Source organism: Magnolia sinica, chromosome 11 (genome assembly GCF_029962835.1).
Source record: "Magnolia sinica isolate HGM2019 chromosome 11, MsV1, whole genome shotgun sequence".
Taxonomy (NCBI): Eukaryota; Viridiplantae; Streptophyta; class Magnoliopsida; order Magnoliales; family Magnoliaceae; genus Magnolia; species Magnolia sinica.
In genome coordinates this window covers 14,510,293-14,582,381 of record NC_080583.1, presented here as the reverse complement: position 1 = coordinate 14,582,381, position 72,089 = coordinate 14,510,293, and the positions used below count along the sequence as shown (strand labels likewise).

The 72,089-nt window shown below is 41.2% G+C and overlaps 2 protein-coding genes across 10 annotated transcripts in view; one reads left to right on the top strand and one right to left on the bottom strand.

Moving 5' to 3' along the window:
- Nucleotides 1–1,778, bottom strand: part of LOC131218859 (uncharacterized) — a 19,639-nt gene extending 17,861 nt beyond the window's left edge. For 4 of the 5 annotated variants that reach the window (XM_058213725.1, XM_058213728.1, XM_058213726.1 and 1 more), the window contains exon 1: nucleotides 1,407–1,778. In XM_058213725.1, coding sequence (XP_058069708.1) covers nucleotides 1,407–1,565 — 159 coding nt within the window. In that variant the 5' untranslated portion in view covers nucleotides 1,566–1,778. The remainder of the gene's footprint in view (nucleotides 1–1,406) is intronic. The other variant, XM_058213724.1, reaches the window with a different exon arrangement.
- A 41,383-nt stretch (nucleotides 1,779–43,161) lies between these two features.
- On the top strand, nucleotides 43,162–62,746 carry LOC131218858 (protein PHLOEM PROTEIN 2-LIKE A10-like). Of its 5 annotated transcripts, none has more exons than XM_058213723.1 (3): nucleotides 43,162–44,671; nucleotides 61,174–61,604; nucleotides 62,568–62,746. In XM_058213723.1, exon 1 carries the CDS (start codon nucleotides 43,338–43,340, stop codon nucleotides 44,610–44,612), a length of 1,275 nt encoding a protein of 424 aa, XP_058069706.1. In that variant the 5' UTR covers nucleotides 43,162–43,337; the 3' UTR covers nucleotides 44,613–44,671; nucleotides 61,174–61,604; nucleotides 62,568–62,746. The 5 variants fall into 5 exon arrangements, with proteins under 5 accessions (XP_058069706.1, XP_058069704.1, XP_058069703.1 ...); XM_058213721.1 differs by having other exon boundaries at nucleotides 62,462–62,746; XM_058213720.1 differs by lacking the exon at nucleotides 61,174–61,604.
- The last annotated feature ends 9,343 nt before the right edge of the window (nucleotides 62,747–72,089 follow it).

Here is a 72,089-nt window from a genome sequence, read left to right as displayed (position 1 = left end):
AAGTAAATGAGTGGGCCTCAAACCAAAAATAAAAAATAAAAAATGAGGCCAATTTGGAACACGGGATTAGGTGGTATTGAATTGCATATTTGCATTAGGTGGAATTAACATCATTATTACACAATGATTACATGTTTGGAAATACCATGGAATCTTAACCATCCCTACATTTGGGATCAAATTATTCTTTTGGGAAAAACACTGTATTAAGTGAAACTAGCATTTGGTGAACCATGGAATTGTAATTAACTAACCAAATTTTACAACTGATGTTGGTCGCCTATATGCATACGCAACTCGAGTGTCACGTCACGTGTAAAGGGCATATATGGATAGATGGCTTGGATAAAACACAAGCATCAATGTGGGGCCCATAGATGTAGTAGATTGCGGATTCCACCAGAAATCCCGCCGAATCTCCTACTGGGATTGGATGATATGATACCTGGATTAATCCAATCCTTCCCATCAATTCCAAACACAAGATAGAATTTACATTGGACCAAATGCAAGTACATACCACCTAATCCCACATTCCAAACAGGCCTCAAGTAAATGGATGAAGCTTGGGTTCAACACTATCCAACCCGACCTGCCCATATAGATTATCAATGGGCAGAGCCAAAGCCAGATGATCCAATCAAGCGAAAATCCAAAAACACAACATTGGCATAGAGTATTGATCCCTAGACCCCTAAAAGGTTGCAATACTTCATGACCACTTCTACCATAACAAGTTGTATCTGACTAAATCCAGGTATTGTAGACATTCCCTCACTTCAATCCCAAAGCATCTTAAGCTTCCCATTTATTGAAAAAAAATCTCATTATTAGCTCATTCTTCATCGAACCATGGTACAATTTGAGACGAGTCAAGTTGGGTCAGGTTGAGCCCCACCCAATTACAATACAATAGGTGTAATGAATGGATCCGCTCAGGTCGAGCTTCGGGTGAGCGAATTTTATGTGGGTCAGGTCAGATTCGGCCGACCACGAACAGATCCGGATCCAGACCTGACCCACTGTCCACATGGCTTGCGTGGTATTCTGACTCGGTGACTTGGACCGACTCGTTGAGTCCTGAGTCGAATCGTGACTCCCCGAGTCGAGGTTGACTCTTCCTAATCAGGCGAGTCGTGCATGCTTAGGGCGTGACTCGTGGTATCGAACCGGATGTGACTCGGACGAGTCCGAGTCGACTCGGACGAGTCGGCAATCCACGCCTGCTTTCGTGGATTCAAATAGAGTTCTTTCTTTCCAATACAGCACAAAGCAAACCCCATTTCGCTACTTTTGAAAATTCTACTAAGACTAGAAATCCCAAATCGAAATCTACGCCGTCCATGAAATAATGATTACATCAGTTCTGAGACAGGAAAGGGAGGAAGGGTCCGTTGGGTACTTGCCTTCGAAGGGGGGAGAGTTTCGGAGTAGAAGCGCGGGAGACCGCCACGTGAACGGTTGGATGTGTCTGATGCTGCGAAGGATCGAACGGTTGCGATTCTCCGCCTTGAATGAATGGTGAGGTGTTGGATGCGATGAGAGGAGGCCACAACGGTCTGCATTCTTTTTCTCAGTGTCGCCCTCGTCTGCTGCGACAGAGGAATTATATGATACTCAGCCCGGATTTTTTTTACAGTATACTCGGGTTTTCTGTTCTGTTCATGGGGCCCTGGCTCGGTAATCCAGACCGTTGGTATGTTGTGTCCCACGTTGTATGGAGAATGTCCAGATTGGAAGACTCTGTCAACCAAGATTAAGACACTTTATTGTTGAACGGGGATCGTTGATATATCTCTCTCCGGCCGTTTATCTATATGTGCTAAAAATTAAATAGGATTGGGGGCACTCGGTTTGGTTTGGTCACGTGTGGTGCGTGCCACCACTCCTCGTTTAAACCAGACACTTTAACCGCAAGCATCGGCATAGGCAGATATGTGGAAGGGATCCTGTATATTACCGATGCCTGAGAACATCGGTTGTCTATGCGATGATTGACCAATTGTTGAAGGGTGGGGTTCTTCTTTCGAAGATGGGTTGCACGTTACCTCCGGTAGAAGAAAACTTTTTATTTACGAGCTTGTAGATACCTTACCCTAAGGTAATAATTTGATTGAGTTTGAATCGATTGTCAATTTAAACCATAATCCTCGACCCAAAACTCAACCTAATCGACTAAGTTGATCTAATCTTAAAAACTAGAGCATCGAGTCAACTTGACGAGTCAGCTTACCCAGTCAACTCATTGAGTTAAATCATCGAATCAACTTACCCAGTCAACTCATCTAATTAAACTCAAAACCAAGTCCAAAATCAAGCCTAATCGAAGTATAGTGTGCAACAGTAGTATCGCGTCCTTCACAGTAAAGCATCCACACAAGTGTGGGAGGTTACCTGTCAAAGGAGGAAGTCCAAGTGTGGACCGGCGACAATTAGCTTGCCACCAGCCACGTGGCACTCTCCCTCTTTGGGTTGGTGTCCCTCAAGCATGTGGAGTCTCTCTTTTACAACCCCTAAGTGTGTGGATGGTGTATATTTACTCTGATGCCTATCTCTTTTTCTAAATTTATCCTTTTACTACCTCATATAATCCATGAGATGATGCCATGTGGCAATTTTCAATTCTAGCCCTTCAACCACCTTTTACCCCTGGACTCTGCAAAAATTGCTAGAAAATCAAGTTTGGAGAACATAAATAACCCCCTTCCCTTCCTATTTTGATAAGTAAGTAGTGTGCAAAAGCCTCATTATCCCTTAAGGCCTTAGCCATTTAGCCATCTAGTCATCCCTTCACTAAGGAAAGTGAGAGTGAGAGAGAGAGAGTCTAACCCTGGTTCTCCTAGCCTAGATAGAAACTGAGTCTCCTGTGACACTCAAGTCTTGATACAAGCCATTCGATCTTGCCTTTGCGATATTACCGACCATCTAACTATTCAAACCTCAATCAGTTTCATCTTATTCTGAGCATTAACATTGTGCCATACTCATTCCATTCTCAACCCCCTGCTCCTCGAATATATCTTCACTGCATTACATTTCATCATTTTCTTATCTTTAATTGGCTGGCGTATGCTCTATAGCTTGCCGATATAATTGGAGCTTGCCCACGAGAAACCTAGCTAGTTAGTCGTTGTTTTGTCATAAGCATCAACACAACATTGAGCATTCTTCATATCACATTTCCACATACATCATACTCAACACTTAGTCAATTCGAACATATGCTCTACGGCTTGCCGATATAATTGAATCCTGCCAATCTAAAATTCAGATTGATTGGTCATTGTCACCATTACATTCATTACATCTTTTGTGTGTGAGAACTAATATTATTCCTTAGACTGTGGATTCAAAGTAATTGGTTAGTGACGATTCCGGTCAAACATAATACCCTCATAATCCCAGAAAGCTCTCGAGAGAGGCAACCCATGGAAAGTGAGTCGATTCCCCCACCCAGTATCCAGCGTCCACAAAGATCTACCAAACACAAAGGAAATACTCACAATCGGTACCAGGGACCAACTGCAAATGCCTTTATGAAAGTAGAACTGATTGTATTGGAACCGAAAAAAATCCAATGTAGGATTGTAGACTTGGATTACAGTTAAACATTATTGTTACTCCTAGGATAAAGTTAAGTTATGATAAGGAAAATAAGATAAATTTGACTAGTTTGTTGGATTGGTATGAGATATCTTACTTTGTTGTGTTGGAAAATTGTGTTGGATATACCAAAAATTAAAAATAAAATAAGGTTTAATTATTTCATTTCATTAGGTTGCATCACATAAAATATATATTGTCCTTAAAGCGTAATTTGCCCCCTTATCAATTGCTGATGGGTTATAGGCGAATTGCTTCCAGGATAAGACAAACCTATCTGGATCCGGTGTGTAGCAATCACGAAGGGTCCACTTAAAAACAATTCAACGTAATAGATCTTCTAGCAGAATCGAATCGTGGATGTGTTTACAATATTCTATGAAGGAGATGCTATTTGGAGGATCTAACAGAAGGGGAGAGATGTGTGTTTCAATTGATGAGATTTGGACCAGAATGATCTAGTTTATATAGGCACCAGGGAGTGGACCATTGCTAGGTGGCCATCAATAGTTCAGAACGTTTGAAAAGCGTTTCTGAATGTTGATCATTAATTTGAGCCGCTTCTGGTTGTCGAATCGGAAGGTCTGACCGTTGGACCATCATGTCCCGTCCGTTTCCGGACCGTTGTGGCTTTCAAGGCTACTAGCCGTTTTAAAAAATAGCTGGCCGTTTCAGATTAATAATCCGACCGTTCTCAGTCGCCTATAAAACTCTAACTCATTTTAAACCCATCGCACTTAGGCTCATACTAGCCCACTCGTACTGTCTCGCGACGATTCGCATAAGGTCGTGAGGGAGCGACCACTCTGCAATAATGCAAAGTGTGCCAACTTGTGCCACTACAGCTACACTATCTACACCCTCGCCCTCGCTCACGGCTACAACCAAGCCCAAGCCCCGTGCGCACATTCCAGTGCTACGCACTGCAACACGTAACCCGAGCATTTTAATCTTCAAAGCTCCAAGTAAGAATACTACACACATATCCACATATAAACCATGATTTTCCTCTTTTCACTTCCGATGTGGGACAAAAGCACACACCGCACTTTTCAATTTAAAATTTTCAAAAGTGTTTTGACAGCAAAACGAAAATTCTAAATTTTTTTGAATATTTAATTTTAAAAAAACCCACAAATTTCAACAATTGTTGAACTTCTTGTTATTTATATATCTTTGTTGTAACTTTGAGATGCTTCTCTCTTTATTTTAACAGTTACGACGACTGAATAATTGCTACATTTGGTCTTCTATGTCGTTTCATCTCTTCGTGGCACGTGTTCCTCTAACCATTCATCTTCTTTTGACGGCTTTTTGCCTCTAACCATCCCTCTTCTCTTGACCGCTTCCTCCCTCAACCCATGCAATGGCACATGTCGTTTGCTAGTTGGCTATTTCAAAGACATTTAGAAATAGGGTACAAACAAGCATTCCGATTGTTCTGTGAAAGAAACTATTGAGACAATCCACATGGTGGGACACAACAGGACAATGATCTGGATTAAGAAATGTATATTGGGTAGAGATATAAACATGACATAATTCCTATGGGACAAGTAATCACATGCTCATGCCTCTGTTGGATTATTTAGTACCTGTCATATATAAAAATTAAAAACTTAAGAGGTGTTTGATTTTTTAAATTCCCTTTAAATTCAAGAAAATAAGCTATTATTATTTCCTAATGTTTGCGAGGACAAGTAAAGGGGGAAGAAATTTTACCTCAAAAATCGATCCCAAAAAGGCTGACTTAAAATTGTGGGCCCCGCCATGATATATGTGACTTATCCACGTTGTCCATCCATTTTACCATAACGTTTTAAGGCATGAGCCAAAATATGAGGCATATTCGAATCCCAAGTGGACTGTACAATAGGAAACAGTGAGCCAAAAGATGTTCACCGTTAAGAGTTGTTTCCTTCTCAGGGCTCGCATTAATATTTCTTTATCATTTAACATGTTCATAAGGTAACTGGAACGCCCTGAAAATCGAGGGTCGTGCATACGCTCGACTCCCAAGTTTCCGGGGTCACTTATAATCGGTTTTCATTAATATGCGATTAATCCAGTCTAAATGCGCATTCTGGAATTTCCTGGAACAAGAAGCACAACCACACAAGTCTACTGAAATGGAAGAAAATCAACTATACCTATATATACATGACCAAAAGAATATAAACGGGCGCACAAGGTGACGCCCAACAAAATCACAAAAAGAATGGCATGACCAACAAGAATAAAGCTGAACCCTCTGCGCAGCGATCCAACGTGCCATCTACAGGTCCGATGAGGGCCCGTTCATCAGCTGGAAGTAAGAGAACTTATCCTCCTCCTCAAGGCTCGCATCGCCAGGCTCCACGAAGTCTGTATCACCTGCATCTATGAACGGGTCTGGTTGGTGTTTTAAAACACCGTCCCAGAGTGGGAGTGAGTGATCAACTCAGTGGGTGCTATTAGTCTTAAGTTGTAACAAGCATCAATTATAATAAGAATTTAATGAAAAGCAATCAATCATAAACATCTATCTAGTCTTGTTAATGCGCATGCATGCAGAATGATATGATGTATGCCCTCGCCACAACACTCCCTCGTGCGACACCATCTAACGATCGCCAATGCCAACACTCCCTCAGTGCGACCTCGACTGCCAAGTCGCCAACCTAGCTAATGTCATGCAATGATGATGTTAACCAAGTTCTTAGTTAAGTCCATTCATCCAGCAGATTTGGAAATTTGATACACCCCACATATCAAATGCCCTGAACTAGTTGCGAGGCCAAGAACCCCCAATGTATGAGGCCAAGACCCCGCGATCCTTGACCCCGTCGGGTTTTTCCCATCCCCGACTTCAAGCATATGGGGGTGCTGAATGTGGGGTCGCTCGCGGTCACTACGGGGAGGCGTGTCACCTCAGCGTAGGCCGACAGCTCGGACATAGTGTCTCATTCCACCATGCCCGGCTCACGAAACTGTGGATCAATATTCCATCCGGTATTGATGGGCTACAACGGTGGTGGGGTGTTCCAGTTTCCATACATATGTGAGCAAACAAGGTTAACAAATTAGGTGGGTCAGCCAGTGGACTAAACCGCACGAGCCTAGGCAAGTACGTGGCGGAACGGCATCGGGTACAAGCGACCTATGTAGTCTAACTACTACCGCCCACACGCACTCAACCAAACCCATGAGTTTAGCCTCAAGGTGGTCCTACCAATGGAACCAACTTCGCTCTCCTCATGTTTCTGACCAACTCACGGGTAGGAATAGTGATTCATCACATGCCAACTACCAATATAACATCAAACATATTCAACACCATATTCTCATGTTGCCCAACATACAATTCAAATTTCTCTAGCAAGCAAACTATTAATATCATGAATAAGGTGTAAGTGTGTGGTGTGGGTTGGTGAGGAAGTTAAGCACTTCCTACACCTCAAGGGATCAAATACATAAGAGTAAAAGAATCATACACAAGATGAAGCAACACATATGAGAAGAAGAAATCAACCAAACATGAGCATGTAATCATCCATACACTAGATCATGAAAGAGGCAAGATTTACAGAAAAGGGAAATAAACATGCAATTTATACAATTCCAACCATATGTCATCCCTAGGTTCCTCTAGATTCTTCCATACAACATACCAAGCAAACAAAATCATTAAACTCCAACTATAAATGGTGCTAGGTCACCTAAGGATAATAGTTCGCACCTTAAGAGGAGATTTCCATTCTTTGAGATCTTAAGGTTTGGGGATTTGGGTAAAACCACCTTTCCTAGATCAAAATCAAGAAAGACAACATTAATGCCTAGAAATCTACACTAAGTTGCTCTATTGAAGGGAAATATACCATTCTTACCCCGGTTTCTTGTCATGGGTGGGTTTGGTGGAGGTTTCCTTGGAGAATGGGTAGAGAGTTGCAAGGTTGAGCTTCATTGGGCCCCACCTCCTACCACATACTCCTTTCCTTTCTTCTTCCTCTCTCTTTCTCCTCCTTTCTCTTCTTTCTCTTCTCCCTTTTCTCTCTTCTCTCCTTCCTTCTCTAGGGCAAATTCGTATGGGGAGAAGGGTGCCCCAAATGAGGCCCTTTTATAATACCAGATTTGGTGACAATGGCCCCAAGTGTTGGGTTTTTACTATACTAGACCTATGAGACTCTAGGGCCCACTATGGGGTGTACAAGTCGATATACACCGCAAAATAGTTAGCCTTAATGATGATCTACGTATGGATACGATCGGCCCGCCATTTGGATGCGTCGATCGACAGATATGATTAGAAATCTGTTCAACGGTCACCGATGGTCGATCGGGGCCGCGGCTATATGGATATGAGTAGGGAAATATCCTTACTCCACGGGTAAAGTTTGGTCGCAAACCGACGGTCCGAAATCTTCAACTTTGCATAAGAGTGGACGACTCAATTCACTTAAGTTCCAACTCATTCCTTTAGGGTATTTGCACTTCTCATGCACTTGTCCTTTGACTCAAGTTGACCGGTTCTGGGCAGTACCCAGGTCTGATTCTCGCGATGGGCGTCAAGCCCAATAAGATGAACATTATTCTATAGTTTTGGAACTAGTGACCCACCAACGAGCGGTCTAGAGCTTGTTTGGAGAATCAGGGCAGTTGTGGTGGCCCTCTGGCCATGAAACTTTTAGGATAGGTGCTTCATGGCCCGATGAAGGGCCATGCAAAATTTGGGGATGATCGGATATGGGGTTTGGTCACATGGGTCCGATTTGCGATCAATGGTCATTGTGCCACGATCAGGACCCAGATTTTGTGGGCGGGCGTAGAAAAATACATTAGACCTTTACCGTAAATTTGGAAGAAATCTGACGACTGAAATGCCTGAAATCTCGATTTTATTTACCCGTGTCAGATTCCAATTCTGGCATTTATGGGGCGCATCTGGCAAGTGTCAGATTCCACTTCTGGGTGTCCACTAGGTCTGTGGTCCCCGATGGTCCCCAAGCCCAGTGAGATCTATGCTCCCCTAAATTTTTATAATTTTTTGTCCTTCCCATGTCGCGGCGGGCTGCTGCCAAGTGTAAATGGCCATTTGGCTTGACGGCCTACACTTGGCCCAATCACAACCCGACTAGTCTACTCTAATGGGTTAATCCTAACTTAATTTAGTTGTAGCACTAAACCATGAGTAGTTTAAACGAACGGTCCTGCGGCAAATCCTACGTGGACGCCTCAGTACACTATTCTGGTTGGACGGAACGTTACATGATTAATCGGACTGGTGCGGCTCTTTATTGGTACCACCCCTGTTATTGGTACCACCCCTGTATACACTGACATTGAGTGCTAATGGTTATTAAGTAATATTTAGGTTAGTTAAATAAAATAAAAAATAAAAATTGATGGATTTTTTTTGGAAATTCAAAACAGTGAAATTTCAGGATGTTACAGTAACAAAGACATGGATAAAGAGAAAACACAAATATCAGCTTGATCCAAAACTTGTGGGGCCCCAAAAGGTTTCTAATGGTAAGCGTCTCAATCCCACTATTTCCAACGATGTGGTCTACTTGAGCTTCTGATCTACCTCACTTTGTGGACCGTGTCTTAAAATGAGGTCTTGGAAGGAATGGATGGCATGGATTAGTCACATACATCACGGTGGACCTCATGGTTTTTATTTTTTCTTGCTCCACCACAGGAGTAGAGAGTGAGTATATATAGTCATTATCGTATTGGGAAGTATACTTATAATTACATAAATAATGATTATCCATTTTCAGGTATTTACAATAGTAATTGAAAAATCAAACACCCCCTTAGTATTAATATATGCGGCACATATACGGTTCTTAGAAGGATATTATAACATATATAGCATATAGAGAGTGATTGAAGATGTGCTCTGGCACATGTGACCCATGCGCCCATGCTTGGAGCTCTACGCCCAGGATGTAACGATGGCGTGGTGGTTTTTTGCAAGTGTACTGCGTAACTCAGTTCCGTGTGAGTTTGTAGGGCCCACTGTGATTGAAGTCTTTCATCCACACCGTCCATCTATCTTATGAGATCATTTTAATGCAGGAACTGAAGTGTATCTAAATATCAAGTGGACCAACCGACAGGAAAAAATGTAAATCTCATGCTATTGTTGAAATTTTGGTGGGCCATAGAAATTTTGGATATGATTGAATTTTAAGACTATGCCTAAAATAAATTGTAAAAACATATGCACGGTATGGATCAGAAACATACATACATGGATGGCCCCACAAAGATTATTATGCACGATTTTGGTTCCTTGCACGTCTGTACAAAGGTATATTGTGTGCAGGAGAAACTTCAAACAAAGCTTTTCTCGATTTTTATGACGAAGCGTAGAACGAAGCTTCATGATCACGGGGCCATCAGAAGGTAAATCCAATCCGTTGATAACTTTTGTGGCCCCGGGTTCCTTTTGGAAGATGGAAACTTCACTGTATCACAAGTTATATGTGGCCCACAACGAAAATAAACTCTCAATGTTGGCCGTGGAGAAGTATGTTGATTTGTCTTTCTTTCATTTAATTGAGTCTTGTTTCCTTTTATGTGCTTATTGACACTTTTTCCTAAAATATATAGGGAGTGGATAACTACTTGGATTACCTAACCAATCATCAGTTGAAATTTCTCAATGCTTATTGCTAAAATTGCTCATTTGTGTCAACCTTTTATATATTATTGTGCAATTCTAGCCTGTAAGCTAACTGTTTTAATAATTATTACTTATCGACCTTTTTTACTAGCATTAATTGTACTTTTACACTTAGCCATAGAGAATAAGCTTGACAAGATTTGTAAATATGGCACCGGGACCACAAGAATAAACAAGATATGGCACTGGAGAGCCATAATTAATCTACATGCAATAAAAAGGTTGATGGTTTAGTATTATGCTATTATGCTTACAATATAAAGGGTCAAGGTTATGATTTGTTAAGGGTCAAAGTTAACATATTTTAAGGGTCTATGTTGGCATCTGTTAAGGGTGGGTCGGGATTGTCAACATTTTCAATAATAGTTGAGATTATCATCTGCTAAGGGTCGATGTTATCATCTATTAAGGGTCGAGGTTATCATCCACTAAGAGTCGAAGTCATCATCTATTAAGGGTTGAGTCTAAACTGTTCAATAAGGGTGGATGACAATCTATGTCCATAATAACCTCGACCCTTAGTAGATGATAACCTCGGCCCTTGTTGAACAGGTTGACAATCTCAACCCTTTATAGATGATAACCTCGACTCTTGCATATATTGTTGTTAAGATGATAATTTTGACCCCTACACATATCATTATTTACATTGCATGATAAACTAGACTCTTAATATATGCTAACCTAGATATTAAATACATCACAACCTAAACCTTAACACATGATAACCTTGACTGAAAATTTAAGGTTACCTTGTGGTTTAGGGTTCAGGGACACCAGAGAATGGAACAAAGAGGACAACTACGCGACAAATATAGTGCAAGTAGAGATGTACATGAGCTAAGCTAGCTTGAAAAGCTCGATCAACTTGGCTCAATCTAGCTCGGTTTGACTTGACTTGAAAGATGACTTGAGGTGAGCCAAGCCTCTCATGACTTAGCTTGTTCTCAAATGAGCCAAGTTGAAGCGGAGTGGAGCTTGACTCAACTTGGGTCGAAGCTTGCAACTCAAGTTCAAGATTGGCTTGCTCGAGCTCGGCTTGGCTCGACTATAATTTAAAATTTTAATTATATATATATATATATATATATATTATCCCATCCCGGCCCGCCGCACTCACATGAGCGGCCCGACTGCCCAAGCTCTCTCTCTCTCTCTCTCTCTCTCTCTCTCCCTCTCTCTCTCTCTCTCCCCCTCCCTCCCTCCCTCCCTCTGTGTGTGTGTTTGTGTGTTCATGTGTGTGACCCATTTTGGGTATGCCTGACTCGAAACTCAGCCGTTTGACTCTCTCTCTCTCTCTCTCTCTCTCTCTCTCTCTCTCTCTCTCCCAATGGCATTTGGTCTATTTCTCAGCCCGACATGACCGATCAACTCAGCTCAACCCATTTTGGGTCTGCCTGATTTGGAACTCACCCCCTCTCTTTCTCTCAACTCATAAGATATACTTCTAATTCATCTATGGCTAATTTCTTTTTTGATTTGTGTAATTGTTTAAAAATAGGAAAACTCCAAATCCCAAAATTGAGATTTAGGGTTTTGATTTGTAAATTATTTGGATTTTTTTATTATAAATTAATGATTTGGGATTTGGGTGGGCAAAGCTCGGCTCAACTCGCCTCAGCACAACATAGCTGCTCGGCTCAACTCGAACCCAACTCTCTTGGCTCGAACAGTCAAGCCAAGTTGAGCCAGCGTTTTGAGCTCGAAGGTTGAGTTGAGCCAAGCTCGAGCTCAGGTAGCCATGGGAACGAGCCGAGCCAAGCAAGGTAGAGCTCCGCTTGACTCAGTTTGATGTATAACTCTAAGTGCAAGGGTCGAATGCTGGAGAATGGCAGATAATTGAATGAAGTCAAAGTTCCCTTCTATGTCGAACGAACGCCAGATAATGCTGGATAATCAAACGTTGGAGAATGTCGGATAATTGAACACTGAAGAGAAACACCGGAGAGACGCCTAAGAGAGAGTGGGTCCCATGACCATAGCATTCCGAAGAACAAAGAAGGGCTCTCTAGGCCCTCTGAAAAGGCAATGGGTGCCTATATAGGAGAGAACATACAATGTTTGTGGGGCCCACCATCACCTATGTGTAGAATCCACTCCATCCATTATACTCGGAATTTCATGGAAGGGTATGGTTGGAAGCATGACTAACATCCTCTGGTCATATGGACCACATCACAAGGAAATAATTGTTAGTGAACAAACACAGTTATGGGTTATCGGGTTTTATGGGCCACACATATATCGTAGTACTTTGAGATTATCATCTTCATATATAAATGGAGGGCCACAAAGAAAATGAACAGATTGGATTTACCTTCCGGTGAGCCCAATGACAAGTCCCATGCATTGGGATGGGTGCTACATATCTTGTCTTCCACACAAAAGCGGTATTAGTGCTGGATCCAAAATCCCAAGTAATTTCGTCCGAATTTTTTGAAAAAAAGGGGTTAGGGGGCAGCCAAGGCATTTGTTAACCCCCATTGATTTTTAGGGCGTTTGGCTATACCATGAGGCTACTTTGGTCAAAATCTCTAATTGATTATTTTTTTTCAACCAATGAATGGTGGATACGGAATGAACATGAGAATGAAAATTGTCAATGATCTAAATTGAACATACAAATGCTTAATAATGGAGGGGTAAAATAGTTAAATAAATCTGAATTTTCACCGATGGTCTATCTATAGTGGGCCACATGCCATGGACAATTTGATTAATTAATGCATGCTTCCTTTATGATTTGAATTTTTAATTGACTGATTGGTGAATATTTAATGAACTGTCAAGATAACAATTGCCAATGGTGTAATTGCACATGGGAATTTTTATTAATTAAATAGTAGGATAGTTAAATAAGTCTAGATTTTGAAGGATGTTCTGTCCATGGTGAGTTGCTATATGCCACCTCTACAATTTCAGGCCTTGAGCATTAACCATCACACTCAGCCAGAGTATCAAATCACTTCCCACAACCATAAAAATCCTTGGCATTGGATATCATCCTCCAATCTTCTGACTATGTAGAAGCAGATCAGATGGTTCGCTTGCCATAAAGGCATTGGGCATCCATTGAATTTGGCCGTTGGTGCATTCTAATTAAAAGTGTTTGTTTTTTTCATTTACCACTGTAATTCATGAAAAATAAATCTTGCAAAGCTTGCAATCTCCACTCTTTTTTCTTTTTTCTTTTCGTTAGCTTGTTAGTACACCCACTGTCAGTGTTAGCCACCCCCACTAGGGAATCATACCAAGATCTCAGTGTTGAAACGAGGTATCTTTCACTCAGTCTACCACTTGAGCTATGGACCAGGGTGCTTGCAATCTCCACTTGTAAATGTATGTCTTATCCATGCTGTCACTAGTTTCTTTTAAGGCTTCCACACAAATGGAGGAACTCTAAAACTCAATTAGACCGCACTACAGGAAATAATATAAATTAAACTTTTAGATCGCACTACGGGAAATATCAGAAATTAAACTTCTATGGCTGAAAACTTCTTGAGAGCTACAGAAGTCTTGGACCAAGCTGATATTTGTGTTTTCCATTCATCTACTTTTTAGTGACCTTATGAACAGGTTAGATAAGAAATAAGCATTATTGTAGCCCTACGAAAGATTTGGCTCTCAACTGTGGATGTCATATGCATGCTACCAGTTTCTCCTGTTGTGAGGTCCACTTGAGCTAATGGATCTCCCTCAGTTTTTTTAGTCATGCCCTAAAATCCAAAGGTGAGATGGCTGAATGGATGGACAATGTGGATAAGTTACAGACATTATGGTGAGAGCCATGTATTTTAGTCATGGCTTGATGATGTCATTCACTGTCCCAATTCATTGCAGTGAATCCCAGATCCGCGGAGGTGTAATTGTACAGCTCCTTTTATGCCTTTTCAAACTACTGTTGGCAATTATTATTACATTTTTATACATATTTACACTTATTTACCCAAAAAAAAAAACCCTTAAGGGTGTTGGTCATCTCAGAAAAAAATCATATTAAAGTAATGAAAAGAAAAGAAAAAGAAAGTTGATGTAAACAATTTCATGTATTTTATAACATAGGTTGAAATTTTTTTTTAAAAATAAATTGAATTAAACAAAAGATCTTCTGCACTAATATCATGTTAAATCACCACTTGATATAAAAGCTTGAGTCATTAGATGATGGTGTAGTAATAATATATATCAAGGGACAACTTTAACACTAATAAAGCATGTTTTGTTCAAATCACACCCATTAATAAAATTGAGTAGAGGGAGAAATTGTTTAGTAGAAATGACTGATTTGCATGCAAATTAGTTGAAAATGAACTATTCATGAGAGGCAAAGAACATAATTCGACAATATACGTCCATTTTTTTTTATCATACATATACAAACCATAATTAATTTTAACTAAAGCTTTCTATTTTAACTTTATTTATATATATAGTATAAAGACATATATATGAACATCTGTTGCCCTTTTTTTCACTCTATTTTTTGGTCAAAACCATATTAAACCTAAATTTCTCATTCTCATAATTTTTGGCATTTCCATTTTCTAACCAATTTTTTTAACCATAATTTAATGGTCAAGAATGAATTAAACATAAACATTTTTCGAACCCTTTTTATTTATAACATTTTGCTAACTATTGTTTGGACCATTGAATTAATTCCAAGTTTAATATTTTCCATGCCATAAGCATGGAAAACCTCATGTTTTAAATCAACCTTTGTGTTTCTCCATTTTCCATCATTACAAAAATAGATGTGACTTGCCTGTAACTCGAGGTTATTGAATCCCTTATAACTCAAAGTTTTGTAGGGTCCATCTTAATGTTTGTGTTATATCCACTCTGTCCTACCAATAACTATCTTCTTTTAGACATGGGCCCAAATAATATTGGGATCTAAATCTCAACTTTTTTTCCGCTATAAGAAATATTGAGTATTAAATGAACGTCATTGAAACCTTATGAGTGCAACGATAAGTTTTAGATCAGACAAATAAATGTGTTTTCCATTCACTCATGTGGGGATTACCTTATGAATCTATTAGATTGCAAATTAAACATCAAGATGGCCCCAAAAAGCATTCAATGGTAGGCGTTCTCCATCCCTGCAAGTTCTTGTGGTAGGCCCACTTGAGTTTTGCATCTCTCTTAGTGTTTGGGGTCATGTCCCAAAATGAGCTAGCAAAACGGATGAACAGAGTGGATATGACAAAAACATCATACCAGGCTCAACAAATCTTGGGGTCACATGAGATTCACCCACTCTTACAAGTCGCATAGCAAAAAGTAAATAAAAGAAGTTTTAAGTGTGGCTATATGGGTTTATGGAAAACACAAGAAATTTCTTTTAAAAAAAAGTTTTAAGAGCCGCTTTGTCATTGTCATATCCACCCTATGTAAATGGAGTGATATGACAAGAACATCACAGTGGGCTCCACAAATCTTGGGGTCACATGAGATTCCTGCAGTTGCTATGGTCAAGTCACATGGTAAAAAAGCTAATAAAAAAAAGTTTCATCGGCGGCTTTAGATTTATGGAAAGTACAAGAAAGAAAATAGTGTTTCTTTAAAAAAGTTTTAAGGGTCGCTTTATCAAAATGGAGTGGATATTACAAAAACATCACAATGGGCTCCATAAATCTTGGGGTCACATTAGATTCCAAAGCACCTGCTATTGGCAAGTCCGATGGTAAAAAAGCTAATAAAAAAAAGTTTAAGTGCCTTTTTGGATTTATGGAAAGCACAAGAAAGGAAATAATGTTTCTTAGGAAAAAGTTTTAAGGGCCATTTTGTCATAACCACTCTACAGAAATGGAGTGGATATGACAAAAACATCACAGTGGGCTCCACAAACTTTGGGGTCACATGAGATTGCCGCAGCCACGGCCAAGTCACATACTAAAAAAGCTAATTAAAAAAAAGCTTTAAGGGCCACTACAGATTTATAGAAAGTGTAAGAAAGTAAATAGTGTTTCTTAGGAAATCTTATTTTCAGAAAATTGTGAAAAGAAAATATATTGTTTTCTTTATTTGCTTTTTCAAAAAAAATATATTTAGAAATTAATTTTCAAATTTATTGTTTGAAATTTTTTTAAGTATCTACTAGCATATGCTTGTGGTGGATTAGCACATGGGGTACATCTGGGATGCTTGAAGATGGATAATGGGGCACATGTGACATATGCAGCATCTATAGATGAAATTGAATTATGTCACGCATGTTATATGTGAGGTGCTTGAAGCTATACAATGGCACACGTGGCATAGGATACACATTGGTGCATTTTGCAGGTGGGCATTTGAAGCTAGATGGCAACACTAGTATACATCGACACCATTGGCACATATGGTATATTTGGAGCTATTAAAGATGGAGAATGGCACATGTGATGCATTAGCACATTGGCTTATGAGTTCTTTGCACATGTGGGGCGCAAGAGAAGACAAATGGTGGTACATGCTGTTGATCAGCACATGTGGGCCGTAAGAAAACATGGACAGTGACACATATGACATATTGACACGTGGTAAGTGGAACGTGTGCTGCATAACCAAAGATGGACTATGGCTCATTTGGCATATTGACACATGTGGGACACCAGCGCTGCGATTGAAGATGGATAGTGGCCCATTTGAGCTTAACTCTTGACAAATCTATTTCCATATGAGGAAAATGTGATACCTAGGGTTGGAGGTTGGAAAAAAAAACTTATTTATTTTTCAAGAAAAATACACATACTTATATATATATATATATATATATATATATATATATATATATAAAAGGCTTTGAGCGAGGAAAGTGACTTGTAATTATTAGCCAAATATAGCATGTTTTTTTTTTTTTTTAAATGCAACTATCTTCAGGCCTACCAGCACAGGTCCACGTAACTGATGGTAGCCCACACGTCATTGATACTACAATCTGACCATTTGTTAGGTGAGGCCAACCATGTTAGGACTTTGTGATGTCCTTAAATCAACATGCACTTCACATATCTCCCATCCAATCAGATGCTTTTGTCATCTAATATAAGATCAACGGTTGCTTTCAAGGAACACATACCCTACCTCATGGATTAGTGAGTTTTGGAGCATTCATCAAATACAAGTAGGTGAGGTTGTAAGTATTGTGCACACTTTTATGATTGTAAGTGTTGTGCACACTTTTATTTTGTTAAATTTCAATGAGACAAAACACCTTTAAGTGGCGGAAAGTTCACCTTTAAGTAATGGAAAGTTCACCTTCAAGAACAAACTATGAAATGTGTATAGTGCAAGAACACGTTCAAGACATGGATAATGTAAGCTAAAGAATACTCAAGTTCTACTACTAGATCAAGCTCCACCTTCAAGTAGAAGATTTGTTCTATACACTTCAATGTCCAGCTTTCTCAGGTATAACTGACCCTAGAAAGACCTTAGACGTAGGTTCTTTCAAATGCTAAACTTATACGGGATTTTATACTTTTATTAGGCTTTAATTCAACTAGTCTAAGCTTTAGTTGGACTAGTCAAAGCCTTGGGTTGACTACTCTAAGAAAAAATTCAACTAGTCCAAGATTCAAAATCAAAAAACAAATATTTCTAGTGGTTTCTCGACCAGTCGAGCATAGTGCTCGACCAGTCGAAAGAACACCTTCGACCAGTCGAAGGGTGCTTGAATCGAAGTCCAGTGACTTATTTTTGGTACCCTCGACCAGTCGAAGGTAGTGCTCGACCAGTCAAACAGGTCCCTCGACCAGTCGAGCAGGGCATTCGACTAGTCGAAGAACGGTTTTATCCGATCGTGTCGAAAATTTGAAATTTTGTTGGATCTTAAACGAGTCGAAACAAGCGAATTCCAGCCTATAAATAGAGGCTTTCTCTCATTCCAAATTCATGAATTCAAGTTAAGAAAAGCCTCCATTCAGAAAGAGAGAAGTCCCCATTATCTTCAAGCTATTGCACGGTATTTTAAATTTATGTTTATAGCTTTTGTTTTGATTCTTTGATCTCTAGTTTATGAATCTTATATTTTAAAAGAGAGTAATCACTCTTCTTTTTGAGATCTAAAGGATTCAAACAAGTAGCCTAAGGTTTGAACTAATTTAAAATCAATTAGAACCTATAACCTTTGATTGTATTACTTGACATTGAATGTTTTACATCAAACGAAGCGGTTCTATGAGCTACATTAAGAATGTCTTTAAAAAAGAAGATAAGTATCATTTTATACTTTTGTTTTTGATTTCTTTGAGATATCCAGAAAATCTCATGTATTGGTTTTAACTGAGATAGCCGGAAAATCTCAGCGTGGGGTTTTGTTTGTGATAGCCCATCTAAAAACACAACTGTATAGGTTTTAAGGTGAACCTATGAAAAGCTTAATTTTTAGTGAACGTTAATATCACGTGGGTTGTGATTATTCGAAGTGGAGTAGGTATGACTGTTTGAGAACAGTTGGTATACACATCGAACTACTATAACTTCTGGTGTTTGTGGTGAATGGTTTAAATTTTTGTATATGTGGTGAATGATTGTAATTTGGTTGTGTGGTAAATGCTTACAATAGATAGCTCTCTTTCTCTCTCTCTCTTGTCTCTTGCTTAGTTTGCGATCTTGATCCTTATTACGTTCATGAAATCAGGTTGTCCTGCCTAAAATATTTATTTTTGGTGTAAGGTTGTCCTATGAACAAAGTTTGAATCAATTTCTCAATACTATTGCTATTGAGATCAGTGATTTATTTTGATTTATTCATTATATTTGTACTTTGTATATTTATTTAGCATAGTCCTATTCACCCCCTCCCCCCTCTAGGACTATTAGCTCGCCTCTTTCAGAGGTGGTGACGATGGGATGCGGTTTGGCTAGTGACCCATGCCAGCCAGCTAGCTGGTGTCAAAGCTCTGTAAGCCCCACCATGATGTATGTGTTTTATCCACCCTATCTATATATTTTTTCAGCTCATTTTAGGTCGCTAGCCCAAAAGTGAGGAAAATCAAATTCTCAAGTGGACCACACCACAAGGAAAAGTGGGGATTGAATGATTACCATACAAAAATTTTTGATGGTCACGGTAAGTTCGTATCTGTGTTTTCCTTCGTCCAGGTGGGAAGTGGATTGCCTGTGACCCAGGCATAGAGATATTCTTGTGCGGTTCACAGAGATGTCTGTGACAAATACACTCCATCCATCCATTTTGCAAGACAAAAGTAGGACAGTAATCTAAAAGTCAGGTAGATCCAAAACTCATGTGGGACATACCACTCTAAACAGTAGGAATTGAAATCATGGGGTGACACCTGTCACGCCCCAAACTTGAAAACCGGGCTCACAAAATTCCCGATCGCCAAATCCGACGCCGACAGCCTCCGTAGAACCCCATTCTCGACTCCCAGTGCCCATTCACCAGGTTTCGATCCTGGGATGCTACGAGGAGAATTTTCAACATCAGTTTGATTCATAATAAGCATAACCAAAAGCATAACCCACAATAATTACCAAAAACTCCATCACATTTCCACTATGATCAAAAACTTTACAAGTACAATGAGCATAAAGGGAAATACAATGAAGATAAACAAAAACTCTAAAATGATCTGCCACGCGCCCAAGCCTCAGCGCTGCTGCGATCCAACGTCACCTGCACGCAACGGTTGTGCATAAGCTTATAGAAAGCTTAGAGGGTGGTGAAAGTGTATGCTAAAGGTGGTAATGCAGTTATGCAGTATCAGAGTAATGCGGAACATGCTAATGAATGCCAAGAATACCATTAGCCATACCAAGGCCATGCGGTGCAAAGAATGATGTCGGCCATACCAAGGCCATGCAATACGAAATACAACTCAAGCATAAAAATCCTCATCTAAGTCTACATCAATACAGCTTAAAATCTGGGATATCACCGGGGTCTAGTACACTCTAAGCCAGATTGCTGCCCCATCGTGCGCAATAAGGTGAGTGAAAAAGACCTCACTATCCGCCTGCCAAAATCGGGCTCGGCTCGTCAATAGCGGACCCATTCCTCGAGCTGGTCAGACTCAGCCTAGCATTGCCCCCTACTCTCGGGCGGGTAAGGCCGCACCCCCTTCCAACCGACAACGACACAGTAGAAAGCGCAACCATCTGGTAATCGGTACTCGGCGCTCATGCACCCACTCGGTCTAGACGTTGGAGCAACCTCTTAGTACCATAAGGATTTAGAGACTTTCACCCAGGGATATCTATAACACCCCATGTAGAACAGTATTTTCGGTATCCAATCCTACCAACCACGATACGTCTGTGGAGGCTATGACCCTGAGGTCGCTAGGGCGTACAGTAACTATATCACACAATACGAATGCATGAATCACGCTATCCAGTCATACAACAATCCTGCGTGTATCGTGCGCTCATGTAGGGCAACACCCCCTGTCTGGGAGCCCCTAAACAATCTGCCCGAAGGCATATGCGATGATCAGTCATTTCTCATATCAAGCATACGTATGATGCATATGATCATGAATCATGAAACTAAACATGTTATATAGGATGGATGATGTTCATAACGAAGATGGGCCTAGACGGCCTACACATAACACGTACGAGCCTAATAATGGGTCCTAGGGAAAGTCATAATGCGGACATTTAACCAACACTATACTTGCAATATGGACGTCAAACCACCATTGCTCCCAAGGCATAGCCCGACGTAAACATCATTACATAACCCATGTTGGGATCATACATTGCAATGGACCTTAGGTACATCCCATTGGGCCTCAAATACATCATATGGGCCATATCATATGGGCCTTATATTCATCAAGTAGGCCACATCAATGGGCCTCACCAATGGGCCTTATGTGCATTGCAATGGACCATGACCCGTGGGCCTTAGAATGCATCAAATGGGCCTAATCTCATGGGCCTTATGTGTATCAAATGGGCCACACCAATTGGGCCCCATAAGTACATCAAATGGGCCTCAACCCATAGGCCCCAATACATTTTAATGGGCCTTAACCCATGGGCCCCTAATACATCAAATGGGCCTCGACCCATGGGCCTTGCATATATATCAAAGTGGGCCTCAATCATGGGCCACAAGTAAGCTGAGATGGGTCTCCCACCAGCAGTAAAATATATAATATAATATAATATATATGTATATAGTACATACAATATTATATATAATATAATATTATATATATATATATATAAATATATATATACACACAAACACACCCACACACGCACGCACACGAACACACCCTCATCACAGTGGGCTCCACCGTCCGCCTGGACGGTGGCAGCAAAACACATGCATCACTGTGGGCTCCATGTGGGGCCCACCATAATGTTTGCTTTCCATCCAACCTGTTGAGAAGGTCACGCAGACCTGGACTGAAGTGGAAAAACAAATTTCATATTGATCCTAAACTTCTGTGGACCCAAAAGGGGTTTCAATGGTAGAGTTCACTTCACACTGTTTCCTATAATGTGGGCCACCTGAGTCTTGGATGGTCCCGAAATTTGGAGGGGGCCCACTACTGAGAGTGGCCCACCTCATGAACGGGTTGGATGATAAATAAACATCAAGGTGGGGCCCACGGCTGGAGCCGTGGGATCCTGTCTGCTCCCCCGTCCGCCAGGACGCTGTGCGCAGGCAACGCCTGTTGCCGTCTGACACAGCAGCAGTGCCTGCTGCTGCTGTTGGGTATATTTTTTTTTTGATTTCAAGGATTTTGTGGTTTTCACAGGTGGGGTCCACCTCTCGAGAATCCACTCCGTCCAATGGCCCTCCATGGCTCCAGACAAGTAAAACAAGCCCAATATTGGGCATATTTCAACGTATAAACAATCAGGGAAGGTTTCAATAGTGAAAACCACCATTTGCTATGGTATGGCCCACCCGAAGGTCTGATTGATCCCATCTTTCGGCTCAACGCCTAAAAGGGGCTTGGGAAAGGAATGGATGGTGTGGATTGAAGACATACATCAAGGTGGGGCCAAAATACGTGGGCCTCCCCCATTGTCTTGGAACCAAGCCAATATTTGTGTTTTTCCAATAAACGTCCAGCGTCCCTGGACGCTGGACTTAACAAACACATTAGAGGTGGGCCCTGCTTAGGTGGGCCACCTCATGGAGGATGGTGTAGATACTACACACAAAGTGGGCCCCACTTGTGAATGGTTTGGATAGAATACATACCTCGTGGTGGGGTCCATTCAAGTGGGCCACACAATCATATCAAGATCTTTAAAAAAAATGAAAAAGATAGGGAGAGAGAGAAATAGAGAGTGGGACACGCGTGATGGAGGGACCCCGGCACTATGTGCCCTCCCTTGTACTAAATCATACATCAAGTGGGTCTCATTACACATAGGCCCATTAAATCAAAATTCAACGGTGGAGATCCCTTCTCCACTAAATTAGACGGTCTAGATGACCCTAAATATGCAAGAAAAATAAACATCATGATGAGGTCCATGGAGAATGGCCCCATCATGGCATGATCATGATGATCCAAGTGGGCCATCGGCCACATCTTAGGGTCCAAAGTGAGATCCAAACTATTGATCGGTTGGCCTCACTTGGCCCATCTTGAAAACATTAAAAACTACCCTATCAAAGCACCCACCGCTTGATCTTCTTACTCCCTTGGCTTCCTTAGCCTCTTGTGCTTCTCTTTGATGGAGGAAGATGAGAAATGGATGGCTAGGATGGGAGATCTAAGGATGGAAAGGTGAGCCACACTTGTAGCTTGGAAGAGTTGGAGAGCTCATACGTATGGAATTTTTTCTTGCTTTGGGAGAGTTTGAAAATGAGAGAGAGACTTGTAAAGGGAGAGAGAGAGAGAAAGAGAGAGAGAGAGAGAGAGAGGGAGTGATGGGTGATGGAGTGATGGATGTGGTGGTGATGGGTGTAAGAGACTTTTTTGACTTTTATGGCAAAAGTTGTAAGAAAAGTATGGGTTGTAAGAAACTTTTTGACTTTTGGGGCTTGCTTGGGAAAGGGTGAAAGGTGATGTGTACTTGACATGATGGGATGAATTGATTGATTGATTAAGGTGACATCTCGTAGAGATTCTCTCGGGTTTTGCAACGCGCGGCGTTTTCCTCGCACCGAACGCTGGCCCACATCTCCCGACCAGGGTATCACCTTGGTGCGCGAGTCGCGGCATCAGAACCACGGCGACGGCGCGGTCGCTATGGTAAAGGTCTTGGGTTGAGTCGACTCGGGTTAACGGTATGAGAATCAAGGTCGCGCGCAAATACTAGTTAAGGGTCGAAGGTTGTTGGAATTCGACCGGGAAGACCGCGGAAGTCTAAGGAACGGTACAGTCTAGGATACGGGGCTTATAACACCAGTTCTATATCAAGATGATATTTTTGCCGATAGTTTATCTGAGTGGTAATAACCCTATGAACGGTTTGGATGGCTTATAAAACATCATGATCAGCTTCAGGAAAGTTTCAACGGTGGACATTTCCATTCCCACTTTTTCATTTCGTGTGGCCCACCTGAGTTTTGGATCTCTTTGAATTTTAGAAACCTGTGCTACTGCAGTTTTTCATAACAGATGGACACAGTGGATTTATCACAGATATGGGTGTACATCGAGTCGAACCGAGTCGAGCTGGCCTTAGCTTGACTCGGCTCGAACACTGGCTGACCTCAGCTCGAACTCGACTCGGCTCGGTCCTCGAGCCTGACTGGCCAGCTCGGCTCGGTTCGGTCAGCAGCTCGGGCCGAGTTCGCCATTGAGGCATTTCCACAAACACCTAAACTGCAACTTCAAAATCCCACTGTTGGTGAGCAACATTAATGGCAAAGTAAACAAATTACTTATGAATGTGATGACATATTCATGCTTTTGTCACATGCATTATTGTAGCTAATATCAAAGTTGAATAGTCAGGTGCTTGTTCTCTTTTAGAAACAACATCCTAGTTATCTTCTCATACAGATAAGCTCGACAAGTGGGCAAAAGAATTCTTACCTTAATAACCTCCTCAGCTTGTCCTAATTGGGATGACAAAGTCCAAGATGTCATTTCTGCAGAGAGAACTATTTTATCTTAGCTCTCTTTTTAATTCCCATGTATCACCTCGGGTTGAATGGAAGTAGTTAAGCATAAATATAAGATATACAATGTATCTCTAAGCTCATCAAATGCTTATCAAATGCCACTTCGTTGAGTCATTTTATCAAACAGTTGGTGAGCAACATCAATGGCAAAGTAACCGAGTCACCAAACTAGTTCGATTCGATCCAAGTTGAGTCGAGCTGGGGCCGGCTCGAAGTTGGCTCAAACTCAATTTCGAGCTAAAAAAATCAGCTCGACTCGACTCAAACTCAACTTCGAACCGAGTCGAATCGAGCTTTTTCGAGTCGAGTCGAGCGAGCTAACCGAGCTAGCTCGGTTCATGTACACCCCTAATCATAGACATCTCTGTGGGCTCCACACAGTCCCATGCACAGGTATATCTTTGTGCCCGGGTCACAGGCAATCCGCTCCCATCAGGCCTGTGTAACCTTATCAACAGATCCATGGTAAATAAACATTAAAGTGGGCCCTTAGAAATTTTTAATGGTGGACATTCAATCAACACTATTTTCCTGTGGTGTGGTCTATTTGTGATTTGGATCTATCCCATTTTTAGGCTCTTATCCTAAAATGAGCTAAAAAAAAATGGACGGACGGTATGGATAAAACACATAGATCATAGTGAGGCCCACAATGCTTCGACACCAACTAGCTGGCTAGTGTTGGGATCACCAGACAAACCGCGTACGTGACCATGAGCATGTCATGACCCAAAATTAGACTGGCCCACTCATTGAGTGGGACACTCAAATAGAATAAGAGGCCAATCACAAAATGGCCAACGGTACATATTCATCATACAGGTGACGAGTTGGCCAGTCTGAACTTCGAGGAAATGCTTTGCCTACCTGATGAATGGCCCGAATGCAGCACATGTTCATATTGGCACATGTGCTGCATTCTCCGTTCATTGAAATCCTACCTTACGTGCCTAAAAGATCTAAACTACTTATCAAGTGAGCATTAAGGGTGCACATTGAACCGATAGAACCGTGGAACCGAACTAAAACTGTTCAAACAGTCTGGTTTGGTCTAGTTCTAGAGTGCACCGGTTTTGGTTCCGATTCCAAAAATCAAAGAACCGTTTAGATCAGTTCGGTTCCAGTTTAGGGGTATGTAGAACTGAACCGTGAACCGAACAGTGGATCCTAATCGTGGAATCGAACCTAGAAACAAACCTACATTAAAATAAAATAAAAATAAAAAACCCTAAGTCTACCCGACCCTGCTGCGTGCATGCGGTTGCCCCTGCCCTCTCTCATCTCTCTGTCACCGATCCTCTCCTTCTCTCTCTCTCAAGTCCTCTCTCTCTCTCTCTCGTTGCTCTTATTTCTCTCGCTGCTCCTCTCTCTCGATGCTCCTCTCTCGCTAGCCCCTGATCCTCTCTCTCTTTCACTGCTCCTATCTCTCTCACCGATCCTCTTTCTCTCACTGCTCCTCTATCTCTCGCTAGTCCTCTCTCTCCACACACCACAGAACTATGGAACCGATCTGGAATTGAACCACGGTCTGGTTCTAGGGTGCTAACGGTCCGGTTCCAGTTCCAAAAATCCTAGAACCGTATGAAACGATTCGGTTCCGGTTCACCCGAGAACCGAACCGAACCGACCCATGTGGACCCCTGGTGAGCGTCACCATGTGGATGCCTAGGTTACAATTCTACTCCATTCTATTAATCAGGTCGGTCAAAAGGACTTCATTAGCTGTCCACATTCAACATGAACGTATATTCCTAGTCCAATTTTCAATCCAACAATCCAGATTTATGTATATCAGGTCTAATAAACAAACCTGAACATTGAGACGACGTCTAAATGGTGGTGGTGACTCACCCTCCCAGCATGTGATGTCAATGTATAGCTATTCAAACCATCCAACTTGTGGGTCTCATTATGGATGGAGCACGTCGGGCCTCAACTGGGTATTACCCCCACCAGGACCTAGCTAGAGATGGACCGTCCTATCAGGGGCTCTGTGGCTATGTGGAGCTCACCATGGTATATTTGTTTCATCCAAGCTATCCATTCATTTTTAAAGATCATTTTAGAGCATGATCCCATTAAGGAGCCAGATTGAAGACTTGGGTAGACTACACCACACTATAAGAAGCAGCCCTGATAATGATCCCACCGTTGAAACCTTCCTAAGGCCCACCATGATGTTTATTTGCCATCGAACCTGTTCATAAGGTTACACCTGTTTATAAGGTCATATAGACCGAATGAAGGGAAAACATAAATATCAGTTTGATCCAAAACTTCTGTAGCCTCCGAGAGGTTTTCATGGTAGGCATTCAATTCCCATTATTTCTTGTAGTGTGATTTACTTCAGCATTCAATCTATCTTATTTTTGTGCTTATCATTTAAAATGATTTTTCAAAAAATATTGGCAATGACCTACATCACATTGTGTCACGTGGAGCTTCTGACATGAAAAAGGCTTGGTGGGGTAGTGCCCAATCCCTACTAGAGCACATCTCTCGAATCTAAACCATCTAATTAATGGATATCAAATGGTTGCTCAAGAGTAAAATAGTGAGTGGTGGCTCATATTCGGAGGTTAAAATAGACAAGTAATGCTATATTATTGGGTGCAATGTTTAAGCTATGCTCCATGTACAGTTCCCCCAGTAATTTGGACAGTTTGGATCGGAATACGACTATGTCAAGTGTACCTTTAAAGAGTCTCCACTATTTGCCTAACTTGTAAATGCTTCAATTCTCATGCACATTGGATTTTACATGGTGGCCCCATTGTGCTAATTCAATCAAACATAAGGTCACAAGTGTTGAGAATTTGATATTCTCAATATATAGATTTATAATTACTGTTAAAAAAAGAGAGAGAAATAAACTGAAATTATTAAGGACAGGCTGAAGCACGTGTGATTACGCTATCCTTAAAGCGTTATTCGCCCATTCTCAACTCAAAGTAATTGAGACTGCTAATAAGTTGTAGGCAAATATCTTTTAGGATATGACAAGCCTTTGTGTGGATATGTGTTCAGTAAGCATGAAGAAACCACTGGTAGAACTCTATAAACACAATTTTTTGGCAGATGAAAATTTAAAGGAAAATTCTCAAGTCAAAGAGAAAGATAGAAAACAAAATTTAGCTTTACCGGATTGGACTACTATACTGGTTTGGTTCTTTTGGACTTGCTGGCTTAGGTTTGTATTGAACCTACTGGCTTAATCAGAGAACACTTGGAGCTTTACTGATTCATATGAGAGAGTGAGTTGAATGGTTTATGATGTTGAAATGAACCAGCCAAGGTCAATTTATATAAGCTATGGTAGCTGGACATTTTGGTTCATGGTCATAACTATAATTGGCTATTTTTTTTTTAATTGTTTGTGAGAAATTAACAGTTATTTGGCAGTTTCTGACTGTTTTGCATGTGAGAAAACCAACTGCATACCAGCTGTTTAGACACATGGCTATCCATTTATGAATGTTAGGCTAGCCATATGTAATAGTTTCTTCATGGTCTAGTTTATTATTAGATGAGCAGTTACATCAATCCTCTTAAACTGTCATGTCTTGAAAATCGATACTTGAATACAGAGACCCTAGTCCCGAGTTCCCTGGTGTGAACCAAATGAAATGCTTGTGTGACATCGTTTAGATTCACAACGCGAATAATCAGAGTAGCGCGATTCAACTTAGTAAATCCAAAGCAAGGTAAAGATAATAAAAAAACTATAAATATAAGGTCGGCTAGCAGTCAAAGTACCATCCCAATAGTGATGTCCGCCCAAATGGAGACTATACAAGTCACAATAAATATTCTACAAAACAACTAACGAAGTTCACCTAGCTAGGGAGTACAAATATGCAATCCTTAAAATGTATAAAAACGAGAGAGGTGAGGCACTTTGCCCAAGCTTGCACATCCGTTAACTGGAAGTGTAGGGCGCCATCAATGGTGTCCACTATGTCTCATCTAATGCATTAGTATCAGTGGTACATGCATCAATAGTATTGTTTAGTCGGTGTTTTAAAACACCGTCTCAAGTGGGAGTGAGTAGCTAACTCTTTGGTTCCATTTTTGTAAGTTACACATGTTATCAACACAATCAAGCATAGGCAATGATAACATTAAATAATAAATAATTAATAAGTTAATTATTTAAATGCATTGATTGTTGGGGATTTGTGCTGCGGAATCACACAGATCTAGATCTAGGATAACAATACAATGATACTAAGCAAATACAAGAGAACACACAGATTTAACGTGAAAAACTCTTTCGGGAAAAAATCACGGCACAAAACGATAGAATTCCACTATGAAAGCATCAATTACAAAGAGAGGGGACTTACCCGATTCGAACAACCTCGAATCTCACCCTTGCTACACCCTTTGATAACCCTAGAACCCTTTAGAATACCTTTACGAAGCCTTAGAATCACTTAACATAGCCCTAGGACCCCTATTTATAGTTTATGAAACTTTCCTTTCGCACCCTTGCGAAACCGCCACAGATTTCTGCAGTCCGCACAAGATTCAGACTCGAATCTGCGTAACCTCAACTGGTCGAAGGGGTGCCATGACTGGTCGAGCAACCCGCATGACTAGTCGAGCAGCGGATTGGTTTGAAGACTTTCTGACAACAATCTCCACCAAGTCTTCAATCATCAACTGTGTAGCTGCTTGACCTCTTCTCTTATCTCTGCATCACATCATAGCTTCTCGTGCACACTCTGTCCTTCTTTTCCGTCATCGCTAAGCCCAGAAAAGTTTCACGGAACTTGAACTTCTCTTAAGTAACGATCTTGGTGAGCATGTCTGCCGAATCTGAATCCGCATACCCAACCAACTTTGCTCCTGTCTTCTCCAAAAGTAGAGACGCAGTCTTCTTACCATCTCACCGCTACCCAATATTGTTTGCCGGGGTACTTGCTTACAATACTGATAGCCTGTGAAATAACCGATCTAATATAGACCATGACATACACTGCCAACTGCATTCGAATAAGGCTCATGAGATATCCTACTTTTCCTCATCTGTTTTGGGACATGTCCTGAGGAAAACTTGAGGAGAGACGCGTAGGGAATGCTCTTCGACTTTACATGGTCCATCACCTCCTTGATCAATACCTAACCAAAGTATTCTGCCTGAGATAACCAAAGCCTACTCCTCTTTCAGTCTCAACACCGAGAACCATCTTTGCAGCACCTCGATCCTTCATCTTGAATGTCCCACTTAACCGAGTCTTCAGTACATTGATTTCAGACATGTCATAATTGGCGATCTACATGTCATCAATTCCTGACTCACCATGAAGGAATCAAACTACTGCCTAGGCAACAAGTCAAACCACGACCTCCTGCAAAGTCTTTTCTCAACCCCTTTAACTTCTAACTGTTCTGGTTGCTTCATGTAGATCTGCTCTTCACTTTCCCTTGCATAAGTGCAGACTCCACATCCATCCTTCCAGCTCAAGATCACATTGGCCAACCAGCGCTAATCACGGATCTAATAGACACCTGCTATACCATCGGCACGAATATCTCTGAGAAGTCGATCCCTTCTCTTTGAGCATAACCTTTCGTTACCAACCTTGCCTTGTATTTATGCTATATCCTTCTGAAGATCCACCTACATCCAACCACTTTCCGGCCCACTAGAAGCTCCTTCAGCTCTTATATGTCGGTCTAGTACAACGAATCCATCACATCGCCCATGGTCACCTTACACTTCTCAGCACCAGGCTCATTTAGAGCCATCTGAATAGAAGAGGAATCCCCTGCGATATTGGAGTCGTCCATGTACCTAACCGATATCCTGCGATCATGCCATGTGATTCTTCCCACAATGGTTGCTCCACTTGTTCTGTATTCCTGTCCGCGCGTCTCAGCCTTCCTGCCCTATCCGCTCATGTGGCTATACCCAGCATACCATACACGTGCAAAGGTGGAATCTGCTACATCCACTGCAGCTCCACCTTTTAAAGTGCTCCCGATCAACCTTTACAAGTTACCAAGTCTTTGCGCTTTCATAATTACCCGTGCCCCCTTAGATACCTTAAGAGTATCATCAATACTTATGTACTTACATCTTTTTACCTCAAGTACACAGAGAGAAATCAGATTCTGCTTCAAATCAGGAATGTGCCTAACATCAATTAGGGTACGCTCCACCCCATTAAACATCTTAATACGCACCGTACCAATAACCATAACATTACAGGCAATGTCATTGCCTATAAATACCTGTCCATCATCGCACCCCCTATAGCTAGTGAAGCAAATTCGATGAGGAGTCATGTGAAAAGATGCCCCTGTGTCTAGTATCCACTCGTCCTTACGATCATCGTATAATGACCTAATAATAGACACAGACAAAACATTACCATCACATCCACTCGATCCATCAGACGTGACAGCGTTGGCCTCCGTATATAAAGTCTCAGAATCTTCTCTCTTCGATTTAGGATTTTCACAATCCTTCTTCATATGTTCTCCCTTCCCACAATTCCAGTACTTTACCTTTCCTTTGCCCTTGCCCTTGGATTTGGATCCAGAACCTGAAGAACCCGTACCTTGTTTAAAATTCCTACCTCTTGTAAACAGTGCATCAGAAGATGTCTCCATGTCGTTGTTTAGCTTTCTCATAGCATTCCCTTGAAGGGCTGAGATAACAGTGTTGAAACTCAGGGTTTTGTTCATGGTGCACGTAGTGTCCTTGAATGACTCATATGATGCAGGAAGAGAATTCAACAATATACATGCTTGTTCCTCATCTTTGACCACTTCCTCCATATCTAGCAATTTGTACATCAATTTATTAAAGTTGCTGATATGGGCTTCTAGATCTCCACCATCTGCCATCTTGAAGGTATAACACTGTAGCTTTAAGTGTAGGCGATTTTTAGAGGACTTCTTAGCATAGATGTTCTCTAACTTCGCCCACAAGCTAACCGCAATTTTTTCCCTCAAAACATTATAGAGACCTCATCTATGAGATATAAATGGATAGAGGCTAAAGTATTACTATCAAGGTTTTCCCATTCATCATCTTTCATGGTAGATTTTCGCTCCTCAAGAGCCTTAATCTCGCCTTGCTTGGTTAACAGACTAATCATCTTAACCTTCCATAACTCAAAATTATTTTTGTCTGAGTACTTCTCAATATCAAACTTGCCATTTCCCATTATTACTAATCCTGCAGATTTAGATCTGTGCCCCAACGATTTCTCTGATACCACTTGTTGGGGATTTGTTCTGTGGAATCACACAGATTTAGATCTAGGATAGCAATACAATGATACTAAGCGAACACAAGAGAACACACAGATTTAACGTGGAAAATCATTTCAGAAAAAAACCATGGCACAAAGCGACAGAATTCCACTATGAAAGCATCAATTACAAAGAGAGGGGACTTACCCGATTCGAACAACCTCGAATCTCACCCTTGCTACACCCTTTGATAACCCTAGAACCCTTTAGAATATCTTAAGGAAGCCTTAGAATCACTTAGAATAGCTCTAGGGACCCCTATTTATAATTTAGGAAACTTTCCTTTCGCACCCTTACGAAACCGCCTCAGATTTCCGCAGTCCGCACAAGATTCGGACTCGAATCTGCGTAACCTCGACTGGTCGAAGGGGGGCCACGACTAGTCGAGCAACCCGCATGACCAGTCGAACCATCCCCTCGACCAGTCGAGCAGCCCGGACACTAAAAAACCCAAGTCTCTAGACTTTGAGTCGAGCGGGCCACGATCGGTCGTGCAGCTCCCTTGACTAGTCGAGCGGTCTGCTCGATCGGTCGAGCAGCGGACTGGTTTGAAGACTTTCTGACAACATGGATGACATGATGATATGCCCAATGGTTGGTCCACATCACAACTTAAAAGTATTTAACATTATGAATATTCGAGATCAGCGACACTAATATAGAACCACATCAACGTTATTGCTAGCGAGGACATTAACATATGCACAATGGTTGGCCCGCAGCACAACCCAACAATGTAACGATATGCATGATTAGCCAAGTAGTTATTATTTTCGGTTCAAAAAGCAGGTTGGTGAAGCTAGGATACCTCCATTCTATCAATTGTCGGTAAACAAATTCACGTAGCTCGTGACGGTACGTAGCAGCCCCTCACTAGTATTCCTTAATCCAAATTTGGGTTCATCACCCAATAGTCCATACAACTCAATTGGATTAATATTAGGGCTTGTTGCCTAAGGACAATCATAACTAGGGTGAAGGTCATTACCTAAATCCCAATTGTGGAGAAAGCATGCCACTTAAACTATTAACAATATGGTAAGATCGCAACATTCATCGATACTCAATGATCAGTGCGGGGAAGCTCGTCACCCAATGTTTTACCAATACGGTGGACTCATCACCTAATGTTTTCTCTATGTGGCAAGCACGACACCCCAGTGTAGGCCGACAGCTCGGTTCACGAGTCTTTGTGGGATTGTAATGTACTAACAGTTATGAATGAACTTGATTCAATGGTAATAGTGGCATCCTAAATTCTTTTAAATGTTATACAACTACCAAACTTAAGAATGATCGGGCCATGTATTAAACTGATCTGATCGATAACGGATGACCCCGGGTAAAACTGACATTTAGTGCGAAACATCTCGTGTAGCTCCAACTATTGGTCATCCGTATTCAACCTTGATCGACCGTACAAGTCCGGGATATCCAACGCAAAGTGGGTCATCCACTTAGTATTTTGCATGGCTCAATCAACAAAACTACAAATCATATCATCAAACACATAAATATAATCACGAGACAACTTAATATTATAATAGGGTGCATCAACCGAACATATGTACGAATTAATACAATTCAATATATATCATTACAACCCAACGTATATCAATATCACTTATCATTTTACATACAAGAGTTCTAATAGTAAATGTTTTATTTCTTTGAAACATTTCATCAAACATGTTGGCTACCATCAACAAGTAACATTATGATTATATTAATAACCCAATTTAAACACAAATAGCATTGACATCCTTTAATCAACTAAAAATCATTATCTAACACTATCAAAGATTGATAAAATGAAACTTAAAATAATGGTCCGCACCCTAAGAGAGGATTATGTAATCTAATTGTACTATGGTTAGGGTTTTAGGGAAAATCATCGATTCGTATAAAAATATTAAGATTATTGTAAGATCTATGAAATTAAATGTAGGAATACCTATATTAGAAAGTGAGATCCAAATCTTACCTCTGATTGCCAATGTAAAGAATCTGACAAAGAATCTAAGAGTACCTGAGGCTTTGGTTGAAGGGGAGAATGACAAAAGGGTGCACAACCCTCACTTATAATATCTTTTTCTTCTCTTTCTCTCTTTTTTCTCTTCTCTTTCTCTCATTCTCTCTTTCGTTTCCAATTTTAGGGCACAAATTCGTATGAGGAGAGGGGATGCCCAAATGAGGCCTTATATAATGCTAGAAGTGGTGCAAATGACCCTAAGAGCTATGTTTTCATTATACTAGCCTAATGAGAGGGTGTTTCTAACTTTTGGAGCCTATTATGAGGTGTAGAGGTCAATATACACCTTAGGATAGTTAGCCCTAGTGATGATCTACGTATGGATGCGATCGGCCTGCCATTTGGATGTGCCATCGACGAGTATGATCAGAAGTCAGTTCGATGGTCACTAATGGTCGATCGAGGCCGTGATTATACAGATATATGTAGAGTATTAACTTACGTTGGTGCCCTAAATTTGGTCACGATTTAATGATCGAAAAGTCACAACTTTGGCAAAGACTGGATACACACAACTAACTTAAGTTCTTGATTAATTTAAAAAATATTCATACATCTCATGCATTAGCCTTGCGAGTCCAAGTTGAGTTATTCGAAATGTGATATCGGCTCAATGTTCCGCGATAAATATCAAGCCCACTAAGACTAACGTTTTTCCATAGTCTCAGTTTTAATGGCCCACTATCGAATAGTTTAGAGCTTGTTCGAAAAATCGAAACATTTTTGGAATGAATTGGACAATAAGATTTCTTGTGCTCTATGATTAATGTTTGGATTAGCTAAGTTCATAATGTGGCCTATTCACAATTAGTGGAAGCAGTGATTCAATCATAATCATCTTAAACCGTTGGTTCTTAGGCTAAAGGAGCAGGTTAATTTGATTTGTTAACTAAGATCCGACCCCTAGTTCTCTCGGCTTTTGATAAGACTTTATTTAGTTGCGATTATCTTGATTAATCAGTGATATGTTAAATAGCTTTGGGCCATAAATGAACAAATCACGTGGCTAGACTTAATGTTTAGGTGATCCGGTGAATTAATTGGCTTCCTACGGTTGGTGGGAGCGACCCATTTAGGACACGATGCGCATGTGCAAAGTGTGTCAGTAACGCTTCTATGGCTACACTGCCTCACATGCCTATGCCCTCACACTGAGCTCGAGACCATGCCCGTGCGTGCACGCGTGTGTTCTAGTGCTTCGTATTGGAACGTGCAAGTCTTGGTACTCCTTTGATTCACCAAGCAAATAGTAAGGTACTCAATACCCTACTTATTAAGAACAATTTTCTTCTCTCCTTTCTGATACGAGACTTTCCAAAACACAAAAAACCAAGTTTTTTTTTTACAAACCTTTTATATATTTATATATAATTTTTTATTTAAAATATTCTTAATCAAAACATTTTCCATAACAATTGTGATTGAGGGCTTGTATTCAAATTTTGTGTGTGCTTATGATGCATAGGTGTGCTAGATTCTGCTCGACTTAATGTTTGATTGAATTGCTGGTGTCCCTTACGTTGAGTCAGAATGATTAGAAACTGGACACAGTGATCTAGCTCTCCTCTTAACCACCAGTTATGATCAACAACTGTGCAATTTGTGAAAAGGTTTGAATGGATGCTTTTTACCTTGTGTCAATGGACTTAAGGACTTATTTTTCACAAGTACTTTGGTTTGATATTTCTCAAAAGAATATAGATGAACAAATAAATAAAAGAATGCTAAATAATGCTGATTTTATTAATATTTACATGTATGACTCATTACAATCGACAAAGTATTAAACAACCAAGAAAACAAAATAAATGAGAGATAAATACCTGATTCATCTGTTGGAACAGACAATCGCGTCAATTGGTTAATATGATGTTGTTGTGGCAGTGAAGTCCTAATAAAGAAGAAAGTTCCGTGTTGCTACTTCGTGGAGTAGGCATATTGTCGAATTATGTAAATTCCTGTGTCTCTTTTCTCTTATTTTGGTTTAGCTCTTTTGATTCTCTTTTTTACCATTTTCTTTTATATTTTAGCTTTACTTACATTGATCACTTGAGGGTATTTTTCTACAATATATGTGACTGAATTAATATGATCGACTGAATCAGAACTCAATTAATCATAATCTAACAACTTAAGGTTACAGATATTTAATATACTCATATGATATTGTAGCGGGAGCCGCTATGAAGTAATAATCTATGCTAGAATCAGGTTGGGTTAGGAAAGATAAAGTGAAAAAGTAGATAGATGTACTCGGCATAGAGCGTAAAGCTCTTCATAGAGTGCTACTTATATGGACTTCTGAGAAGCGGTGGCCTGAGGTAGTCTTTAATTAACATCATAAAGGATTTGGATGATCTATAGTGCAAATCTCATTGATTTTTCTACATTAGCATATCCTATCATGTATGACCATGTGTAAAAGGAAGTTGCTCTCACTTTTTTTGGACCGTGCTTTTGGTTGAAGTCTTCGTATCTCAGGACTCTCGCAATGGACTCTCGCATAGGAAGGTTGGTGGAGTCCATGTGTCACTTGGGTTTAGCATCCGTAGATGATGCTTTTAACATGACTCTAGTATTTAATGTTAAATAGAGATGCTTTAATAGAAGTTTGACATTTAATGTTAAGAGAAATACTTGCTTTATTAAAAAATTTTTTATAGTAAATTTGATAGAAAACTAGAATCTAATTTTCTCTTATATACACAAGTAGAACATAAAAGTGAACCAAAAATGGGTATAAACATACCTAATACCAAATTTCACATGGATAAAAACTCCAAGCAGGAAAATGGATGGTCATGAGAAAAGTCAACTAAAGTAAAACAGACTGGCTGTTTATGAGCACCACTTCGAAAGATTGGTGCACACATTGCCTCTCACCATTTAAAGACAGATGGCCATAATCTAGAAGCATCTCTAAATTCTAGTTTTCAAAAATCCATTTCATGGTGGATGTTAAGACCCACCTAGGATTGGTGGATGGTGACTGGTGAGAGATATGTGCACAATGACTCTTTGTGTTCACATTAATTGCATAGTGTTGTTTGATTGGTGAGATTTTTATTTTTATTTTTATTTTGTGGCAATGGTCGAAGTTATGGCTCACCAATAATTGGTTGTGATCAAAATGTGATAAGTACGAGAGAAAAGGTCACTGATTATTTAAAAGAACGAAAGGGACATTTTAGTGTTTTATTCCATGCTGTGTGAAACATGTGCAGACCCTTGAAATGGTAGTCGGTGCTCTGTGGGCCCACCATGATGTACTGTTTCATCCATTCTGTTCATCCATTTTTATAGATCCTTTTAAGGCTTGCTGACAAATGAGAGGAATATAAATCTCTGGTTGACCACACCACAAGAAAACAATAGTGATTGGATATCCACCATTAAAATCCTCCTAAGGCCCACTGTACTGTTTATTTGACATCCAATCTGTTGATTAGGTCATATAGAGACAGATGAAGGTAAAAAACAAAGATCAACTTGATCCAAAACTTTTATGGCCCCCTAAATTTTTTTAATAGTCGAGGTTTATTCAACATTGTTTCCTGTAATACGGTCCACTTGAGATTGGGATATACCTCATTTTTAGTCTCGTACCATAAAATGATCTATAAAAATAGATGGTCGGCATGGACGAAACACATACATCATGGTGGGGCCCACAGAGCACCCACCATCAGCCATTGGCCGGTGGCAGGGGGAGTAGCCAATCCGTTTCCTGCAAGTAGACCCTTTGATTTTGCTTACTCGTGCCTCAGTCGACTCACAGGAGTTTAAACATGTGGTCATAAGTTTGAGTACACATTAAAAATTAGTAAATTACACTTATTAAGTAAGCATGCATGCATTTGGAATTTGGACAGTTAACAATGTATCATAGGCCATAAAAAATACTTGTGACATGCTTGATCATAAATGGGCTCAAAATTCTGGTGGATTAAACACTCAGGTTAGCTACACCGCGAGAAATAGTCAAGATGGGAAGTCTCACCATTAAAATCATCCAAATTGTATGCAGCCCACCTATGTCTGTATATGCGATCCAATCCACTTATCTGAAGGGCAACAACAGGAAGAGTGGATCCATTTAAAATAAGGACATTCATAGACTCATGTGGGCCAAACCACGAAATTTTGAAGTGTTAGGCATTATTTTACTCCATTCAACGGTAGGCATTCAATTCCACTATTCTCTTTGGTGTGGTGCACATTAGTAAGTAACCCTAGTTGTTTTTTTCCCTCTAGTCTAAAATGAGATTACACATCTAATATTTGGAGTAGATCTCAAATACACCTTTGCTGTGGACCTTGTAAAAAATTAAGGGTGGGCATATGTAAGATTGGAGTTTAATAATGAGAAGGTATTTAGAAGGGGGAATATAGGTTGAAGTCCAATTAGAGATAACTTCTAACCTTTCATGTGAATATAATGTTGGCCTAACATGAGGATAGCCTTTTAGAAAACTATGCAACTGATGAGATTTCCTCCTAAGCTCAACCGGTCGTGAGCCTCACTCGACCGATCGAGCCCTAACTCAATTCAAAGTCTAGCGACTTTGGGTTTATTTTTCCCATGGTGCTTGACCAGTCGAAGGATGTGCTCGACCGGTCGAGGACATTGCTCGACTAGTCAAGGTTACGCAAATTCTAGTTCGATTTTGTGCGGGATTCAGAATTTTGAGGCGGTTTTCGAACCTATGTGAAAGGGAGTTTCCTAAACTATAAATAGGAGGTACCTAGGGCTTTCTAGGTAATATAAGATGGTTTTGTAAAGCTTTGTAAGGGTTTTGTAAGGGTTTGCTAAAGGGTTTAGGACTATCAAAGGTGAGAGAGAGAGAGAGGAATCTTATGGAAGCGAGGTTATGTTCGTAGAGGTGATCTATTGTACACTCGACATCTCAGCGCTTTTACGTCCTCGTGATCGATGAGATTTCTCTGTTTTTTTCTTTTATTCTCTTATTGTTTATCCACTCCTGCGTGAGTGAAGAAGGTTGTAACGTTCTACTTCATAGTAGATTGTTGATCTGGATGAGGTCCCGTGGTTTTTACCTCTTTGAGAGTTTTTCACGTAAAAATCTCTTGTGTGGTGTGGTTCATGCTTTGATTTATTTCATTGCTTTATTATCCCATAATACTGGTTTGATTTGAAAAGTTAGATCCTAAGGTTTTGTGCAAGACCCCCAATAGCAATAACTGCTCATTAAGTGAACTAAACTTATGTTTTGCATGCTATTTATTAGTGTATGGGTATTATTTTATATGATATGAACTACTTGATGTGGAGGCATTACTGAGCATTGAACTAAGCAGGTTGGGCTTGTTGAAAAGGCTAGACCTTACAAGCACTCGATAATTTGGAATTTTTCATATGGGTAGACTGTAGCTTCCTTTGATTAGTTGGGCTCAAGAACTCTTCCGGATAAAGTGTAACTTGTCACGGGACTAGGGAGATGACGCCTTGATTTTTTATTGGGCCCATGAAAATAAATATCAGGCTGATCAAAAACTTCTGCGGCCCGCAAGATATTTTAAATGGTAGATATTCAATCCTTTTTCCTTTTTTTTTTTTGGTGGTGAGGTTCACTTGAGTTTTATATCTGCTTCATTCTTTAGTTTATGTCATAAAATGATCTCTCTAAATGGATGAATGGTGTGGATATGACACATATATAATGGTGAGGCCCACCATAGGACCGATCACTTTATTAACATTTGGTTTCCAAGCACATGTGCTATATTGGCACATGCGGTGTGTTAGCTTTTCGGACGCAGGTTGGGGGATCCCCAAATGCATTGAGGTTGGTGGATCACTGACTGTGGGCCCACTATGAAGTATGTTTCTTATATCAACGCCATCCATCTATTTGGGCAGATAAATTTAGGGTAGGAGTCCAAAAATGTAGTAGATTCAAATCTCAAGTGGACCACACGACAAAAAGCAGTGGTGATTGGATGCCCACCATTAAAAAGTTTCTGGGGGCTACTGAAATGCTTACTTGCCATCTAACCTGTTGATAAGCACAGCGACATGGATGAAAAGACCACAAAAAAATCATCTTGATCCAAAAGGTCAATCACCACTGTATATGCTTTAGTGTGGTACACCTGAGACTTGGATATGCTTCCTTTTTTGGCCTCATACCCTATAAGATCTGAAGAAACGGATGGACGGTCTGGATATAAAACGTACACATCACTGTCAGGGATTCAACGAAGCCGAGTCCTTGCTTTTGGCGTTTGAAGTAGGGCTGTCAACGGCCGGACCTGTGGTCGGTCTTGGCCCGGATTTTGAACTGTTTCGATCCGGACCGTCGGGCGGGGCCCATTCAAAATTCTAATTTACAGGCCCGAGCGCGGCCCATTGACACCCTAGTTCGAAGCGAGGACGTTTCATTCACACGTGAAATGCGGACGCGGATTAGCTGTCCCGGGAGGCACGGAAGTTCCTACGGTCAGAAGTTATGTAGGGCCCACAGAGATATCCATTAGAAATCCACTCCGTCCATTAGTTTCTCAAACCCATGTTTAGGACGAGACTCTAAAAATCAGTCAGATTTAATATAAGGTTGGGCCACACGATAGGAAAGAGTGAAAATGGAAATCTCAACCATTGAAAACTTCCTGGAGCACACCATAATGTCTATATTCCATTCAAACCGTTCATAGTATTATTAATACTGGGATAAACTGTATGAAAAAATATCATCATGATTCAAAACTTTGATCGCCAACACAAGTTTTCCAATGGTAGGCGTTCAATTCACGCTGTTTCTTGTCGTGTGGCTCATATGAGTCTTGAATCTGCTCGATTTGTGGAATTCTATTCTATTGTTAGGTTAATTAAATAATGGACGGAGTGGATTTCTCACGGGCATTTCTGCGAGCCCACATTGGTTCCGACCACAGGAACTTCCTGTGGCCCAGGCGCACAGGCAATCCGCGTCCGTGAAACACGCATGGTGAGGTTCACGCCCGAGTACTCAAGTCCTCACATGTATAAGAATTAAGAAATCGAAGACGGCCAAAGTAACATGTCACGATTGAATCTTGGAGACTTGAGGAAAGAGGGTACCGAAACATGGTTTAAATGCACTTTTCCTCTGGACGTGGAACATGTGTGAAGATCTGCACAGTTCACCAGCTGGGCCCCACTGTGTGGATTCCATTCCCAAAATAATGGTGATCGAAGGCCCACTATTAAAAATGTTCGTACGGCTTACTGTAATATTTATTCGTTATTTAACTCGTTGAACGAAGGAAAACACAAACATGGGGTTGATCTAAAACTTCGGTCTTTAATAAGTTTTTAATGGTGGGTGTTTAACTACCATGTCTTTCTATTGTATGATCCATCTAAGATTTGGATTTACCTCATTTTTTAAATAATAGTCTAAAATGAGTTGGCAAAATGGATAGATATAGATAAAACACATACATCATTGTGGGGCCCACAACATCAATTTAGAGTTGTACATGAGTCAAAGTTAGATTAGTCAGCTTGCTCGAAGTGGTGCACAAAAAAATTTCGACCTGTGGTCAAGCTTGCCTGAGCTCGACTCAGCTAGGTTCAAACCGCAACTCAAATTGTTTTGGATTGGATTGGCTTGGTGACACAATTATTTTGATATTGATACTGCTCCCATAGCGTTTGATGAAACAACTCAATGAAGTGTTGTTTCGAGTATATACATTCTTTGTGGGATTGATTGGTGGTAAAGAAGAAATGAATACGAAATAAATCATTAAAAACAAAAAAAAACTTTATATTATAAAATTGTCATTATATCCTAATTGTGATACTGTTCGCTGAGTGTTTAATGAAATACTTATAAAGTGATGTTATTGTTTTGCATTATGTAAGAAATTGAAGACAGAAAATGTTACACAAGCTCAAATTCAGCTTGAACTGAGTTGGGTTGCTGGTTAACCGGAGCTGGCCAATCAAACTCGAGAACCAAGCCGAGTGAGATTTGAGCTAGATTAGCTACAGGCCAAGCCAAGCCCATCAATACCAAGCTCAACTTAGTTGACTCCGGTACAATTCTACATCAACCCGTACCGGTCACTACCAAATCCGAGTCCTGCTGGACCAGCCCATTTATTAAGGGAGTCAATAGTCCGGCTCAGGCCCGACAAAGTCATAATTTTGAGCAGGCGCAACGCGACAGCCCGCCCAGACCAGTTCAAAAACCAGCCGAGACTAACTCAAGGGCCCGGCCGTTGACAGCCGGGTATGGTTAGCAGAGGATCCGGATGCTTGAAATATAATTCAAATTGCCCACGAGTTCTTCTTATTATTATTTTTATTTTTATAAGCAAACGATTGTTACCGATTGTTATTTTATTAATTACGCATCACTTCTTTCATGAACAAATTATCTTAGTCTTTGTCTTAAATAAAAATTAAGAAATCTCATACGTGTGGAGTACCACGTGTCCATCCTATCCAAAGAAAAATAGATAGTGATTGGCGCAGGATAGAAGAAATGATTTCGGTACACATGCTTTCTTTTACACACGTAACAGATGGTCCATCATCAAAGGAGCCACACGTTTACGTTGCTGATCGTATTTTTCAACCGTTGATTATTCTCACAAATATGCAGGCCCACCTAATGAGTAGGCCAGACTGAGTTTCTAACCAGGATATGTTCAAAGTCGGTCCCACCTATTGAGCCGCCGAGATCTCACACGTGCTCAAGGTATCACGTATGCGGAGAATCACCCCTTCAGTTTCTCCCGCGCGAATCGCCCCATCGCTTCTTGAATCCGTTGACAACCACCGCTAGCTCCTCTCGTGGCTGAACTTCGCCGCCATCTCTAATCTACAGAAGAGACACCGGTCTGGGCCCCACCGTGGCCCGAAACCCAACCCTTCCAGTTGACGTGGCACCATAACGCCACCGATGCGCAGTACGCACCCCGCGCAAGCTGTACGCGGATTGCCTGCGAAAGGCTTTGCATGAACGTCCTGCGACTGGAAGCTAGATGGGGCTCACCGTGATGTTTGTGAGAAATCCATACCCTACATCTGTTTTTTTAGGTCATTCAAGGGTATAAACTCAAAAATTGAGGTAGATCTCATACTCAAACGGGCTGCACGATAAGAAAAATTGCGTAGGGAAATTCCTACCGTTGAAATCTCCCTGGGTCCACCGTGACGTTTATTTTCTATCCATACCGTTCATAAGGTCATTAATACTGAGATGAACTGAAAACATAAAAATATCAGCATGATCCAAAACTTCTGTGGCCCCACGAATGCTTCAACGGTAAACGTTCGATCATTGCTGTTTCCTGTTGTGTGGCCCACTTGAGTTTTTTATCTCCCTCAATTTTGGGCCCATGTCCTAACATGATCCTAAAAAATTGATGAACGGGGTGGATTTCTCACAAACATCACGGTGGGTCCCACCTAGCTTCCGACGCAGTAAGTTCCAAGCCTTTCCCAGGGAATCCGCGTCTCCCTCTCTCTCTCTCTCTCTCTCTCTCTCCAAAAGCTCTGCAACTGATCTACCGTCATCTCTGTTCCGTTCTTATCGCTTTCTCATAAATACCCTTCTCTCTTCAAAAAATCTCGAAAAGCCCAACCCTGCCCTTTTTAGGATTTTCTCTGCCTTCTTTCTTCCATGTCCAAAACCCTAGAAATCCAAGCCCTGCCCTTCTCCGTTCTCTAACCTTCTCACATGGATCTCTCCCTGGTCGACACGTGTCTCGATTTCACCCGTCGAAGGAAGAAATCGATCATCCTCATCTCAGCCGTCGGTTTCTCTGCCTACGGCTGTTACAAGCTCTACCACATCCCGTCCGTCGCAAAGAAGCGGAGGCGCCTCTTCAAGCTTCTCGGAACCCTAGTTTCGATCGCCGAATCGGTGTCCAATTCGGCCGAGTCAATCTCAATCGTCTCCCGAGACCTGACGGATTTTCTTCGGTCCGATTCCGACGAGATCCCCACCAGCATCAAGCAGTTGTCGAAGATCGCACGGTCGGAGGAGTTCTCGGCGTCGGTGATCAAGATCACTGAAGCTTTAACGGCAGGGATCTTGCGTGGCTACAATTCGGAGACAAACGTTGACGGCAGCGATGAGCAGTCGCCGGGTACGAATTCAAGCTTCTCTGATCGAATTCTTGATAGGGTCTTCTCTCCAGCGGGGTCCGGCTTTGCTTCGGTTGTCGTTGGCAGTTTTGCGAGGAGCTTGGTGACTGCGTTCTACTCGGAGGATCCGACCGCCGGGAATTCGCCGGTGATTGAGCGGCTCGGATTGGACTCCACGCCCAGATGGGTGAACATCGTCTGTGGTGAGAAGTGCAGAGAACTTATTGCGGACTGCATACAGCTGTTTGTGAGCACGGCCGTTGCGGTATACCTCGACAAGACGATGAATATAAACACCTATGATGACATCTTCGCAGGCCTAACAAATCCGAAGCATGGATTGAAAGTGAAGGATGTACTGGTTTCAGTCTGCAATGGCGCCGTTGAGACGCTTGTCAAGACTTCCCACCAAGTCATGACGAATCCGGATTTGAATTCGAGCTCAAATAACTCTAATTCAAATTCTCCGTCTTCTGCTATGGTCACCCATGGCAAAGGTGGCAGCGAGGAATCGCCGGGTTTGTTGGTTGGTTGTAGGGATAAGTATTCTTTTGATGAAGCTAAGGACAGTGGATGGGTTAGTAAGGTGGCGACCACGTTGGCAGTCCCGAGCAACCGGAGGTTCCTTCTGGACGTGACTGGGAGAGTGACATTTGAGACCGTTAGATCCTTTCTTGATTTCATGATGTGGAAGATGTCGGACGGTTTGAAGAGGAGTGTGAATGCCATTCACGGGGAGGCGGCGGGGAGGGGCCTTGAGGTTGTGAGATATATTGGGGCAAAATCAGCAGTTATTGCTGCGATATGCATTGCATTGTGCTTGCATATTTTGCTTGGCACGCGGGTCTTGGCACGTGGGTCTTGATGCAGGCTTGAAATGTTGCGGTCTTTGTTTTCAATTGGGTTAATGCTCTCCTGAAATGCGTACGATTCCTTACCCTTTACATACCCGGTTTTTTGTTTCACTGCTGATTAAAATTTATAAATGAACAGATAATTCTTGTTCATCAGCAAATACTTTTTATTCACTGGGCATGAATCTGGCCATTTCACCTTGTAAAATAGTAGTCTTTGGCTGTGTTCTTTTATCATTAAGGGTTCTTAATGCCCATATAGAAGACTGTATTGCAATGGGAACGTATTTAGACAGTATACCTGGATAAGAAAAAAAATAATGCCTGTGGGTGTTTTGTGTTTCTCGTTGTTGGTCCCAAGCCGGAACACAAGGAGGTTTGTGTTAGGTTGGTAGCCAGTATGACACTTTGCCACAATGTTTATCATAAATCCTGACTTGTGTAGCTGACCCCAATTAGTTGGGGTAAGGTTTGGATGATGACGATGACGACTTGGAGCAAAAAGTTCAAATATGATCACTTTGCCACAATTTGTTTATCCATAACATGTCCCAGGCAAAAATCATGGGGATGTAGCTGACCCCAATTAGGAGGGATTGGGTGGATTTCAAGGTAATGATGGTGATGTCAGTGGATTGCTGGCAATCCCATGGGACTGCTCCAATCCAGGCAGAATTTCACGGTGCTTGTTTGGCACGCCCGGCCAATCCCGGGATTACTCCTTCCAATCCCTTCTAATACAATCTAATCCAATCCAGCCTGCCCGGCCAAACAGGCCCTAATGAATGTTGAGGGTTCATCTAATACGGTGGAAGCTAAAGCTCATAGGGAGGACTAATAATCCTCTACTACTACTCTCCTGGTAGAATTATTGGTAAGGGAGATCAAAGAACATGATTAGATGTGTTTTTAAAAACTTTTCAGAGCTGTGGAGCGGTAAAGCTGTCTTACATTTTCAATGATATCTGATAAATCTTTTGTTTAAGCCTTCATTTACATGTGTGGGGAGAACAGATTTTCCATAATTTCTTCTTCTTCTTTTGGAAGAGTAACCAGTCTTTCATTAAGACTGCAATGTGGAATCAGGACTCATCTAAACAGCATAACTTTTGGACCACATCGTGATGGGTGCCTGGCTAGTTTGCCTAATAATCATAGGTTTTGCCTTTCAAAAAAAAAAAAGCGTCTAAAACTAAGGAAAAGAAGAGTAGAGTACAACTTGGGGCTAGATCCTGCCAGGCAAATCAAGGCCAGAACCAACAAGTGCATGGAGTTCAAACTTGAAAAAATCCATGCTTTCAGTGTCTAAACATGTCTGTTTTCAAACACTGTTAACACTTGTCTCTGTGCTTCTTGCTTAGGATGAGTGTCTGCCACATCTTTTGCATCTCTTCCTGTGCATGGGAATGATAGGGTGAGCCTCAACAGGAAGATGCCCATGGAATGTGTCTGATATGGTAGAGGTGTGGCTACACAGAGGAAAGTAGAATTATTCTTTGTATTGGGTATTCTTGGCTTCGTGGCTGATGTCGTATCCTCTGCTTGGGTTTTTGCTTCTTGTATCATCGCATCATTGTTATCCATCTAAAGGGGAAAAAAAAGAAAAAGCATGACAACGGTTCATAGATACATGTGGAAGGACTGCAACCATTAACCGTGTTGACTTTTCAAATTATCTAATATCTAGTAATGGCTTTAAATGTTGGTCGGGTGCTATAAGATTCGCGCTTCATCTTCTGAAGAGATGCATGATTACAGGTGTGTCCCGGATGCTTTGGCTATTTAGGTTACTTTTGATGCTAGGATCTTTTCCACCCAATATAGCCTGTTGTCAATTAGATAGGCCCAGTAATACAACAGATAATGGTTTTGGATGGGAAAGGTAGAGAAACTCTACTATGTGTCATTCAGTTCCGCTTTTCTACTGTTCCCCAAATTTTCTGTAGAACAGACAGCACATTTCACCATAAGTCTTTCTGCCTGCCATTTTTTGTCAAATCCTGACAAATCCTTATGTATGAAAACTTCATGTCTAAAGAGATTTAACAATTATTCTATTACAGTCAGTATACTTATCAGGGCCTGGTTCTGTGATGGCATGTTAGTGGTGCTTCCAGTTTTTTCAGAGCTTTGAGATCTATTTTCTGGCGCCATAAGTTGTTTCAGCTATGCTGTAGAAGTTTTAAAGTAGACTGGCCATGTGATTTCACTCGCAGTTCGCTTCATAAGAATGGTTAATGGCAACAAATTATAGCATGTACATTGTAGGATGGTTTTCGCTTCATAAGAATGGTTAATGGCAACAAATTATAGCATGTACATTGTAGGATGGTTTTGTGCCTTCCAATCAATTTGGTAACCTTTAATAAAGCAATGATAAGTGGTGTGTTATTCTTTGAGAAAAACTTTGATACTATGGCAGTGTGCGATGGATGATACACATGCACTTAGAAATTATTTAGAAATTGCACGTGTGGCATAATGGTACCCAGTGTAGAATCTGTAGAGCTTATTTGGTTACCTGGCTATCAGGTTAGTATTGAAGGTTTTTTTCCTCCCTGAAAAGTTAACACTACAGGGATTGAACCCTGGATCACTCACACACACTACACAGTCTCCACCAGCTCACATAATGAGCAGGAGTGTGCAATTTCTGAGTGCCTGTGTATCAAGTGCCATACACAGCCTGAACATTATATAACTCTTATTCTTTGGATCTTTGTGTAGTTCTAAACCAGTTTTGGCGGTGGGGAATAGTTATTGAACTCAATGGATCACCAGTGTGCTCTAAATTGGTCGGATTGAATTGATACACAGTGCACTGCTTATCAGCACTTTTCTCTGAATTGAATGAATTGAATTGCCATATTCTCTACTAGTTCATTAAAGTTTGTTGTTTTTTAGCACTCAGAGTCCTTTCGACTCCCAAAATTTTCACTAGTTACTTTGGAGCTTGCATGACTTGAATTTGTAAGATCAGTTGAAAGTTGGGTTGATATTACTTCAAAACAGGATATTTAATAATTTCAGAGCATATATATATATACCTAAAGCAATTCAAGAATTGAATGGATTAGGTCTAAGAAGATAATTATTAGGAATGCCAATTTTTTTTGGAGGTGATTTCAATGTTGTTCGGTTTATTTATGATAAACTGAATGGTAATTGGGTGACATCTTCTATAAGGGGGTTTTCAGATTGGGTGAGCAAATATGAGTTGCTGGACCTTCTAATTGGTGATGTAAAATATGCATGGTCTAACGATCATTCCTCCCCTGCTATGTGCCATGTCTTTATTAGATAGATTTTTGGTCTCTCCAGATTGGGTCTGGCAATTCTTGTTCGCTTGTCAAAGAGGTTTGCCAAACTTGTCTCCGACCATATTCTTTTTCTTTTAGAAGTTGATGAGATCAACTGGGGGCCAAAGCCCTTTAGATTTGAGTTAGCTTGGCTCGAAGTGGAGGGTTTACATTCTTGTCTCGGAATGGTGGTCCTCTTTTGAGATTGACGGCCTTCCAAGTTTTAAGCTATTTAAGAAGTTGTAGGTGTTTAAGCTAAAGTTAAAAGCTTGGCACTAGGAGATCTTCGGTTAGAGAGTATGTGACGTAGGACAGCCCTAATTATGATGCATGCTCATGGAAATAATTAAACAGCGGAAATAAAAGGAATAAATGATCTAAAATTCTAACAATAATCATCATAACTGAGAAAATCATAAAGGAAACATGCAATGGAGCGGGCCATCACTACAACCATGGAGTATGGAATTCAATTACTACTTAGGTTGGATCCGGCGAGGGATGAGACCTCCCGATCTTGCATGGTCACACCCAATCGATCAATGAAGATCACTAGTCCGAAGAACCAAGAAGTTTCTCGGATTAGGGATTTGAGAATTTGGGGATTTAGGGTTTAGATCGGTTCTCAAGATTTTGATCGAAGAAGACTTAGCCAAAACAAAAAAATAGAAGAAAGAAAGTTATTACCTTGAGGAAGTTGGAGGGGCACAAGAAGAAATTAGAAGAGGAAGATCAAGGGGAGAGAAGAAGCACCATTAGAGAGAAGAGATGAAGGAGGCAACCAAAGGGTTTGCTTTTCATTCATCAATAGTTGAAATTCGTGTTTAGGGCTTTACCCCACTTAAATAAGCAAATAAAGACATAAAATTACTAAAATACCCCTAGCATAAGCAAATAAAGATATAAGATTACTAAAAGACCCCTAACTAAGTCAAAAAATGCACAAATAACATAAGTATGGGAAATTTTGTGCGCTCGGTCTTCTTTCTCCAATCTTCCTTCACATGTGTCTTCCCTAAGTGGGGTCTTCTATATGTCCAATCACATGTGAAAGGTCTTCAGCTCCTCAATATTCGCCTATCCACAAGGACGGCACTTGTGGTTGGCGCTTTCTTCGTTGGTACACCTTGAATGCACCTGTGTCCACATCAATTCCCCTCGGGTGAGAAAAACTCGACTCCGACGAGTTGAAACTTTTGTAGCGCTCGAGTAGATCTGGATTAATACCCTACAATGCGTCATCCGAAAACCATGTAGATTCAGACGATGGTTTGTTTTTCCACCTGACAAGATACCTTTGGAAACCCCCATCTCTCATGGATACTATCTCATCATCCAAGATTTCCTCAATTGCTTCTTTATGGGTAATGGGTGGAGGAGGGGGTAGAAGGGGTTGGGAGCAAACTCAGAAAAAGGCCATGAAAGGGACGATGTATCACAATGGGAGTATGAGCACGGACTAGATCTTCCACATTAAAAGTTGGATTAATGCTCATTTCAGGTGGAAGGTCAACCCGATACGCGTTGGACCCAACCTTTTGTAATATCTTGAATGGTCCAAAGACTACGCGCTTGTAATTTCTTTGCAGATCCTTGAGAGAATCGCTCTGGCCTTATTCGCACCATTACATAGTCTCCTTCTTGAAATTCTTGCACTTTACGATGAGAATCAGCTGAAACTTTATAATCATTATTGCTCTTATTTAACCGTTGTCTAATATGTGTATGCAAATCATGAATATGGCGTGCGAATGCATCGGCTGACTCAAAACTTTGGGTAACAAACATAGGTAAGAGATCTATGGGCATTCTAGGTTTATAACCACTTACAATTTCAAAAGGACTCAACCCTGTAGATCTATTAACTGACCCATTATAAGCAAGTTCAGCAGTTGGTAAAATTAGGTCCCAAGTCTTAACATGTTCACCCACTAGACAACGTAGAAGATTTCCAAGGCTACGGTTTACCACTTCAGTTTGACCATCTGTTTGTGGGTGGTAAGCAGTAGAAAATTGCAAACGAGTTCCCATAATGTGCCACAGTGTCTTCCAAAAATAGCTAGTAAATCGAACATCACGATCAGGACACTATGGTTTTAGGTAACCCATGGAGACGCACCACACCATCAAAAAGGAGATGAGCAACAACGCATCCGACGTCTTCGAACATGGGAGGAAATGCGCCATTTTAGAAAACGGTCCACGACCAAAACGGAATCGTGCTTTTTATAGTCTTGGGAAGCGAGCACGAAGTCCATACTAATGTCGCCACGGGCATGTGGCAGCAATGGCGTGTACCGGTATTTTGCTTTCTTTGCTTTGCGATGACATGTTCGACTTTGCCCTAAAACTTTGGCTACGTCTCGCTTGAGGCGTGGCTAGAAACGATCTTCCACGAGGGCAATGGTCTTATCACGACCAAAATGGCGCTATCCCTCCCGAATGAAGCTCCTAGATGAGGAATTCACGAAGGGACATACGGAAAATACAGTCTGTCTCCCTTGAAAAGAAAGCCATCTTTAAGAACATATTCACCCATAATATGTCTGGTCACTAGAGAATGACGCGTAAGTACCCCCAAAATCAGGACATATGGGGTATTCATCTTTCAGTTGCTCAAATCCGACTACCTCTACACTCAAGGAGTTGAGCAACGCCACTCTCCTACTAAGGGCATCCGCTGGTTTGTTTTCAACCCCGGCCTTGTGTTTCAAAACAAACGAATATTCCTGAAGAAACGCTACCCACTTGGCATGCCTTGGGTTGAGTTTCTTCTGAGAATGCAAATATCTCAAAGCCTCATGGTCAGAAAACAAAACGAATTCTTGCGGTAGGAGGTAGTGTCGCCAATGTCTCAGGGATTGCACTACCGCATAAAATTCTTTATCGTAAGTGGAGTATTTTTGTTTTGCCTCATTCAGTTTCTCACTGAAATAGGCCACTGGGTGTCCTTCTTGACTCAACACTCCACCTATACCGACACCAGACGCATCACACGCTACTACAAAGACTGTAGAAAAGTCAGGTAGACGCATGACAGGAGCTTCCACCATCTTGCCCTTAATTTCTTTAAAAGCCTTGACGGCGGCTTTAGACCACACGAACTCTCCCTTTTTCATGCACTCGGTAATGGGAGCCATGATCGTGCTAAAACTCCTAATGAACCGACGATAAAAAGTTGCTAGGCCGTGAAAACTTCGCACCTCATGAATGTTCCTTGGTTCTGGCCACTCAACTATGGCCCTGACTTTTTCAGGGTCTGCGCGCATCCCTTCAGATGACACTATAAATCCTAAGAACATAACTTGGTTAGACATGAATGCACATTTCTTAAGATTAGCGTACAACTTTTCCTTCCTAAGGACACTACAGACCTTCTTTAAATGTTCAAGGTGTGATTCCTTAGTGGTACTATAAATAAGAATATCGTCAAAGTACACCACTAGGAATTTTTCCGTGAACGGCCTCAAAGCTTGTGTCATCACCCATGAAAGTACTAGGTGCGTTAGTCAAGCCGAAGGGCATGACCAACCACTCATACAACCCATCTTTCGTCTTAAACGCCGTCTTCCACTCATCTCCTGGGCGTATACGAATTTGGTGATATCCACTCTTGAGGTCTATCTTAGAGAATATAGTGGACCTGGCCATCATGTCAAGCATATCATCAAGTCTAGGTATAGGGAACCTATACTTGACAGTAATTTTGTTTATGGCACGGCTATCCACACACATGCGCCACGTGCCGTCTTTCTTTGGCGTCAACAATGCAGGCACGGCACACGGGCTCATACTCTCTTGGATGAAACCTTTTTGCAGAAGCTCATCAACTTGCTTCTTCAACTCTGCATGCGCTGCAGGGTTCATCCTGTAGTGAGGAAGGTTCGGTAGAGTAGACCCTGGGACAAGGTCAATGGCATGTTGTATGTCCCTCATAGGTGGCAACTCATTCGGTAAGTCTTCAGGAAATACATCACTGTATTCCTTCAGGACCGAGGTCACCTCACGGGGCAACTCTGATGGAACCTCAGGTGTAATTTCTCTAGCCACAAGGGCATACACCATAGAATCCTCCTTAGCCTCTTTTTCAAACTCTCTTGCGCTGATTATATGTAAAGACTTAGGTTTGGATTTCCCCATTTCTCTAGGCTCACTTGCCTTCTCATCCTTCTTCTTCCCTAGTGTATTCTCAGGTGGCATGGGATTAAGTTTGATCTTTTTACCATTATACATAAAAGTACACGCATTCGAACGGCCAAAGATCGTGACATCATTATCGAATAGCCACGGTCTACCTAGGATAACATGTCCCACATCCATAGGTAAAACATCACACCACAGGGACTCTTTGTATGACCCAAACTCGATGGGGACTAGACATTGCTGGGTGACAGGTAGGGATGTCTTGTCAACCCAAGAAACTTTATACGGGTCTGGATGAGGTGTGGATTTCAGTTTTAAGCGATCTAAGGTGCTAGTGGAAATCACATTCTGACAACTTCCACTGTCCACTATCACCTTACAATTCTTTTCACCACACTTGGCAATAGTGTAGAAGATAGTGCTTCAACGCCAATCAGCACTACTTCTAGACTGAACTAACACACGCCTGACTACTGCAAGCGTTGCTTCTCCATCCACTTCTTCATCAGTAAGTCCTCCTTCAGGGTGATACTCTTCAACTTCATAATCACCCTGGTCATCTCCACCCTCGTGGGACTCGCCTATAACTAAGGCTCTCCCACGGCTCTTCGTAGGACACTGATTAGACATGTGGCCAAGGTTGCCACACTCATAGCACCTCACTTGGCTCATGTTACTAGGACCGGCACCAAGAACCCCTTTGCCCTTGTCCTCCCTAGGCCTAGGCGGAATGGTCGTCTGTGCCCTAGGTTGATTACCAATATTAGGTCTAGTTCCTTGGGAACTAGATCTAGCATTGGAGTCTCGGGACTCAAAACGACGAAAGACAGGAGCCTTCAGATACTGCTCTAACTCCTGCACGACTTGATATGCTTCATCTAAGTCCGTTAAGGGCCGAGTAATAAGCTCGCGCTGAAGATCCGCACAAAGGCCCGTCTTAAAACGCGAGAGCGTTACTAGAGGGTCTTCTCGGATATCACATCGCATCACATACTCTTCAAATTTAGCGATGTAGTCAGCGGTAGGCATTGACCCTTTGCGTAAGGATTGCCATTGGTCAAGGAGCTTCTGACGGTATGAGAGAGGAAGGTACTTCTCCTTCAACTTCTCTTTCATCTCATACCAATGTGTGATAGGGGCTCTACCAACTCTCTCTACCCTACGCTCGGTGTTGGTCCAGAAGAGCTTGGCTTGACCCACAAGCTTCATCTTAGCAAACCGCATTTGACGGTTTTCTGACATGTCATACCACTCAAAGTAGTGGTCCATGTCAGCAACCCAGTCAAGGAATGCCTTGGGATCCAAGCGTCCATCAAAACTTGGAGCCTCAACTCTCACACTCTTCATCGCACGCTCATCTGGATCATAACGGTCTTGATGACCACATGTGGCTCGTGCCTCTCGCACCACACCACGACCGTTACCACGATCTCTATCCTCACTACCACCACGTGTGGCAGCACGTTCTTCCATGATTCCTTCCACTTGGGAGTGCACATCTTCCCCTACAGCGGGGTTTTCCTTTTGGGACGCCTCTAGTTGCTCCACCTTAGTCATGGTGGTGGTAATTTGGTTCTCAAGGCGGGCAAACTCACGCCTTTGACCCGCTTCTAGGGCGGTTATCTTTTGTATCAATTGAGCAAGTTGCTCAGATAACTGTTCGTTATTCATGGTAGGTTGAAGTCCGAAACCTCTACCTCTTCTCGTGGGCATACAATGAAGACTTGAACCAAACTCTACCTAACTAGACTACTAGGTGTTATGACTTTCAAGATGAATGCGATGAATGCAAAACTACTATGAACTGACACAATTAAGTTGAAACAGGAAACAACTCAAATCTGAAAATTTTCCAGATTAGGAACTTTCTAAAATTGAAAAGTTTCTAAAATTGAAAACTTTCTAAACCTAGAACTTTCCTAAGTTAAACCTAAAAATCAAAACCCTAATTTGATAACTCGATCTAGACAAAAACCATGCAAGCCTAGGCTTTGATACCAAATTTGACGTAGGACAGCCCTAATTATGATGCATGCTCATGGAAATAATTAAACAGCGGAAATAAAAGGAATAAATGATCTAAAATTCTAACAATAATCATCATAACTGAGAAAATCATAAAGGAAACATGCAATGGAGCGGGCCATCACTACAACCATGGAGTATGGAATTCAATTACTACTTAGGTTGGATCCGGCGAGGGATGAGACCTCCCGATCTTGCATGGTCACACCCAATCGATCAATGAAGATCACTAGTCCGAAGAACCAAGAAGTTTCTCGGATTAGGGATTTGAGAATTTGGGGATTTAGGGTTTAGATCGGTTCTCAAGATTTTGATCGAAGAGGACTTAGCCAAAACAAAAAAATAGAAGAAAGAAAGTTATTACCTTGAGGAAGTTGGAGGGGCACAAGAAGAAATTAGAAGAGGAAGATCAAGGGGAGAGAAGAAGCACCATTAGAGAGGAGAGAGGAAGGAGGCAACCAAAGGGTTTGCTTTTCATTCATCAATAGTTGAAATTCGTGTTTAGGGCTTTACCCCACTTAAATAAGCAAATAAAGACATAAAATTACTAAAATACCCCTAGAATAAGCAAATAAAGATATAAGATTACTAAAAGACCCCTAACTAAGTCAAAAAAATGCACAAATAACATAAGTATGGGAAATTTTGTGCGCTCGGTCTTCTTTCTCCAATCTTCCTTCACATGTGTCTTCCCTAAGTGGGGTCTTCTATATGTCCAATCACATGTGAAAGGTCTTCAGCTCCTCAATATTCGCCTATCCACAAGGACGACACTTGTGGTTGGCGCTTTCTTCGTTGGTACACCTTGAATGCACCTGTGTCCGCATCAGTATGTCGTCTCTTCTTGTGCATTCTAAGCTTTGGATGTTGAGGAGGAAGGAGGCCAACTCTCAGAGGAAGCGCTTTCTTCTCGAGCTAAGTTCTCCTCAGATTGTTGTGCTAGTCTCAAAGAGTAGGAAATTAAATGGCGTCAGTGATCCTGAAGAGGGTGATCGTAGCACAATATTTTTTTTCACGGGATTACCAGTGCCATGGGTCACGCAATTTCTATTTCCTCTCTGGTTGTTGATGGCGAGAATATTTATGATAAAGATGGTATTTGCAATTCTATTGATAGTTTTTACTCTAATTTATTGTCATCTGATAATATCTCTCGTTCACGTATAGATGATCTTGATGTCAATCGCATTTCTTAGGAAGATGTGGCTTCTTTGGAGAAGCCTATCCTCCTTGAAGTGATTTAGGCTGCAGTTTTGGATTTGGGTAGGGATAAATCTCCAAGGTCCAATGGATTCTTCAGGAAGTTCAACACCATTGGCTGTATCTCGGAAACTACATCAGATGTGCTAATATCGTAGCATGGATTCAAGTTGGGCAAGAGTAGATCTTGAATTTGGCGAATGGCACTCCTTGCAATTTGGTGGTCTGTTTGGGAGGAAAGGAATGATAGATGCTTTAATGACAAGCATTCCTCGGTTCAATCTGTGTGGGCTAGGGCGAAAAACTTGGTCATAGAATGGGTGGCTATTGTTAATGGTCTTAAAGACTATGATCTTTTATTTCTAGGCTTTTAGTTTTCTTTCTTTTCTTCTGCTATCTCAGCAGTTTCCTTGTCTGTTTCTTTCCCCCCATTTTTTAATATATTCTTGTTGCCTTTAAAAATAAAAATAAAAATCTCCAAGGTCCAATGGCTTTCCCATGACTTTTTTTCCCGACTTTTTGGGATCTAGTTAAGTCAGATCTTTCAAGCTTTGTGATTGACTTCTTTGAGTCCAGTCGTTTGCTCTCAGAAATGGGTGGTGTTTGCTTAGCAATTATTCCTAAGTTGGAAGGACCTATCAATCTCAAAGATTTTTGGCCTAGCAGCCTAGTTCGCAATCCCTATAAAATATTAGATAAAGTCCGTAGTCAGAGATTGAGATTGGTCATTCCTAAAATCATCTCTCCCTTCTAGAGTGCATATGTGCATGAGAGAGATCTGTGGGACCGTGACAGTGTCCTCATAGCTCACGAATCTCTTGACTCTTGTCATAGGGCGAGTAGGCCAAGAGTTCTTTGTAAGCTTGATCTTAAAAAGGCCTATGACCATGTTGATTCGTCGTTCTTAGACTATATGTTGCTTAGAATGGGTTTTGGGAATAAATGGAGGGCTTGCATCCATTCTTGTGTTTCCTCATCTCCGTTCTCTGTCCTTATTAATGGATCACCCTTTGGTTTTTTTAAGGCTTCCCAAGGTAATCTGCCATGGAGATCCGTTTTCTCCTTTTCTTTTTTATATTGTATTTGAAGTGCTTAGTCTTGTTCTTTCTAGGGGTCAGGAGGTGGGTCTTTTTGGGTAGAAATCTACCCTCAGCATATTTGCCATCTCCAATTTGCTAATGATACCTTGCTATTTTGTGAAGCTAATGATTCTATAGTGACTTTTTTTTTTTTGGATTAATCTATCTCTAGAGGTAATAGCTCGCCTAGCAGATTCTTTTGGGTGTGGTGTGGGGTCCCTGCTTACAACATATCTTGGCCTTCCTCTATGTATTAGAAAACCAACGTTGCATTTCTGGGATAATCATTGAGCGGATGGAAAGAAAATTATCCCATGGAAGATCTAGTTTCTTTCTTTGGGGGGCAGAATAACCCTGATTAAGGCCTCTTTCGAATTTGCCTGTTTAATATATGTCTTTGTTTCATCGTCCCAAATTGGTCCTCCGGATTGATAAACTCCATAGAGAGTTTCTTTGGCAATGAGGTTCTTCCTCTGGGAAATTTCTGCTTCTAAATTGGAAGGAGGTTTTCTCTCCATTCTCTGAAGGAGTGGGAATCAAGAGGTGGATTTGGTCAATGAGGCCCTGTTGGGTAAACGGGCTTGGAGGTGTGATTGGGAGGAGGAGAGCCTTTGGAGGTTGGTCATTTATGCTAAATATGGGCTGACCCCCCAAGGCTGGTGGACTAAACCCTCTTCCCTCTCCCTTGCTTCTTTCTTATGGAAAGGGATTGCTAAGGTTGCCCCTAAAGTTTTTGAAGATGTGGTCTTTGCTTTGGGTGATGGAACGAGGATAAGGTTTTGGTTGGATATCTGGTGAGGTAGCCCCTCCCTCTCTTCAGCCTTTCCTGCTCTGGCTGCTGGTTGTCATTTCCCAGACATTTCTGTGGCCGAGTGTTTCACCGGAGAGGGTGAGGGTGGAGTTTGGCTTCCTCCGACCTTGAGATTTAGGACCTTATGGCTCTTCTGTCTTGTTTGCAGAGTTTTATTCCTTCTCCAGATTCAGAAGATTCTTTGATTTGGAGTCTAAGCTAATTCGGGTTCCTTTTCAACACAGTCCTTCTACGGTTCTCTTGCTTCTCCATCCTATTTTGCGAGATATTTCCATTCGGGAGTTGTCTGGTTCCATGAGGCACCTCCTATAATTGTTGCTTTTGCGTGGCTGGTAGGGAAGAATAGGTTGCTTATGGTTGATAATCTGAGGAAAAAAGGCATGTCCCTGACAAATGTGTGTTTGTTGTGCCTCCAAGATGTAGAGACAGTTGATCATCTATTCCCTAGCCCACGTCTTTACTCTGGACTCGATCATCAACCAAAATACCAATCCCATGCACTTCAGCACTATTTGTTTGTGCCATATGCACTAATAATAATCTAGTAAGTTTGACTGATTCATCTCAAAAAATCTATGAAGTTTTCCCTTGCGTGAATACAATGCCACGATGATTTTCACATAGAAAATGCCACTAGCTGTAGGTTTCCAGGCTATATAGTCATTGCCTTCACTCAGATTCAGCAAGCTACTACTACAGGGTTCATTTTCTGATATTCAAACAGATGTGATCCACTGGTGAGAAGACCCAGGAACCTTCCAGCCATAACACATCTGAGAATCCAAGATTTTGATCTAAAGAAGTTCTGCCTTGCACCCCGTCAACCAATGGACGATCTTTCCACCTTACATTGAACCAGAATTTAACCTCTTCCTTACTGACGGGTCACTTCTCGAGATACGTAGATTTCAGGAATCTAGAGCACCATCCATCTTCAGTGCAAACTTTCACGCCAGACAGCTGCTGGCTTTTCTGGATTTCAGATAGAAGGTGAAATCCCAAACGACCCTTCAAGAGGTTTACAAATTCTCTGACATGAGATCCAATGGAGCTTATTACTGAATCAGATTTGCCCCAAAGGAAATTCATGATCATTCTTTCTGTATCTTTAATGACTGATGGAGGGGCCTGCATAGCCGAAAGCAGATGGATGGGCATGCTACTGAGAACATGCTTAGTGAGGATCATCTTACCGCCCTTCCAACCTGTACTTTGATTACTGATTTTCTCAATCAGCTTACAGACAATTGCCTTGAAATATGGCCGCTGTAGAGAGAAACACCCAAGTATTTCAACAGAAGCCCTTTTTTAATGGAAACCCATACCAGATTGAATGAATGATTTGAACCCGAGCTGACAGCATCTTAGGCAACACCGCGAGGCAACTCTTCTCTTTGTTGATTAACAGACCTGATTTTTTTTTTTCCATGTCTTGATAGGAATCTCATCAATCCTGATAAAGATTTTTGATTTCCTTGCGGGAATATCACAGCATGATCTGCAAACATTAAGTGTGAAAGGGGAACACAACCATGGTCTGTGTAGCACCACTCCATTTTTCCTTCACTAAAAATGTTTCTTGGCTCTCTATTTAACACTCCCTCTTGCCAGAATGAATAACAATTGACAAAGAGGATGACATTAAACACCTCTAGAAGACTGAAAACATCCACAAAACTTCCCCATTAACAATCACTGTAAACTAACAACTTCGTAAATTTTTTTAAATCGATACACTGATCACAAAAGCCTCAAAAGGTATGAATTTCTGTTCAATCCAGTCATATCCCTTAGCCATATCCAGTTCCACCATAGCATTACCCTCTCGTACCTTCCCGTCCAGCCATCACACCATTTCCTGAGCTAGAGTGATATAATATTTTCTATAATTTTACATACCTTGATAAGAAAACCCTGTTCTTCTGAGATAATATTTGAAAGGATGGTGAAAAGACAGGAGGTGGCAATTCTCAATATCACCTTGTAGGAGAACTTGCAAATGCTGATCAGGTGGAAATCTTTGAAATCCACAGGGATTTCAAGTATGGAGATTAGTGCAATAAAAGATGTGAAGTCCCTTGGGAGGTTAACTTTCCTATAGAATTCAGCAGCAAATCCACAGAGATCTGTTTGATGATGTTTGACAATGCACATAGGAGCTTCCTGAACCATCTGGACCAGGTTTGCAATTGATGTCCAGGCTGAGGATGAGGACTGATTAATCTCTTCTTCCAAGGGCATGGCCATGAGCTTCTTATTATTGCCTTCAGGAAATCTGGAAAAACCTGCAAAAGATCCTCATATTTGATAACCCATTTTGACAAGAGGTTTCAAAGAAAGGAATCTGCTTCCCTTTTAATACCTTCTAGGTCTTCTATAAAATTACCTTGCCAATTAATTTGCTGAATTGAGACCTTTCTTCTATTAGCTATAGTCAACAATTGCGGGCTCTTGGATGCCCAAAAATTTCAACTCGAAGAAGAGTTTAATTCAAAGCTTTCCTCGCTTCAAGAAGAGCTAAAGGAGAATCTGGGAAATTGCCAATCTCACACTCCGTTTCTGCTTCCAAAGCTTTTATCCTCTTCTTTAACCTTTTGGAAATATTTCGAAAAGCTTCCTTATTCCTGACTTTCAGCCTCGATTTCAATCTTTTGAACTAAAGGCAAAACACAGCAGAAGAAGAACTATATACAGGACGAATTGAATTTTCTTCCACCACTAGCAGAAAGTCCTGAGTGACTGATCTGCATGTCTTGAAACTTGGAAGGGGTTTGGACCACTGATTGAAGCTGTCTATAGCAATAAAAATAGGAGCATGATCTGAATTATTCTGGTTTAAATGAGACATCTGAGACATCTGCGTGGTTGCAAAATTTCCTAATCAAGCAACATTATATAAAATGTGGTCTAATTGAGCCCATATGCATCCCACTCCCTGTTGATTATTGTCAAGTGTATTTACTTCCTACACAGCCTGCATCAATCAGGTGTCAGTGATGAATACTCTCTCCGAAATCTGATATTGCTCCATTTTCCAGGGGTCTTCCCCCAGCTTCTCACCTGCAGACATCACACCACATTGAAATCTCCTATCATCCATGGCTTTGAGACCGAAGATGAGAAATTGCAAGTGTCTGCCCATAAAAATCTCCTCTCAAGCACACTGCATCTGGCATCCACTGATGTTATCAACACCCCATCTGCCTGATTTTTAGGACTAATCTCCACTGTTGAAAACCAATCTGATTCTGCCGCTATTTGAATTGTGAGTGAATCCTTCCATCAAATCCAGATTTTTGCTAACTGACTTGCATTCACCATACCACATTGCATTCCAATTCTTTGGAAGATCTTAAACTTTTCACAGCTATCCATGATTGTTTCCAGCAAAGCAGCAGAAGGGACGTTAGGCAACATCATAAATGAGGATTTTGTCGGCAGCTGGTGTCAAGCTTTGCTGCATCTCACATACCTTAGTAGAATCCTTGTTGACTGTCTTGTGAAATTCTGTTTGATTTTCTTAAGCATCTGTGGTGTTAACACGTCCATAAAACCATAACTTCTATATCCATGTCAGATAACGTTTTTCTTCTGAGTAGGATGTTAGTTAGGGCCCTTGTTTGGAGATGGCAAAGGTACTAAGGTCTAGATGGAACCAAGGTGTTTATTATTATTATTGTTGTTGTTGTTATTATTATTATTATTATTTTTAATGGTGCTGACACTGTACAGCCCACTGATGTTGCTGATATGGTTTTGAAATATGTCCTTCCTACATAATGGCAGTTTCCGCTCTATAATGCCTGCTGTTGTTTTGAAAACAAGTGTTATTTGACAGGCTTTTTAAGGTACGTGACACAACATGGAGTGACCATTACAATTACAATGGGCGCTGTGACATTTTTTTTAGAACCTTGGATGCAGCTGTCCATTCTTCTACACAAGGAGGGGCTGCCTGGGACACAGTGATCATTGCATTTCTGTCTTCTAATAACTCATGCACTCTCTGGCCCAGGAGCTCTGATTCTGACTTTGGTGTGGGTTGAATCATCCACCAATGATTCTGATGCTAATATCCTTCTGAAGTGCTGGTTGTGATTGAAATGAACTACCCGACAACATTTGGGTGTGCTTCTCCTCGGAATTGAGGATAGTTCTTCCGTATCTGTCTAATAGTATGGTCGTGTTCTTATCTCTTCCAACCAGAAGTTAATCCAATCTTCTATTTGAAACATGAAACATAGGCCTGGCAGTTTGCTATTTGACAGCGTCCAATCACTGTCCTCATCTCAACCTTGTCTTGTGGTGGAAAAAGCAGGAAAATGCTGGCCCACTTTCTGTGTGTTGCCTTTTCTGAACTGCCCTCAAACACCGATTGTGGTCAGTTGGGTCTGAAGGCCTGGTCAACCATGATTTAGGCATGGCTATCTGTAAAGCAACTCATGGGTAATATTGTTATGCCTATCGTTATCATGTGTTTACATCTCTCCCATGCAAGTCACATAAATTAGCAGTCAAGATACTGTTGTACTTAAGGGTTAATGATGATAGTCTTATCTTATTACGGTGCCCATCTCTTCCGTGATGGACCGTTCTAAGAATGTTGCCTTCCAGCCCTAGATTTCTCTGTTTCTTTATACTGTAGATTAGACGCCCTTTCTAGCAGTTGCAGGTACAGGTGCAATCAGGCTGGTGATCTAGTTCTCAAAATCTATATAAAAACAATGTTAACTATTAATAATGATAAAAGATTATTCAGCATATTGGTTTGTTAGGATCATCAGTTTGGTGAGATTCTTGGGCCATGGACTATTGAAGATTTGTCCTTCTATCTTACGGTCTAGATGTGCAAGCATGCTCACTGATTTTTGTCATGTGAACTTCAGTATAGTTTGCTCTTGTGGGGTGACTTAGAAATACCCTTGAACAAAAATAAGATCTATTTTCTTCCGTCATATGACACCAAATGTTTATTTGTATTTGGTACACCACTTGCATGGCCCACCGGCACAAGTTCAGAATTTTTCCTGAGCAAGTGCAGAAAGCCATTTGAAACCTGCTCATTGGGAAAACTTAGGTATGTCAATGTGTGCTTAGGGTCTGCCCTATTGGATCTGGGTCCAAATTTTTGCAGCAATTTTGTGCTGGATCGGATTTGGCTGCAAAAATTTGGATCCAATTAGGGTTCTTGTTGGTCCCCAATATATATATATATATTAATTTTTTTACTTTTATCCTTTATCTAATTATACTTGCTGCTTGAGAACCTTATAAAATACCCTTTTTTTTTGTAGTAGTAGTAGTTGTTACGGATACAAAGCTCATCCACATTTTGTAACCTAATTCATGCTTGAAACTGGAGACAATACATGAATCTTATCAGATTTTGATCTACTACCTCATTTCCAGTGCTTGCATGAGAATGGAATTCCTCTCCTCTATTCGGTGAACCAGCACTTCTTCTCAAGGGAGGTCAATGTAAATACAGGTGGGTCCAAACACAACCTTTTAAGTAGGTATCTACTTACCTCTATGGATTGAAGAGTCCATAACAATTGCATGATGGAAAATAATAGTAATTCTATTATTTGGGTTGTATTACTTTTCTTTTTCTTTTTCATTAAAATGTTAAAAGGTCAATTGGCCTTGTGGTTAAACAAGAAACTTCATGTGAAAGGATTCTATCTCTCTCTCTCTCTCTCTCTCTCTCTCTCTCTCTCTCTACCCACTTCTAATCAGTTTGATGCGAGTGTAAAAGACTTAGTTGTGTCATGGCAGCAACATTAGATGAGGTTTCTCTACTGTTGGTCCTGATCGAAGATTGTTTTTATAATACGATGGGCTTCACCAAGGACGTTCTCTAAGCATCATTTAACTGTTTTGCTTTGGAGATGGACCGTCTGCTTTGGAGGCTACTGGGACCAAATGACATGATGCTGGTGCATGTGATGTTGCCGTGACATTGTCCCAATTGCCGTCTAAATCATGTAACTTATAATGGCAATGTCCGTCTTTTCCGACTGCCAAATGCAGGGGTTACAGGGACCAAATGGCATGTTGGTGCATGTGACGCTGTAATGGCTTTGTTCATATTCGCTCCATTACAAGGTTTGCCAAACGCAGGGGTTACACGGATCAAATGGCACATTGGTGCATGTGATGTTGTGATGGCATTGTCCAAAATCATGTGGCACATGTGAGACTATCGAAGGTGGATGAGGTTACATAAGTGGCAAACATATGGTAGCAAGACCATTGATTTGGTGGACAATTACGTGGATAGGTCACGGCCGCCCAAAAGTGAAATCATTTGGACGATGGTAGTTATCTTACAATTGGCTTATCCTCTCATTAGCTAGGCCACCTGTGTAAATATCTGAAAGACATCTCATACTCTGATCACCATCATCATAATCAAGTGGTCTATCATCTAAAGGCACAAATACCGTTGATAGCGTCCTTTTACTTGTCCAAGGTTGTGCAAGTGCGACCCCCGAGCACTGTGGGGCCCACTGTGATACACGTGTGACATCCACTCGATCCATCAATTTTGCCACCTCATGTTCACTGTCTATCAGAAAGATAAGCCGACCCACAAGTCATGTGTGCCACACCACGGGAACAATGTAAGATCACGCCTAAAACTTGCACATTCACGCACAGTGGCAGCCTGGGTTACAGACCAGGATGATTTTTGGAGAACTCTTCATCGTGGAGGGCTTCACATGATGAACGATGTGGATGGCATTTAAACAACACGGTTGGCCACAAGAAGGTTTCCATGGTAGGCGTCCCCATTCCAACTGTTCCAGTTGTGTGGTCCACCTGAGTTTTGGATTAGAGCGATTACTGGGGTTGTGTCCTAAAAGGAGGTGTTTTAACTGTTAGACGGAGTGGATATCACACAAACATCACGATGGGCCCACAGTTAAAGTGCTGTACGTTCTTTCTACAACAAATGTTGCAAGGGTTCCAGTCCATCCACACCCAGACATGCATGCAAGAAATGAGAAGACATGCATGCGATGGAGGAGGTGTTTACACCTGTTTTCCGCGCTATGCTTTATCAATGAAATGACGCCAAGTGTTAATACTATGCACTAAATGACACATGAAATCTTATTCTAGCCACGTGAATACCGGAGGGCATTGTTTACACTTGACTAGATGCCGCATTATTGAATAGTTCATGTGTAAACATTAAATGCTAGAGTTCTATCAAAAGTACTCTTTACAAGCATTAAATACCAAAAGCCCCATCAAAGAAGTCTCTCTACTCGTGGATTAAATATCAAAATCTTATCAAAAAATATTTATATTTAACATTAAATGCTAGAGTTTTGCCAAAAAAAATTCTCTCAAATGCCAAAGCCAAGTGATGCGGGGATTCCAACAATTTTTTAATGCAGGAGTCTAGAGATGTGAGGATTCCACCCAACACATGTGAGAGTTTTTTCTATTGTACACGCGGCCATATACGATAGACTACACTTACAGAGAGAATTAATGAGATTTGCACAAACAACTATTTAAATCTCTCATGACCCAAAAACCTATGCACGACCATCACCTCCCAAAAGCTTATAAAAGCAACAATCGATGAAGAGCTCCAAGCCCACACCAAACATATTCAGTCTTTACCTTTACTTTTATCCTAGCATAGCTTAGCCTATTCTCAGCATAGATCGCTATTGGCCAGCATTACTGTTACAGTACCGTAGGACTAGATTAAATGTACACAACCTTTCATTGTTGGAATCTAATCATCTAAATTCTTACTTGGAAGATCAACGGAAGGACTAATCTACCTAGGGGGCAACCTCCAATGCCTCGAGTCTCACTAATCGTAAATGCAACAGTTCAAAGACTGTTGCTCGTGGCACAATCATGGCCAACGCAAAAAGTAACTCACCAATCTCGTGACCGGAGGGATACTAAATCTTCAACAGACATGAATGATGTTAGGGTAATCCAGAAAAATCAAATTGTCGAAGACAAAAAGTAGTATGTTGACATTCAAAGAACGACTTCTTAAGAAATGACCGAATAAGTCAAATCCGGAGATGCCTGGGGAGTAAGGACGAAAACAGTTCTCTCGTGAAGAAAATTCGCCAAAAGATATGCTACTAAGACATGTGCTATGCGAATGATATTGTCAAAACGTTTATGTGACTGACCGATGTGGCTCTCTAGACAAATCAAGTGATGAATCGCCATGGTTGCATCATTTGCATCAAAAGCCAATTCTTCATGAAGACAACCTACCAAAAGAAGTGTCATGATACATGAATGATTCTGTCACAAGATGTATGCGGTAGACAAATGCACAACTCTAAGCAAATCATAATAGTTGTATGGAGAATCATCATGACCATACGACCAACATGACTAGTATGACCCCTTATAACTTATATCCTGGGAGAAGTATTGCATCAGTGCCAACCAGCTCAAGGAGATAACCTCTTGTGCCTCTGGTGGCACACCTTTTACTTTACACGTGTCAAATAGCCAGGAGGACAACCTCCCACGTTGCTGGCACCTCAAAAAGAAAAAGAAAAAGTAAATATTGACCAGATGAATAGTGAAATCGATTGGATAAATAGTGTCAGTTGGATGAATAATAAAATGGCATGATAAATACTGTCGACCATGAATAGTGATAGCTGGGGACTAGTAAAAAGAAAAAATAGAGCCATCAAAACAATGACCGACGATGACTAACACTTATTTTTAATGCTCCACTCTGACCAATGAGATGCTGCCATGTGTTGGCATTATGCGCAAGTGGTTAATGAAATCTTATTCTCACCTCGAGGATACATGGGGGGCATTATCTATACCTGACCTGACACGACTAGATCAAACGGTTCAGAAAGTGTCATGTGGCAGCTATGCCATATGTGGTGTATATCAACTTCAAGAGGAGGAATTAGAGACGTGGACATGTGAGAACATTAATGCTAGAATTCTATCAAAAGGAAAGCGGGTTGTATCCTGCCCGTGCCTGGACACATTAAATGCTTAATGCATCCAGGCATGGGCTCTATGGGGCCCACCGTGATGTATGGGTTTTATCCACGCCGTCCATCCAATTTTTCATATCATTTAAGGGTATGAGTCTAAAAATTAGGTAGGTCGAATGCTCAAGTGGATCGCACCACAGGAAGCAACGACGATAATGAAACTCACTATTGAAACCTTCCTAGGGGCCACCATAATGTTTATTTGCCATCCAACATGTTCATAAGGTCATATACATAGGATTAATGGAAAACACAAATATCATATTGATCCAAAACTAATGTGGCTCACAAAAAGTTTTTAATGGTGGGAGTTCAATCCCCACTGTGTGGTCCACTTGAGCCTTGGATTTGCCTCATTTTTGTGTTCATAATCTAAAATGATCTAGAAAAATGGATGTACGATGTAGATAAAAACCTATATGATGGGCCCCATAGAGACTTGCCTGATAGATTATCGTCCAAGTAGAGGAGGTAGAGGCGAGACGCAATCCGATTTCTATCAAAAGTCTCTACAAGCATTAAATGCCAAGAGTCCTATTAAAGAAAGTCCTTCTGCAAGCATTAAATGCTAAAATCATATTAAAACAAATATCTATCTAGTATTAAATACTAGAGTCTTGCCAAAATCAACTTTCTGCATATGCCAAAGCCAAATGACGTACGAACTCCATTAACTTTTCAATACGGGAGTTGAATGATTTGAGGACTCTAGCCAACGCACACGGGAGTATCTCTCTAGTACATATGACTATACATGATAGGTTATGCGAAGAATCAATGAGATTTGCATGAACAACCATTTAAATCTCTCACGACAAAAAATGTATGCATGACCACCGCCTCTCAGAAGCCTATAAAAGAAGCAATCAATGAAGAGCTCCAAGCCCATGTCATACACAATCTATTTTCAATCTTTACCTTTACTTTTTTCTTAGCATAGCTTAGCTTAGTTATAACATGGATCGTTAGTGTCTAGCACTATTGCTAGAGTACCGTAAGAGTAGATTAAATGTCCATAATCTTCCGTTGTTGGAATTTGATTAACTAAGTTCTTACTTGGAAGATTAAACACTTTAGTCACATCTAGCTGACCATTCGCCTAAATTGTTTGTCCGTTACGATGACTCAAGTATTTATTTTTCTTTTTATTCTCTAACTATTTGTCACTATGTCAATTGTAACGAGCATTATTCTTAAATTAATAAAATCGATATTGTTTTAGCTTCTTTCTGTTTTATTTGTCTATCTTTATTCATTTAAGAAATACATTAGCTGCAATTACTGGTGAAACAACAAGTCCTTAAGACACTAGGCAAAAAGAATCTATCAGGAAATACTAACCCCTACCCTTTTAAAAATTTCCTGATTGCTATTACAATGGGTGGTTAGAGGGTGGCTGGATCCTAGAATCTGAACTTAATCGATCCATCTTAGCGTGGGGCACCAGCGTTCAATCTGACATTGAGTCGAGTATGACTTTGGCACGCCCGTACATCCTAATCGCACACAAAAATCGAATACAAGCCCTCGTTCACAAGCGTAACTCAATGTTTGATTGAATTGCACAAACATGAGGGAATCTTAAAAAGTTGAAAATCTCAATTCTCAACACACATGCCAACATGTCACGCTTATGAAGATCTAGGACTTTAATCAGGTGGGCCACACCATGAAGTGCTAAGAATTCCACAGCATTGATTTCAGTTGGTATAAGTGAGGCCATGTTGCTTAGTGATTAACATCATGGGTATATGAGGCCTAATGTGGATGCATCGTGCAATTGGAATTCTCCCAGATTTGAAGATCCCGATCATTAGTCAAATTATTTGATTGTTGGCATAAGTAGATTATTTAGGCATGGCCTATCTAAAGTGGCTGTTTACACCTAAAATGACATGGTCCAAACTAACGAGCGAGTTGCCCCCATGTGTCAGCATGCTTATATGGAAGCTAAGGAGCAAGCTCACTCGCAAATGGAGAAGATCATAGATGCCTATCTGCTGAGGACACATAATCTATCAGGAAGATTACGCATCCAGAAACGTACGCACCACCAAAACCTTAAAGGTGGTTGTTTATCTTACGACATATGACAAGTAGGTGCAGGACATGCTCAACTTGCAATGTGTAAAGGAAGTCTTGTTGAAGAATTGCCTTTGTTGGACTCTTGCTTAGCAAAATACATACGACAAGACTTTCCTTGAGAGAGTTGTGTCTGAAGGACATATCTGAGCTTCCTAAGGACTACAAAATCAGGCTTAGAGAGTAGAAAGCTGTCTGAAGACAACGACATTATCGCTTATGACAGTGTAATGCCTAAAGGACTCCAGATCCAAATAGAACACATCACAAGAAGGCTGCTATCTAATCGGAAGATTACTTACGAGGCCTATAATGTCTTACGCATGGCCGCTGCCTTATCCAAGCCTATAAAAGCAGGATAGGAAGAAGAGCTCGAGGCCTAATACCAACACAATCACATAACCTTTTCAACTCAATGCTACCTATATTTCGTCTCTAATGAATACATATATCGATTAGTTTAGTTCAAATCCCTTCTGTTTAGTACTATGTTGCAAAAAGTTCAGAGTCTTTAGCATAATTCTAATTTAGTTTCCATTTTTGTTCATCGCACTACTTTAGTAAGCTAGTTAGTTTAGCTTAAATATCCATGACCTTGATGCCAAATCCTCCAAATCGTTAAGTTCTTATGTAATAATTATTCGATCATGACCTACTGACCATATACCACGATCGTCAGGTTTTTCCCATGACTGTCTCGATTTAGAAGACCATCAGGACCATTGTTGTTAAACAGATGTCTTAAATCTTGGATTTTCGTGATCCTCGACCAGTAGAAGGTCAGGCTCGACTAGTCGAAGCTTCGACTAGTCAAAGGTTACGCAGACTGCGCCCGGACTACGTAAATTTGAGGCGGTTTCCGGACTATTCCAAAGTCGATGCGTAAGTGAGGTTTCCTAAACTATAAATAGGAGTCCCTAGGGATATTCTAAAGTATTCGAAGGAATTTTAAAGGTATTCCAAGGGTTTCTAAAAGGATTTTAGAGTCTGCAAAATGTGTAGCAAGGGTGAGATTCGAGGTTGTTTGAATCGGGTAAGTCTTTTCTCTTTGTAATTTATGTTTTCATAGTGAAGATCTGTTGATTTGTGCCATGGTTTTTTCCCGAAAGGGTTTTCTATGTTAAATTTTTGTGTTCTCTTGTGATTGCTTGGTGCTCTTGGATTGCTATCCTAGATCCATATCTGTGTGATTCTATAGCACAAATCCCAACAAGTGGTATCAGAGCAATCATTAGGGTACATATTTGAATCTGTAGGATTAACATCAATGAGAAACACTAGGTTTGATATTAAAAAGTACTCAGATAAAAATAATTTTGAATTATGAAATATTAAGATGATTAGTCTATTAACCAAGCAAGGCGAAGCCAAGGCTCTTGAGGAGCGAAAATCGACTATGAAGGATGAAGAATGGGAGACTCATGATAGTAATGCTTTAGCTTCCATCCGTTTGTGTCTCATGTATGAGGTTATCTATAATGTAATGAGGGAGAAAAATGCGGCTAAGTTATGGGCGAAGTTAGATGATGTCTATGTGAAAAAATCCTCTGAAAATCGCCTACATTTGAAGCTATAGTGGTATAACTTCAGGATGGCAGAGGGTGAAGATCTGGAGGCCCACATCAGCAACTTTAATAAATTGGTGTGCAAATTGCTGGTATGGAGGAGGTGATCAAATATGAGGAATAAGCATGTATGTTGTTGAATTCTCTTCCGGGATCATATGAGTCATTCAAGGACATGATGTGCACCGCAAATAAAACCCTGAGTGTCGACGCTGTTATCTCAGCTCTTCAAGGTAAGGTCACGAAAAAGCTTAACGGCGACATGGGGACATCTTTCGATGAACTGATTACGAGGGGTAGGAATTCTGAGCAAGGTATAAGATCTTCGAGCTCCAGATTCAAATCCAAGGGTAATGACAAAGGTAAGTTAAAGTGTCAAACTAGTATCCTAGACCGTACCGTTCCGTATGCTTCCGCGGTTCCCCCAGTCGAATTCTGACAACCCGCGATATGTAATCGGCGTTTGCTTGCCACCCTGAGTCGCATCCTGCCGATTTGAGTTGGCTCTGCCTGAGACTTGTACCAGTGCGACCACGCTGTCGCTGTGGTTCCGACGCCGTGTCCGCGCGTCGAGATACCCAGGCCAGGAGATGTGGGCCCTCGTTCAGTTCAAGGAAAACGCCGTGCATTGCGAATTTCGAGAGAATCTCTACGACATGTCACATCAATCCATCAGTCAAATCGAGTGAAGTACAAGCAGCCATCCCCCTCTTACACTAGCCTTACCTAAAGTCAACTCTCTCTCTCTCTCTCTCCACCCATCCCTCTCTCACCCAAAATTCAACCCAACCCATCCCTCTTCTTACACACCCATCCCTCTCTCCTTACATCACCCTTCTTTCTCTCATTTCTCTCTCATTCTCCCAAGCAACCCAAGCACCCAACGTCCATGGCTTCCATAGAGAAGCTAGTGTGACCTACCTTCTTACCTCCCATCTCCACCATACAAAGACCATCTCAACTGTTGGAATTGTTTCCTTGGAGCTCTAAAACCTATAGACGGAAGAAGGAAGATGAGATCTAACGGTGGTGTTTCATCATCTCCTTTTTTTTAGGGCCCACTTGTAATGGGACCCACATTGATGTATACAATGTAGAGAGGGGCCCATAGTGGCGGGGTCCCTCTATCTCACCATTTCTCTCTCTCTCTCTCTCTCTCTCTCTCTCTTCCTCTCTCTTTTGTATGAATGGTGTGTGTGTGGCCCACCATGAAGTATGTATTTTGTCTATGCTGTCCACCGAGAACACAAATATTAGCCGATCCAAGGCTTTGGTGGGCCACCACGTGGGCCCCATTCGTTGCTTGTGTGCAATTGTCCATTCATGTGGGGCCTACCATGATGGATGTGTTTCATCCAGCAGCCGTCCCTCCAGCATCTAGACGCTGGACGTTGATACCTCCACCCTCCCACACACACATGTTTATATATATAAATATGATATATTATTATATAATATAATATTTTATAATAAATGCTATGGTGGGCCACCCCTACGTGTGGACCCACCATGATTTCATGCACTAGATCAGCACTGTCCAGAGCACCTTGGGGTCTGAACGGTGGCTTTTTTTGTAATTCATGTATGATATGTATATTATAATATATTATATTATATTATATTATATTATATTACATGTATACTGCAACAGACGTCTGCAGCTTGTAGGTCCCACCAGGTACGTGCACATCAAGCCGTCCATCCATCTGCCCTACCTTGATGCTTGTGTTGCATATCAATCGTCCATCCATTTATAGCTGGGACGGACAGGAGCTTTGAGTAGCCACTGTGATGTATGTGTTACATCCAACCGTCCATTCTGTTGGTGAGTTCGTCCTCAGGCTGGAGACTGCAATCAAGCAGATTCAAATCTTTGATGGGCCACGAGTGAGGGACCCACCTTTATCATGATTTTGCACCATCCAGATGGCTCTGAACGGTGAGCATGGGCATTTTGATTGGTATATATTATATTATGATACAGTATATTATATTATATTTTATAATATATATACAAAGAGAATGATGTGGGGTGGGGCACCATGTGGGACCCATACTCAGACGCAGCAGCTGGGTTGTTGTACGTGGGACTGAACCCACACCGTCCATCTATCTAGTGGGACCCACTGTCGCTGGACAGTCAGGGGTCTCCGTGGACTAGGGGTCCACACGTGATGTATGGGTCTTATCCACACCGTCCGTAGGATGGGACGGTGGGCCCCTATGATGCATGCATCCTATATCCAAGCCGTCCATCCGTC

Coding starts and splice junctions, on each gene's coding strand:
- LOC131218858 (XM_058213720.1), top strand. CDS start 43,338: ATGGATCTCTCCCTGGTCGACACGTGTCTCGATTTCACCCGTCGAAGG.